Genomic DNA, 54,384 nt, shown 5'->3' with positions numbered 1-54,384 from the left:
AATAGTTTGTAGTTTTTAAAAGTTTATTATGATACAATTCCTTTTTTGAGATTCGACAAGTTTGCATATTTTAGTAGAATTAAAAATTGAAAAATATCGTATGGTGAATTATTTTGAATGCAGAATCAAATATTTTAGTTAAACTTTCAATATATATTTTTAATGGTTAGCGTCTGAACATAAAAAATATCACTTTCAACACAATAAATTTAACTTTGTGAAATTATTTAAAAAAATTGTGTTTATTTGGCGTCAAAAAGTTTAAATAACTTCAATTAGCAACATTAATTTGATCACTCAAACATTCGAATCAACTTTTTTAGAAAATTTTGCTTTCATAGTGAGTGAATTCGGTGGTTTGACAAGCTGGCTCTGCTTACATTTACCCTCTCAAAATAAACGAAAATTTTGAAAGAAAGCAGGCTTTCTATTATGAATAAAAAATTGTCATTCATAAACAATTGAGAAGCCTGAGTTGTTTGTTATAGCAAAGCTGTTATCGAATTAAAATAACATTATAAAGTTTGAATTTATTTTAACTGATGGAATGCACACGACGTTTTGTGTTTAAGGTTCATTTATTTAAGTATGTTAACATTTTGTAAGTAATTTTATATTTTAAATAATTTAGGTGTATTTTATATTACTGATAAATTTTAGTTTACTAGATAAATTTTAGTTTACTAGTTTACTAGTGTACTCTACTACAATTGGGGATTTATTGAAACAGTCATAAAAATGATGTTCTTTTTCTACATCATCTTGTTAATGCCTCCTATCGAGACGATTATATGCTATGACTGTGGTGAGAGAAGTTTGTTTGATGGTTGTTCACCGGAAGAGATAACTAACTGTACAGTTTCTTGCTCCATAACTCCTATTGGTTTAGGAAGTTGTTATTTGTTTATACATTTGACAAAAATTTTCATCTTAATAACACATGATTTCTTTTTTAGTGTATAACTTCGGGTGCGGTGATGATAAGAACTCCTCTGTTGATTGTGCTGATGTTGTTTCGTCACAATCTGAATGTTCATGTGGTTTTAGCCAGTGCAACGCTCAGACAGCTAGACCGCCTACCACAGAAGTATGACAAAAATTTTTATCTTACATTTAATCAATTTAAAATTTAAATTTGATTTTTAAACAATCAGTCCAGTTCAACAACAACGATGACCTTAACCAATCCATCGACAACAATTATTATATCAGCATTAACATTTTCATCTTTGAAACCAAATGAAACAGATTTCGTTTCAAAAACTTCCACAGCATCCACAATTTCCTCGAAACCGTCAAATAGTCTTCCTACAACAACCATCCCAACTGAATCATTGCCAACGCCAACCATCATTCTTATTGTAGTTGTTAACGTTGGCATCCTTTCTTGTGCCATTTTTAGTGTGGTTTGTGTTGACAGGAGGAGGAGAAAAACAGAGCATCGGCGTCGGTCGGAATCGGAGATTTATGCCAGAGTCGTAGTCGAAGTTGCAGTTGGAATTTTTTGAAGGGCCGGAGATCCAACTTCGGAAAATGTTAATTATTTTTGAAAATTTTTTATTTTCTTTTGATTATTTTTTTAAATTTCTGTTTTTAGAGGATAAGCAATTACCTTTAATTATGACAATAAATGCTAATTATGTGAATAAAGTCACATAATTTTTTCAATATGATGCAATAGTCTTCTGAATAACTACTTCATAACTAACATATGAGTATTTACTAATTAAAATGATCTGAAATATAAAATAATTGTTATGCTTTGAAGATGGGTTTTATCACAGACATTTTAAAACAAATTAATCATCATTGCCAATCAATAATTTGTTTGTTTAATAAATAATAATATTATTTGTAAAATTCTTGATTGTTTTTATAAAAAGCAAAAATCGAAATTCAGATGAGTTGTTAAATTACGAAATAAATTTATTCTTTTAGTTTCTTTTTTTTTAATTGTTCGAACTTTGTTTCAAAGATATATTCATATCCATATGTTTATATGCTCAATTATATTTTCGTTTAAGTCCTGTGACAGTTTGTCTTTGCCCATGTTTTTTTCATAACAACAACAACAACAACAACAACAACAACAATAATAATAATAATAATAATAATAATAATAATAATAATAATAATAATAATAATAATAATAATGATGATGATGATGATGACGATGATGATGACGATGATGATGATAATGATAAAGATAATAATAATAATAATAGTAATAATAATAATGATAATAATATTAATAATAATAATGATTGTAAGTCAATGGTTATATATGCCCTTTCAATATACAATTTTGAACAAAAACAAGCTTCCTAATACGAATAACAACTTTTGCACAAACTGCCAACTAGCCTGAGTGATTTGTAACGGCAAAGCTGCTATTGAATTAAAATGACAGTAATATAAAGTTTAACTCCATTTCAGCTGATTGAATGCATAGCATACGGCTTTTGTTGTTTAGGAGTTAGTTATTTGTTTGGGTTTGTTATTTGTTTGAGTATGTTATTTGTTTGGGTATGTATAACATACGACATTTTTTGTTCAGTTGTATTTTATTAATTTGAGTATATTTATATCTTTTTGTATGTAATTTTATATTTTAATTAAAATACCTTTAGCTTAGGTAGCTAATTATTTACATATATATTAGTTTACTAGAAGCTTTGAATAATCGGTAATATAACGAAACATTCATGAGTTTTTTCTTTTTCTTCATCATCTTCTTAATGCGAGGCGATGAAATGCTATGAAAGTAATGGGGCAGTGAGTTCGCTCGTGGGCTTGTCCATTGGTTGTGTGTAGACTGTTCGTTCAGTCTTCATATTATTACTCCATGGCTTACGGTAAATCTCGTAAGTTGTTATCAGTGTATACATTTGATGAAAATTTCTATTTTACTAATCTACGATTTGTTTTTTTATGGTATAATCACAGATAGAAACTTCTCTGATGGTTGCACTAATATAGTTTCGTTTGTTGATTGTTCATGTAACTCTGACCAGTGCAACACTTTGGCAAATAGACCGCCTACCATAGAAGTATGACAATATTTCTTATCTTACAGTTATTCAATTGATAATTGAAATTTGATTGATTTTAAACAATCAGTCGAGTTCCACAGCAACGATGACTTCAACCAATCCATCGACAACAATTATTACAGAACTTACATCATTTTCATTTTTTTATGATATTCAAGTCGAAAAATTTGTCTCACTAGTTTTAAAGTGCATGTGTTACTTCAAGGATTTGCGCTCTGTTAGATGAAATAAATGAAAATGATTAAAATAAGCATACTGAAAATAATTAATGGATCTAAATAATAACAATTAAATTTTAAATTACAAAGCCACAGTTTGAAAATTTTCGAGTCATTGGTACACTTGTCAAGTTATATGCTGGTCTGCCTACGATTTTATTTTGACTTTTTTGACCCAAAAAAATTTTAAAATTCAATTTTTATTTTATACAAATTGCATATGTAGCGAGAACATGTGAGAATAAAACGTTAAAAGAAAATGTATAATGTTTCGCTAAAAAAGTCGAAAGATTGTGAGAAAAAAGAAACCGTTAATATCTAAGATGACATGGACATCTTCCGTTATTCAGTGAACTCAAATCTGCCGAACTTCTTCGTTAATTCATTCATTTCGTCATCGTCGTCGTCAGCCTTTCGTTTCACGTTCATGGTCGCTTCAACGTTTTTGTTGCCTGAATCGTCGCTGTCATCACTTTCATCATCATTATCATCATCATCATCTTTTTCGTCATCTTCATCATCCTCACTATCATCTTTCTTATCTTCTTCGCTTCTCTTTCCATCACCATCACCAATACTATCCTTTTTTTTACAGTTTTGTTGATAACTCTTTCTGTCACTTTTCTTATTTTCTGAATCCGACAATGCGGAATTTTTGCTTAGGTCGCCAAAATTATCCCAAAATTCATCCAATTCTCTATCGCTGATGTTCCGACTACTTTCTTTTGATTCGTCGTCATCATCATCCGAAAGTGCTCTATCATCCTTTGAATGCACTGTTTCCTCATTGTCATTTGATTGTATTCTATTGTCATTTTCAGCTTCTTCATCGTCGTCGTTCAAAACATTAACATGCGCGTACTCCACCAAGTAGAAATCTCCAGGAAAATTATTTTCATCATTGTGGCCATCTTCACGTAGGTTGTGAAGCACGTAACTGAATTCCTGATCACAAATTGGGCAGTAGGAACGTATTTTCTTAGCCCACTCTTTGATGCATTCGAAGCAAAAAGCATGCAAACATCCATATATTTTGGCCTTTCTTGATGGTTGTATGACACGCAAGCATATGACACAATCGTCAGGTTTCAACTTGGAGTAAGATAATGTTGGTTCGAACGAGGCTTCCATCTTGCCACTTGGATGCTGTTTAAAATTTCAATGTGTACAACGTTGGCAAAGTTGTTCTTCGATGATCTTTGTATTTGATGGAGTTGTCAACAGTTCTGTTTGATTCGGTTTGGACCCAACGATAGTGTCCTTGGTCCTTTTAATACAAGAAACTAAAAACAAAAAAAAAGACTTCTATAAGAAATGAAAAAGTCTTATGCAGTTGTTAGTGTAAACAGTTTGTGTGATGGCATTTTTATATTTCATTGCAAAATTTGTTGATTTCAATTGAATCAAAACTGGTTATAACAAAGCACATGTGTTCAAAATTTTAAAAAGTTCCAGAATTACAGAATTGGATTGGAAATTTACTCATAGTAAACAACCTGCTGGACTGAAATTTAAAAAACGATTGTACGTACGTACACCGAAACCTTGCTGAAATTCAAAAGTACCATTAAAGAGTTATGCTGTTTGCAGCCGTGTTGTGCTTTATTCATAATTTGTTGTTTCATTATTTGCAGAGTAACTCCACTGAGTTAACTTATCCTCAACTTATAGTTCAACAAATTATTAACTATAACTAACAATGATATTTTTTAAAAATTAGTTAATAAAGTTAAAAGCAGGTCAAACATTCGCCAACCAACTCGCATACAAATAAAATAGCGGTTGGGCGAACAGAACAGATACAACATAGGTACGTAGATAGACACATATAAATAAAATAATAACAACATTAATTTAATAAAAATAACGTTATAAATCAATAAATGGCTTACTATAATATAAATCCTCTTTATTTTAGAACGTAAATTTAAATTATGTTAATTTAAAACGCAAGTACAGACTATTAAAATAAAACTTTTCTGCTTTTAAAAGCTTACCGACATTAATTTGGAAAATGAAGTCTGAGAAATGTTATACACGCTAAACTGTTGTTAACCAAATCATTCATTCATTCATTAAATAGAGATTTTGAAATTTACAAAGCGAAAAGAATTACAAATATTACATTTTTAGAATTTGTTTCTTTCAAAAAACTTATGAAACAGATAGTTATCTTCAAATTGCGATACGATAAGGATAGGACACCGTGCGATTTATTATCACGACATTATCAAGAGACCCCATGATGATGTCTACCATGCCCAGCCAGTGATTTTTAAATAAAAAATTAGATTCGCAATAAATAAGTTTCTACCGTGAAATGAAACGACACACAACATTTTTAACAGAGATTGAAATGAGTTGACTGAATGATTGAATTTTCACGTTGAAAAATAATTTTAGACTAAAGATTCTCATTTTGAAATATAAAAATGATATTTTAAGATGTTTAACATTTATGAGGAAATCATTTGGCAATGCATGAAAGACAAATTGTTATCTGGAGAGAAAAAAAAACATGCAAATTTTTTATTTGAATTTAAAATATGTTAAATGTCAGAAAATGCAAATTATCGAGTTGTTTAAAACATAACACGTCTGAACTATGTGACATACCTAAGTGGAAATATATGAAATATTAGCGCGGCGAATAGAAAGAAGGCAGCACAACAACGGTTAAAAATAATTACGACCATTACAAATAAGTGGATGAACGTTGTCGTTCCAGCCATCCATACACTTAACTCATGCATCAAAAACAAATTGTTCTTTATCTTCTCTATACTGCATTCAGTTTGTGTAACATCATCCTCCCGCATGGAGATTACGATTTGCTTATTATATCATCTGTTGACATGAGTGACATAAATGAATAACTTCAAGAATCTCACAAAATGTTCACTGGTCCTATTTAATAATTTAAAGTTGTGATATAACGGTTATAAAACACGCGCCGATGATAGAGACACAGATAAACTTTTCAGATACCTACCTGCATAAATATATGGCAACTTCATAAAATAGGTCGTAGTTATCTGCATACCGACGTTGTAAAAGCCATTATCTTAATCTGCAAATTGTAGCAGAAAATTTTTATTTTGACGAAAGCTGTTTAACCCTATGTAAATAATTGATACGCATTCTATATAATTTACTGTTTAGACCTACTTCTGTTATGAAAATTTCATAGAAAAATAGTTTAAAATATTGATTTTAAACTTAAAGTATGTGGACTTAAATAGTACGATAATATAATGACGATGAAATTGATTGAATTATTTTCTGTGTTGGTGTTGTTTGCTTTACGCTCCGACGCTCAGGAGTCTCAGCTTAACGTCAATGGATTCAAACTTGGTGTGTTACAATTTTTCGATTCGTTCAAATTTTAAAAGTAGTGTCCACAAATGCTGTTCATTTTACGTTTGAAAGTGCTGTCATATGTTGCTGTAATAAATTCGAGACTGTTAATCTGAATAGTTTAAATTAATGATTTTCATAAAAAAAAATAATTTTGAAATTATTCAGGCTTCTTGCTTGATCCTAAAATTTCGCGAGAGTTTGAAGTGCAGAAGATGTTTCGTTACGGTGTCTTGCAATTTTTAAAATCTTCCAAGTCTGTCGATATCAGAGAAGATGCAATTCACGTTGACATGGGCAACGGTTTTGACGCTGCCAACTCAAGTAAGATTATGTAATATAACGTCAAACACACTCAATTCATATAAAGAAATAATTAAAATTTAACTCTCAAACCTTTCAAAATGAACAGTGTGTACCCTAATATCTAGTGGCGTTGTTGGTGTGATTGGCATGCACACTAGCAATACGGTTGATGTTGTTTCATCCATAAGCAATACCTTTAACGTGCCTTACTTGACGACTTCCATGCCCACAAACACTTCCATAAAAAATGGTGGCTACCAAATATATTTCAAACCGCCCTACCTGGAGGCTGTCTTTGATTTGGTCAGGCACTACGGCTGGAAGAGGGCCACATATTTTTATTCGACTTACGAAGGTTATCAGTTTAAAGTTTATATATATTTAGAGTGATATTTTTAAATTGTGCTCTCGTGAAAAATGTTTTTGCGGTTGATCACTTTAACAGATATTTTGAAACAGCTGATTTTTTACCTACCAGGACAAGAAAGAATGCAGCAATTCATAGACATGCTGATGCAAAGTAATCCACGCTTCACACTGAACTCTAAAAGAGTGGAAAGTCCCGAAGATGCTGTAGATGTTATCAAAGGTAACATCCGTGCTCACGAAAACGTATTATTAGATTTGCCTGCAGCTCATTCTGAAACATTTTTGAATTCTTTACACCAGGTTAAAAATAATTGAGGTTTTTCTTCACAAGAAACGTCTTTTTAATAAAACTATTTAGAGTAGTTTATATATTATATCGAATAAATACCAAAGATATTAAATATAACTTAAGCGATGAATTATACACAGCGTGAAATTTAATATAACCATCACAAATATTCAGCTTGGGTATTCAACTGGTTGGAAACCGACCATTCTTCTGATTGGATTGGTTAGTGCACTTTTTCCACGTAATAAACCAATGTGGGGAATAACGTAAATTGTAACAATCAAACTCAAAAGAATATTTTAGAAATGAAAAGTGATGCATTCATACATGGAGGACTTAATGTTATCGGCCTGAGTTTGATCAATCAGCAATCAACCAAGTGGCTTACAAATAATTGGTTCTCCTACTATAACAACGAACGAAGCACTAACTCGAAGTTCTCGCCAACAATGCCGGTTCCCGCCTTATTTCATTCATTTTATTAAATTCAGTTTTTAAAACGAGATATTTTTTATCGATCGTTGAAATCATTTCTTTTTTTGGCGATTTTAACCATTGAAATTTGTGATACGTTCTTTTAAAATGTACTGTGCATAACTTTAAAAAAGATTTATATAAAAAAATAGAAACCATGTTTTAATTAATGTGAAAGGTGGAAGCAGCTTTACTGGCCGATGCAGCTTACGTCACATCCTTCGTACTGGAGGACATGTCAAACAAAATTCCCAACCTAGCAGCGGAGAGGCTGAGTTGTACGTCGGAGCCAACAGTGCCCTGGACGTTGGGATTTTACATTGTCGATGCGTTTAAAAAAGTTGCAATCAGTTTTTTTACTTCACTATCAGAGTTGTTTGGATAAATAGCATTTCAAAATATTTTAGTAATTTTAATTATATTTTTTTTATTTTAGTCTTTATTATTGCAGCTCTGACATTATTTGACATTAACATTGAGATTAATTCATCGTTAGGTTAACACACCTGGTTTATTCACTGGCAATATATCGTTTGATCAATTTGGCCGTAGAAAAAATTACGAACTGTATATAATTGAATCGCACAGAAGCAATGGCCAGAGAAAAGAGGTACACAAGTTTTTAGTTGATAGCTGTAATTTTTTATATTGAAAATGTTCAAATTATTTTAATTTTATCTCAGATAGGAACGTGGAGTCTCAAAGCGGGCGTAACAACATACCAGCAAAGAAAGAACGCGTTGATTGAAAAAGATCGCATTGAAATATCCAACAAAACGAGAATTGTTACTTCTATTTTGGTGAGGTTCATCATTTTCATAAAGTAAAAACATCAAATTTTATGAAAATTTTATCACCATTGCAGATTGAGCCATTTTTTATGCTAAAAAAAGGCGACAATCTGACCGGGAATGATCGTTACGAGGGGTACTGCGTTGATCTGACGAAACTCATCGCAGGATTAGTCGGATTTGATTTTGTATTCAAGCTCGTGGAAGATAGAAAGTTTGGAAGCAAAGACGAAAATGGACGCTGGGATGGAATGATTGGAGAACTTTTGAGGAGGGTTTGCGAATATTTTATTAATTCTTTGTTCAGTGATATACGAAAATTATATAACCAATTATATCAATATATTAACTTTTATAATAAAAAACAAATTATTGACTTTGATACATCACTCATTAAAATAATTATCAAGACATAAAATTTTGTTCATAATTTTAAAATTTAAATTTAAGGAAGCCGATTTGGCCGTAGCTCCAATCACAGTGACCTCTGAGCGAGAAAACGTGGTGCATTTTTCAAAACCATTCATGAGTGTAACCACCAGCGTTCTTGCCAAAAGATTTTACGTCGACTATCTCAACATTTTCCAATTCTATAAAGTTTTCAGTTACGAAGTTTGGGGTAGTATAGTATTAGCGTTACTGGGAGCCAGCGTTATGCTCTGGTTAGTTAGCAAAGTGGCATCTTATAAGAATTTTGACGATGGAAGAAAAACCGACGCGGAAAATTTTACTTTGTGTAACAGCATTTGGTATTTACTTGGTTGCTCGATGATGTGTTCCGTGAACCTCGTACCAAAGTTTGTCAAATCTTATTTCGTCTGCAGTTAAACTAAGCTAAACTCTGACTTTTGATTTTTAAATTATGATTTTCAAAAATATAATTTACACAAGACTGGTAATGATAGCAAATAAGTGATTGAAATTACAAATTTAGAACTCTTTCTGGTCGTATCGCGAGCGCTGTGTGGTGGTTGTTTGTCCTACTCATCCTGTCGTCATACATATCCGTTTTATTTTCATTTTTCAACGTCCAACGCGGTAGAAAGTTTCTAACCTCATCGGATCTTTCCAATCAGGTGGAAATTAAATATGGCGTTATCGAAGGCACTCACACACAGGAACTTTTCCGTGTAAATTTTCTCAATCTCTTGACTAATCTCATTTATCTTTATTATACTAGTTAACTAAGAACTTGAAAAATTCAACTTAACGTTTAATTTTTAGATGAATTTATATTTCTATATAACTGTATTACTTGCAGACTTCAACAGTCCCAGTCTATGAGAGAATGTGGTCATTCATGAAATCAACTGAACCATCAGTTTTTGTGAGGTCATCTCAGGAAGGAGTAGCCAGAGTAAGACGGGAGAATGGGAAATATGCCTTCATCACTGAATCAACGACTATCCAGTACGTGAATCAGCAGCCCCCGTGTGATACCATGCAGTTGGAAGGAAATTTCGGTAAAAAATCTTACGGGGTAGCCATGCCAGTTGGATCTGATCTTCGGTAAGCAGCAAGTTTTGTTCATTTTAGGACAAAATATTTTTGAATTTTGATTATATCACTAATATATTAATTAATTTTAATAACCGTTTATTAAGAGAACGCATAACTTTGGCTGTCTTGGAGTTAGCAGAAGCACAGAGTCTTGCAAAGCTGGAGAGACTTTGGTGGCATGATAAAGGAAAATGTTCATCTTCTCCTCCGCCAGGTCGTCGTGAAATATTTCCAAAAAAGATAAAGATGCAAAATATAAAGTTTGCGGTGGTCATTCTAATGGCTGGCATTGTTGTGGCTCTATTCATCACGTTCTTTCATCTTGTTTACAAGGCTTGTTTAAAGGCTAAACAAAATAAGGTTTCTAGTGTCCTGAAAATAAAATCATTTCCATATTATTAACGCATAAATAACAATTTAAAATTATTTGATAGATAAAAAAAAAGTTTTAATTTTCACTCATATACAAATTTTAAGACAAAATTCTCTGACGAAATTTGTGTCACCGTACGTTCATTCTACACCGGAAAGATGGATGCACAGTCAGCCAACTTACGTCCGCCATCCAATGCTCCGTTAGAGATGAAATAAAATTTAACGCCCAACGAGGTTTATCAAACTAATTAATGATTTGGTGAATAAAATAAATAAAAATTGCAAAAATAACTAAACGTTATATTTAATAATTCGCAAAGCCACCCCACATGACTGCTTTTGAATCATCTCATAATTTTCAGCTACGTCAGGATTCAATTGAAATGAAAGGATAAATTTCTGAACAACATTTTGATGGCTCATATGAAGATTTAGAAAGATTTTGTTGATGCTGCTTTCTATGTAGCTATGCTTTCGTTTATGTTTTTGTTCCTACAGACGCACTTTAAGGCAATTTTTAATCGTTTCAAGAAGTTACATCCATCGAACATTTCATGTCTGTTTAGCTACGAAGATTATTATAAATATAAATTTCGTGTGATTACTTTATGACGAATAGTTAAAAATATTATTTTCCTTTAAAAAATTAGCCAAGCATAATATTATCGTTGACCAGACGTTAAAAATTTTCCCTCAAAACGTACTCAAGTAAATTTAAAATTTTTTTATTGCTTTTAAAAACCATCTAAAAAAATTACCATTGATCCAAAAAATCGTTTAATTGGCAAGTGTGCGCTGAACGAACGTGCAGCAGGTGAGTTGTGTACGGTAGGATAACGACGAGATTGGGAACAGGCAGACAACACGCAGACAACACGCAGACTTAAGCATCTCACGTCTGCCTGCCTGCACCCTCGTTTTCATCAGCATTGGCTACGCACTTGCTTTCATGTTTCGACATTGAAGAAGCTGTATGTTGCGCTGATGCTTGCGTGTTTCTCGTCATTTCTAAATTGCCTGTGAAGTTATATGTTTGAATTATTAAACTAATTTATGATAATTTGATCATTTAATAGGATAACGTTTCAAAACACCAATCGCTCTTGGATACAAAATACCATTTTAATTCTTCCTAAAATAACTATTTAAAAATTTGCTTCTATAGTTATATTAACCATCAAATTATTTTAAACCACCTAATTATAGTACTATATTATATTTGTTCATATGATAATTTTGTCATAACCATAAGCTCTGTACGATGATAAACAAAATGAATATTCATACGCTGGACAATGATTAACATATTATAATGAGGCAGCATAGGATGTGCTGGTGACCATGCACAACACCGATTGATTTCAAAGCGACTAAAATTATGCAGTTCGTGGAGTGTTGTTAAACATTTGAAGAAGTCTGCTGCTACTGCTGAAAGGGTTAAGAATTTGAATGAAGAATTTAGTTTCAATCGTTTTTCAACAAGCTTAAAATTTGAAAAATAATTGAGATATCATACAATGCCATTTGGCAACGAGTAAACAAACAAATTATGATGATTGACAAAAATTACTGAAATCTCATGGATTGAAACCAACTTTTAATAAAAACAACAATGAATTTGAATAACGTTTTATTAACAACAATATGTTACGTTGTCCTGTTGCCGTTGGCATCTTGCAACACAGGCAGAAGAAATCATTCCTTTCCAATAGGTTAATACATTTCATTCTTTGTTTTAATATTTCGTTCTGACATGCGAATTGAATATAACACAAATAAAATGTGAATAATCAACAGTTCAATATCCTATCTTTGAAAATTGTATCTAATTCATTTTTTATGTTGCTAATAAAAATAAATTTCGGATATATATAGAATTTGATTAAATGAAAACTATTCAAATTTTTGAAAAATTGCTCCAAAATGTTGCAGGTGTGATGTTGGATAGTGAGAAATCGAAGCAGTACGATATAATGAAGATGATTCGATACGGAGTTGGGAAATACTACAAGAGTAAGTCGTCTGAAGATCGGATGCGCAATCATTTCGAAGAAGAAATCAACGAGGTCAACATGGACAACAGTTTCAGAGTTGGAACCTCTAGTTAGTTCACGTTTCGAAATTCAAATAAATTTGAAAAGCATAATTTAGTTTAATATTTTTTGTATGAGTAGAAATAGTTACTCTGGATCAAGACTGTATTTAGGTCTCAGAGTTTATGAATCTGTAATCTAAATTAAAAATAATTTGAAATTTTTTTATATGGTTTAATCTGTTTCCGAATTTGATAGTTTGCAACTTGGTAACAAAACGAATTGTTGCTCTACTGGGTATACACACAAGCAACACTCTCAACACCGTCAAATCGTACAGCAACACCTTCAACATTCCCTATATCACAACGGCAATGGCAGTCAACAGTTCGAAGCAGGAACATGGTTTTCAACTTTTTCTGCGCCCTATGTACATAAGAGCTGTCTTTGATCTCATAAAATATTATCAGTGGAAGGAAGCATTCTATCTCTACTCGACTAATGAAGGTGCTGCAACTTTGCTTTGCTTTTTGTTAATAAGACAAAAAATAGAATCGTTAATTAAATTATTTTTGAACGTAAATTAACCTTCTGTAATTTATTTTATTTCATCATTTTTTAATTACCTAATTTTTATATAATAAAAAGTTTTATAGAAAAATTATTGGAGTAAAGATTGATCTAAAATCTCTCTGTCGTCTGAACCTTATCATCACGACAACATAAACGTTTCTTCAGGATTGGAGCGCCTACAGCAGCTGTTCGACATCATCACGGAAGAAGGCTACCCGTTGAAAATTAAAGTCTACCGCGTAGAAAACGCTTCTGAAGTTTTGGAGGCTCTGTCGAAAATCACAAACCTGGATTACAAACGTCTTCTTCTGGATCTCCCTGCCCACGAAACAGAAAGTGTCATCAACAAAACGTTTGAGGTTAGGTTCAAATCTCATTTGATTTTTGATGCATTAGGCTTTTATCTAAACAAGTGGTTTGTAAAAATTAAAAGAAATTTTTTTTTCAAATAATCATTAGAAATATCAATAAATAAATTTTCAATTGACGGTAAATAATTTTTTAACAGTTGAACACGTCAAAAAACGTGAAGCATGTCATAATCCTGATGGGATTGGTCAGTTCAACATTTTTAAGCAGTTATATTTCTTTGAATTTTATTTAACCTGCTCTTCAGTGTTATCGTCAATAATTAATCTGTCAGTAATAATGAATTTCATACTTGATGGAACACCCATAAAACAACAGAAGCCAAAATTTGTAGATTTTAATTTTGTTTACTTTACAGAATTTGAACGAGATGATATCTCAAGCCTTCAAATTAGGAGGGCTGAATGTCACAGGGTTGTGCTTGGTGGACCATGCGAAGAAGAGAAGTCTCATAAGAGACTGGCACTCAGTCTACAAAGGCGTCGACATTACTTCAGATTTGCCGATGCCCGTAAAACTTTTAATGGATGATTTTGTTTTAGAGCGGTTTTTAATTATAATTATTACTCAAAATATTATATTTTTTATTGTATTATATGAATTCTAGTAAAATTTACAATTAATTTGGTAGGGAGAAGCAGCGTTGTTAGCCGATGCAGCGTTCCTCATGGCACATGCTCTTGCCAAAGTTTTCAAACACAAAACACCGTTGAACGATCATTCACCTTACAGTAATGGATTTTTTGGAGAAGCTTTAAGCTGCGAAACGGAACCAACAGTACCATGGAAATTTGGGAGTGAAGTTATAAAAGCTCTTAAGGAGGTCCGCGACAAATTTTATTTTTAAAGTTGTAGCACATTTAAGAATTTTTTCAACTGTAAAACTCAAGAATGCCGATTTTAATTTAAAATTTTGAGAAATATTGAAATAACAAAAATTGTTTCGCAGACAAACCTGACTGGTTTATTCACTGGGCCACTCGTGTTTGATGAATTTGGATTGAGGAAACACTACACGATGGATGTGCTTGAAAGTAGGCTGAACGGTCCTTTGATGAAGGTTAATTTTAAAATTAAATTAAAAGTTGATTTATCGTTTAATTATAAAAATTCCTCAATTTTTCCAATATGAACAGTTGGAAGATGTTGTAAACTGCTGGTAGCAGTAGTAGTATATTAGTTTCTATAAAGAACAATTATCGAAATTTATGAAAAAAATATAAAAATAGTAAATGTTTTTAAATTTTGTACAGTTTGGAACATGGGACACAACGCACGGACTGACCGTGATACAGAATGCCCATGTACGAACGAAAGGAAACAACACGATTGCCAACAAAACGAGAATCGTAACTTCCGTTTTTGTAAGTCAAAACATTTAAACGGTGGTTTAAAATTTATAAAAAAATAAAAAAATAAAAAAAAATAAAAAAATAAATTGATCTAACAGTTAAATTTTTTATGTTCTGGAATGTGAAACAATTTTTCAAATCATTTTTACAGTCTGCTCCCTTTCTTATGTTGAGGACAGAACCTGATTTGGTTGGCAACGATCGATTCGAAGGCTACTGCGCCAACTTAACGAAAAAAATTGCAGATTTAATAAAATTCGATTACCAACTGCAGCCGGTCAAGGACAATAAGTATGGAAGCAATGATACCGGAACGTGGGATGGAATGGTTGGAGAGCTGCTACGAGGGGTGAGAAATCTTTTTCACACTTACGTCTGTTAGTTTTCTGTCATAAAATTACCAAAATTTTACTTTTGAAAAAAAATGTTTCATACGATAATAAAGTTTAAAAAAAATTGTGTGTTTCGCTTGGAAAAATTGCTCATTAATAAATTATTGTTTATTGTGCTAACAATGGTTAGGAAGCTGATATGGCGATCGCTCCACTGACGATAACAGCAGATCGTGAGAGCGTCATCGACTTTTCTAAGCCATTCATGAGTCTGGGCATCAGCATCATGATCAAAAAAATGTCCAAGAAACCACCGAACGTCTTTTCTTTCATGGATCCTCTGTCTTACGAAGTCTGGATGTGCATCATATTTGCCTACATCGGAGTCAGTGTCGTCCTCTTCCTGGTTAGCAGGTTCAGTCCCTTTGAGTGGCACGTTGACGACAAGCAGGACTCTGTGGCCAACAACTTCACCATTTTCAACAGCTTGTGGTTCTCTCTGGGAGCCTTCATGCAGCAAGGGGTCGACATCGAGCCAAGGTTTTATTTTTTATAGTTTAAACAAAAATTCACACAATGAAACAATCAATTTGTTTAAAAATGATATTTCAACTTTTTCACAAAGATCGATGTCAGGTCGCATCGTAGGCAGTGTGTGGTGGTTCTTCACACTCATCCTCATCTCGTCATACACTGCCAACCTGGCAGCCTTCCTCACCTCGGAACGTATGCAGTCACCCATCGAGTCCGCTGAAGATCTCGCCAAACAAACTGAAATCAAGTATGGGACTATTAAAGGCGGGTCGACGCAAGGATTTTTCAAGGTTTGATTTTTTATAATAATAGGCAACGCTTTTAGAATGTTAGATCTAATCAAACTTTTTGAATTTTTGAATATTTTCAGCAAATTTTCATTATTCTTTTACAATATCTAAAAACTATTTGTGACTAATTTAAAATTTTAATATTCAAGAAATCCACGATTCCGACTTACGAGCGGATGTGGGCCTTCATGTCATCCTCCGAGCCATGGGTCTTCGTTGACACGACAGATGCAGGGGTGAACCTGGTGAGAGAGAAGAAAGGTAAGTATGCATTCCTCACCGAGTCCACTCAGAACGAGTACACCAACCAGCGCAAGCCCTGTGACACCATGAAGGTTGGGAGCAATCTCGATGCCAAGGGATATGGTATAGGCACGCCAATGGGATCGGATCTCAGGTAAAATTTATTCCTCAGTTGCAAGAAAATGTTTCTCTCGCTAAAAATTCTGAACTATTTCTATTAAATTCTTCACAGAGATCGCATTACACTTTCAGTCTTGGAGTTGCACGAGACAGGTGAACTGGCCACGCTGTTTACGGAGTGGTGGTTCAATAAAGGTCAATGTGGAAAAGAAGGACCGCCAAAAAAAGTTTCTTAAAAAATTGTTATTGTTTCTAATTTTTTTTTAAAAACAATTTTAATTTTAAAATTACCTTAACTAAAATTCTGCTATCTTTTATATATTAAAAAATAATTTTTAATACTGTAAATTAAAAAAACATTTAAAATTTTGAAATACTTTATTCAGCAAGAAGCTACAAGCTCGTTGAAATTACCGAACGTGACGGGCATTTTCTACATTCTCATGGGAGGCCTCATTCTCTCACTGTTCATCGCAGCCATCGAGTTTTTTCACAAAACAAGACATGAAGCAAAGAAACGAAAAGTTTGAGTAATTTTTGGTTAATTGAACTTTAGCAATTGTTTGGCATCCGTAATAAATATAAATTTGATGGAATTATTATTTTATTATTCTGTCTTTTGTGCAAGTTAAAAAAAATTTCGATTTTAAAAGTAAATCAAAATTTATCTGGCAAAATTGCCTCAGACACCAGTTAAACAACAACGTGCAATGGTTTTCTCAAGAATGTGTCCTTTGTCTATGTGGCTAAACTTATCGGCTGTGAACCGACGATACCTAATACACAATAATATTCTTACATTGAATAATAAAAAGCCCAACCATTCAACCACTCAGACGTCGTTTGCTCGCGCGGCTCGGTCAGGAGCGCGTCTGTCGCTGACGGGCCAGCCACACGAACCCTTTTCAGCCGATGAAACACCCGACAGCCAGCCCGGGGACATTCCTCCTAACATGAACATGTCTACTGTTAGTTGTGTGTGGATGCTTGAGTGTTGAAATATCTAAAAGTTTATGCAGATAAATATACACACACACACAAAAATTCGATATTTATGTCAATTCTCTTATAAATGTGCATAAACGTGCTTTGCATGAGCAATGTGTATATAAAACGTGCCTTTGCAGATAGATATGTGGTTGGGATGGAATTTTATTTTTGGCTTAGATCTAGTTTTTTTTATAAGAATACTTGTTTCATTTATTTAACCTTGGTTAACATTTTTTAAAAATCACTTGCATGACTAACCCAAGCAGTACTCGTATGGACCACCACCTGGTCAGCTCCTGAATATCGATGGTTATGGCGATTCGAACATGCAAACACAAGTCTAACATGCAGGCTCAGTGGTAACGAACAAATAGTACAAATCTTTCAAATACTTTTTTATAAATTCTTCGTCGGCCGTGTTTTTTTTCAATAAATAAATAATTTTACCAGTTTTGTTAAAAAACGATAAACTAAAATATAGATTCTAAGCAATAACACAGTCACATATACTTTGACATCTATTAAATGACGTATGCATATATATATATATATATATATATATATATATATATATATATATATATTTATAGTACCTATTCAATGTTGAATAATGTTGTGCAAGAGGCGAAGATATCCAAGTTGTTGTCAGTACAAAATCAATAGATTTTAGTATTAGTATTAGAATGATGCTTACCAAGGATTTTAAGGATTTACGATAAAACAGTTTTTTTTTCATTACGATTTTTAAAATCAATTGAAAATTTTATATTTTTGATACATTATCAAATTTTGTTATCATTTCGTTATTGAAATTATTTACTGTGATTGTTTCCGTTGTATCATGATTGAAGTTTAAAAATTTGAAACAACTTTACAGAAGTGTTCAAGAAGAAATTTAATTTTTCATTCTAGAACTTTGTGGTATCAAAAAAAAATTATTTTAATTTTGTTGCTTCTGGTGAACCATCAATTTTTCAGCAGTTAATCATTTGTCACTTTTTCATATCACGTTCTTGTATCCTTGTTATAGATGCCTAAATGGGATCAATTAATTTACAATGAGATTGCACACAAAATATAGCAACAAGAGAACATTATTTTATTTTTTTTTACTACATTAATGTAATCATTACATTTATGTAATTTCATTCTATTTCAGTCTTTTAATGTTTTTTATGATATTAAAACAATTAACAGTGGACCAAAAACGTTTTGGGTTGATGGAGTTGAAAATTACTTTTTAAACAATTTGTTATTACCATTGCCCTCTGATAGCATTTTGTGGTGTTAAGTGTTTCATATACGCTAGTTCATAATACTTTTTCAATTTCTAAGATATTTAAATAAACTAGGTAGTTGATATTTTTCTTTTGATTCAAAGAAATTTTTAACAATTTTAAATCGTTTGTCATTGTTAATAACGATAAAAATAATAACAACACTAATTTAATCATAAATTCGAAACAATTAGCATTCCAAAACCAAAATTGCTACCCTAGCCTCCCCTCCTCACCATTAAGTGCACGTTATTAAGATGTCATGATGAAAATGAACGTACGTTGTACCTGTGCCTAAGCTAACGGTTGAGATTGAATATTTTCAATTGACTGTTTGTTACAGGGTTGATAATATCAATGATATCAGATTTATTAAGTTTAATCCACTGAAGAAATGTATTTACGCATTTTTTTAAAGTTGAAAAGACATAATGACTATGTATGTGAAGAGAAGGGAGAGAATGTAAAAAACATTAGTTATTTAGTATTTGAATAATTAAAATTACTAAATTACGGATTCCTATTTAAGTAATTTGAATGTAACGATGTAACGGCAACAAAACTATGAAGAGGGCAAAACATTGTACAAACAAACCGTACGATAAGCTGGAAGACACGTGCTCGGCTTCAGTTTGTGTACATCGGCATACAATCAGACTAGTCATCAACAGCCAGATGCACACACGCACACACAAAATTAATCCTACACAGATGTGCGTTATTGTCAATAAATTATTATGAATTGAATTTAAGTAGATGAATGCATGTACAACATAAAATATTGAATGATGCTGTTTTCATAAACATTTCTATCTATTTTACGCACTCTTATTTGCCGGGCATTGTTATGTTTTGAACATGTAATTGTGGATTCAAAAACACGTTCTACTTATCTTATATATGTATATTTATATTAATAAGTAATTTTTTCAAATTTAAAGAATAATATTTACATCTTCATCTTTCTATTCATTCATAGATAACACAAACGACCGGATGCATAATCATATTGCGGCTGGACAATCATTACCATACTATAATGAGGATGCTATTAACATATTATAATGAAGATGCTGTTGCTCAAATCCTGAGAATATTTAGCCGATGACCATTCTCGTCCAATTGATTTGCGTGTCTTTTCTCTAACACAAAACATTTCAAGGCTATTTGACTGAATAAAGAGTTGATAATATTCAACGTGTTAGATGACCAAACCAGATAATGACTTTTGAAGATATGTGGGTACGAAATATTTAGCTATAAAAAAAACTTCTTAAAGAATTTTCTAATCAAAATCACAAGAACCATGAACGTAGAAAGCATTTTTTTGCTGATAACATGTCACATTCTGTTGCTCTTCATGTCAGTTTCTTGCAACTCGGACAAAAGAAACATCACATTTTCTATCGGTAATTTTTAAATTGTAAATTTTTTTTATTGTTAAAGTTTGGCCATTCAAATTCATTTTTAATTTCAATAAATGTTTATTTTTTATTTACAATATTTAATGTTAAATGTATAAATATGGAGGTGTCCTGTTGGACGGTGAGAAATCGAAGCAGTATGATATAATAAAAATGATTCGATATGGCGTCGGGAAGTACTACCAGACCAAGTTGGTTGAGGATAAGAAGCGCAATCACTTTGATGAGGAGATCAGCCAAGTCAATATGGACAACAGTTTCAGAGTTGGCACATCTAGTTAGTTTGTTTGTCTGATTTTTATAAGATGTTCATCAAGTTTTAAAAAAATTCTTTTGTAATATTTATACAATTAAACTTTATGTATATTTTAAATCAAAACATTTTTAAATTAAAAATCTATTGAAATGTGATTAATTTTAAAAATTTCAGAATCTTAAGATGACATTTTTTCAATTTAAAACAGTCTGCAATTTAGTAACGAGAAAAATCGTGGCTCTCTTCGGCATGCACACAAGCAACACTCTGAACACGATAAAATCTTACAGCAACACCTTCAACATGCCCTATATTACAACGGCCATGGCTGTGAACAACTCGAAGCAGGAGCACGGATTCCAGCTGTTTGTACGTCCATTGTACGTCAGAGCCTTACTCGATCTCATCAAGTATTACCAGTGGAGGGAAGCTTTCTACTTCTATTCAACGAACGAAGGTTTCTTTGAATTATTTATTCTAAATACAAAATTTCATTTTGGTTAGATGTATCAATATTTGAATAATTAAAATTCAATTTTTTAATTAGTTTAATTATTTATCAATCTTCCAAAACATTATATTTTTCATTAAAAAAACCGAACTAACTAAAATATTTGTAATTGTGAAAAAAAAGTTTCTCACTGTTTTTTTTCATGAACGAACTAAATTAATTTTCTCAATCAATTAAAATCAGGACTGGAACGTATCCAACAACTGTTTGACATCATCACAGAAAAAAATTACCCTCTCAAGATAAAAGTCTACCGAGTTGAGAATGCCTCAGGTGTTCTGGATGCCTTGGCGAAAATTAACAACCTGGATTACAAACGCATTCTCCTTGACCTACCAGCTCAGGAAACTGAAAGTGTTATCAACAAAACATTCGAAGTAAAACTAGTTTTATTAGTTTCGATGTTGGATTATTATTTTTCGATTAAGTAATTAATTCCAAGTGTTTTTCTAAACTGAATTTTACAGCTGAATACATCAAAGAACGTGAAACACGTTATCATACTTGTTGGATTGGTGAGATTTATTTCATTGAGCAAAAAAATATTTTAAAGTTTTGTTCCATTTTTTAGTTTCTAATAAAATTTATAAAATTTAATATTGAATGAAGATTTTAAATTTTCATATAAAAAATTTACCAAGTTAAAATATAGAAAGAATCTTGTTAATCAAAACTTAAAGTTCGTAAAAAAATTTTTTTAATTTCTTTAAATAAAACTCCGCCAGAACCTGAACGAGATGATTTCGAAGGCCTTCACACTGGGTGGTCTCAACGTAACAGGTCTTTGCTTGGTGGACAGTGGCAAGAAGAAAAGTCTCGTTAGGAACTGGTACTCGTTCTACTTTGACGAGGTCATCACCCAGGATCTGCCTATGCCTGTAAACTTTCACATTTACCACATCATTTTTGGATTGTTGACTATTAAATTGAAGTTTTTGTTGGACTCGATATTACGCTGTGAATTTAAATTCTTAGTTGATCTGTCATGAGTTATTTGTGATAGTATATGAATGTGTACATGTACATTGTCCATCCAACTTGCTCTCCTAAAGTACCTACCTAAATTTAATGCACATAACAACACGATACCTATAATATTTTAAGTTTTTCAAACTTTTTTAATCACAATGCTCGTATAAATTATTCATTAATAGCCATTTAAAAAGTCATCCCAGTGCAAAAATTTTATTGCTACATACAAAGAAGTTTTGCGGCAACTTCTTTGTATTCTGCTTCCAAAAAAAATAATTTCACAGGGTGAAGCTGCCCTGATTGCTGATGCAGCGTTCCTCATGGCCCACGCCTTGGCGAAAGTTTTCAAGCACAAAACACCCCTAAACGATCATTCACCTAACAGCAATGGAGTTTTTGGCGAGTCTCTGAGCTGCGAGACAGAGCCCACTACTGCCTGGAAGTATGGAGAAGAAGTCATGAAAGCTCTAAAGGAGGTTCAAATAAATTATAAATAATGTCATTTGTTGTGCGTGTATGATTTCTTTACGATGAATATGGAATTGCATCAATTTATTTTAAGCGGAATAATATTGAATTTTTTTCAATTAACAAAATTTGATTTAAATTATCCATACAAATTAAATTTTTAGCGATATTTTATGGAGTTTCTAATATTATAAAATGTAAAAAATTTATGAGCAGACAAACCTGACAGGCTTGTTCACGGGACCTCTCATTTTTGACAGATTTGGATTGCGGAAACATTTCACCTTAGAAGTCCTCGAGAGTAGGTTGAATGGCCCACTGATGAAGGTCAACTTTTAATACAATAGAATCATAATTCCCAGAACAATTTCAAAATAATATTTATCTATTTTAAATTAAAGTTTGGAACGTGGGATTCCAAACATGGGTTGACTGTGATACAAAATGCCCACGTGAGAACAAAAGGTAATAACACCATTGCTAACAAGACCAGGATTGTAACATCCGTTTTTGTAAGTTTTTTAATGTTATATTTTTCATATTTGTTTAAAAATATTTAATGAAATAATTTAATAAAAATATGCAAACCATTTTTTTAATCTATCAAGTCGGCTCCATTTTTAATGCTGAAGAACGAACCTGGCTTGGAAGGTAACAGCAAGTACGAAGGATACTGTGCCGATCTGACCAAAATGATTGCTGAAATGATTAAGTTTGACTACAAAATAATTCCCGTAAAGGATAAGAAATATGGAAGTAATGACACTGGAACGTGGGATGGAATGGTTGGAGAGTTACTGAGAGGGGTTGGATTTTGTTGACAAGTGTAAAACAATTTGGCTAGCTTAATTGATTTCCAAAAAAAGTTCTTTTACAAATGTTTTTAATCAAAATTAAAAGTTTTTAATTTTATTCTAATGAGTTTGTTCAATAACATCAACCTGTTTAATAGCATTATTTCAACAAATTACCAAGCGTTTGTTTAATTATTGACAAAACACCTTAATACTTTTCTATACCAATAATAAATGTTTTTGAAAAGTATTTAAACTTGACAATTCTGTCATAGAGTTTTTGTTGAAACAGTAATTTTTACGCTACGTTTAAAAACAATTAATGTTGAATTAACCTTAGGAAGCTGATATGGCGATCGCTCCACTGACTATAACAGCAGATCGTGAAAGCGTCATCGACTTTTCTAAGCCATTCATGAGTCTGGGCATCAGCATCATGATCAAAAAAATGTCCAAGAAACCACCGAGCTTTTTTTCTTTCATGAACCCTCTCTCCAACGAAGTCTGGATGTGCATCATATTTGCCTACATCGGAGTCAGTGTCGTCCTCTTCCTGGTTAGCAGGTTCAGTCCCTTTGAGTGGCACGTTGACGACAAGCAGGACTCTGTGGCCAACAACTTCACCATTTTCAACAGCTTGTGGTTCTCTCTGGGAGCCTTCATGCAGCAAGGGGTCGACATCGAGCCAAGGTTTTATTTTTTATAGTTTAAACAAAAATTCACACAATGAAACAATCAATTTGTTTAAAAATGATATTTCAACTTTTTCACAAAGGTCGATGTCAGGTCGCATCGTAGGCAGTGTGTGGTGGTTCTTCACACTCATTCTCATCTCGTCATACACTGCCAACCTGGCAGCCTTCCTCACCTCGGAACGTATGCAGTCACCCATCGAGTCCGCTGAAGATCTCGCCAAACAAACTGAAATCAAGTATGGGACTATTAAAGGCGGGTCGACGCAAGGATTTTTCAAGGTGTGATTTTTTTAAACAAAAGGCAACGCTTTTAGAATGTTAGATCTAAACAAACTTTTTGAATTCTTAAATATTTTCAGCAAATTTTTCATTAATTTTTTGCAATTTCTAAAAATTATTTGTGACTAATTTAAAATGTTATTATTTAAGAAATCCACGATTCCGACTTACGAGCGGATGTGGGCCTTCATGTCGTCCACTGAACCATGGGTCTTCGTTGACACGACAGATGCAGGGGTGAACCTGGTGAGAGAGAAGAAAGGAAAATATGCATTCCTCACCGAGTCCACTCAGAACGAGTACACCAACCAGCGCAAGCCCTGTGACACCATGAAGGTTGGGAGCAATCTCGATGCCAAGGGATATGGTATAGGCACCCCTATGGGATCGGATCTCAGGTGTTGTACATGTATGCTGAAATTATTCGTTTTTTGAAACTGAATAAAAGTTTTTGAAAACAATTTATCACAGAGATCGCATTACATTGTCTGTTTTAGAACTACACGAAAAAAGCGAGTTGGCTAATTTGCAAACAAAATGGTGGTACGATAAAGGCGAATGCGGCAAAGAAGGTCCACCCAAAAAGGTTTTTTCTAAAAAAAATTGTAACACGATGACATAGATACAAAATGAGCAATTACTCTGCTCTAAAATAACTTTCACAAATGTTATGTTTTATTTCAAATAAAATGATAGTCACTTTTGGAATAACTTTAACTAGGAAAATGAAATATTCATGATTGAGTACAGCAAGAAGCGACAAGTTCGTTGAAGCTTTCGAACGTAGCGGGCATCTTCTACATCCTCATGAGTGGGCTCATACTTTCTCTCTTCATTGCCGCCATTGAGTTCTTCCATAAAACTAGACTTGACGCAAAGAGGAAAAAGGTTTGTTATATCACGTGACATTGTTATTACATTATAGCCTTGCTTTGTATCGATATTTTTTGATCAACCATTGAATTTTTAAATCTTTTTATATTAAATAATTTCTAAATAACACAACATTTTTCTTAATTATTTTTTGAAACCGTAAAAAATTATCGTTCGTTAGATGTCATTTGCTCGAGCGGCTCGATCGGTGGCACGTCTGTCGTTAACGGGGCAGCCGCAAGAAACCTTCTCAGGCAATGAAACGCCGGACACCCAGCCCGGAGACCTGCCTCCCAACATGACCGTGTCCACTGTTAGTCTTTCAGCTTTTGTCCTTGTTGTGTTGTTTTCATCACTTTGGGGTTTAAAGTGGCCTTAATTTTTTTTAAATTCAAGGACGAGAATTTTTTTCAAATAATAATGTTTGTGAAAATTTATTAATATTTTACAAACTTCGTAGTTTTTTAACATGTTTTTGGGATTTGTATGTTTTTCACAGCCTATGATGCTCTTTCATAATGTACATTTGAGCCTGTTGAGATAACGATTCATTTTACAAATACTCAAATTACTTAAAAATGTTTAAAATAAAAATTTTAGTACTCCTACTGTCCGCCCGGTCAACTGCTAAACATTGATGGCTACGGAGATGCAAACATGCAAACACAGGTCTAACTAACATCCTTGCTGTTTTCTACCTACAACTCCATATACATCATCAACAACAACAACACAACAACAACAGTTTCTCAACAACGTCAACAGCAATAACATCAAAAACAGCAACAATAACATCAATCCAATAACATCAAAAACAACAACAATAAGAAACAATACAAGGCCAACAACACCATACAAATAAATGTCTATTGACATAGCCAAACTCTGTCGAGAGTTCCCTCGTTAAAGATATTGCATATTTCAAATTAAGCAAACCCAAACATAAAAAATGTAATTAAGTATTGTGGATTTGAATGTGTTAATTGTTTCAAAATATGAAACTACCAAAATGTTAACCTTCGAGAAATATCTAAGACAGAATAATAATAATAACAATAAACAAATATTTTGCGATGTAAGTCAGATTTTAGGAAAAAACTAGCCTACCGTATCAATCATAAAACATTAAAATAGCCATTTAGTAGTTCACAACGAAATGTTATTAAGACCTAAACTGCAAAGTTGGAAAATTTATGGAAAATTTTTGTTAATTATGTCGAAACAAATAAAAATAAAATTCGTTTGTAAGGTTAAATTTCATGTTCTGCAAACAATGATGAGTCGTTTAGCGGTCCTATATTGAATGTATGAACCTTTTAAAAATGTGTAGACTTTTATACCACAACGACGACATAGTACAGCCCTACATGCTACAAAACAGAATTTTCAAACCATCTTCTCAATTCTTCTCATCAATATATTTAATGGATTTATTAAAAACATTTTGTTTTAATTTCACGTAACATACTTCAACAGTGATTCAATCGTTCAACTTTTCAATCAAAAACCAACCAGCTAACTTTTCAATTCTCTAAAGTTGTACATTTAAAAACATAAATGTCATTCTCCGTGACTATTAATATTGAGATTATTATAGAGAAAGTGAAGGAGTTTTAATTTTTTTTACTGTATAGCTGAACTCTTTTGATACCACACTGTTAATGATATTTGCCAATTTTTGTGATTTTTACTACATTAGCCGTGAGCCAATAAAGGTTTTATTAAAAAGTTATTTTCAATTGAAGTGTTAATTATATTATTCAAGTATTTTTTTTTCAATTTGTAACACTATTCATATTGTCCATTGTGATTCAAAGAATACAAAGCCTGCAACCAATGAATCTTTCAAAATTTTTTATAATTTATTAATAATAAATTATTTATTTTTTCCATAATTAATTTTCAACAAAACTAAGTTTTGTCACTAAAAATAACAAAGACTCCAAAACAACTTTTACCATCTTATCATCATAGTAGGCCTACTATGTGCTATGGGTCACAAAATTTGACGTAAATTTCAATATAATCATTCATACAAGATACAATTTTTTAAAATATTATTTTCTCAATTAAACGAATGTTTTGTGATATATGTATGTTAGTCACATGTTTATCTAAAAAGTAACCAAAAAAAATTATGCGACAAATTTTTGTCCGCACATGAGTGTGGTTTGCACAATTAATTGATAGCTTATTATGCAAGGCTTGGAAAGGGAAAATGAATAGTTTTTGAGTTGGTTTTTCAACAAAAAATTTCAAAATTTTGACAAATACTATTTTAACTTAATTAAAATTTGATTAATATTTTTTATTTCAAAATTATTTTGTTCAAGGGTTCATGTTTTAAACTTCAGACGATCAAATCATCATTTTTTCATGAACAAGCAAAGTCTAATTAGTAAAATGACAAAAAAAAATTATCATAAGAAAGATTTAAGTAAATATCAATTAAAAATTCCATTTAATCAAACACCTGTTATTATTGAATACGATAATACCAGTACATAGTACCGAACAGATACCATTATACCGATACAAAAAATACCGATAAAACCAAATACCCACAAACACACACCGACTAAATGATCAAATGCAACCAAGAAAGTATGGGTGTATTATAATGGTGAGCAGATGGAAATTTAAAAATCCTACAATAACACTAGCTGTGTGCTTAAAAATCGATCGTCTGGTACTCATTTAAATGTTGAATTTCATTCCCACTGCACGATTTATGCACATTTATAAGGCCCGTCTTAAACCTCATTAAAACGTTCAATATGTCATAGAAAGTGTATGAAATACCATATCGATCGTTTAATGTGATTGATGTTATTGTTTAAATCGAACAATTTTCACATTTCAGCCTCTTTTTCATTGTCGGAATAAGATCAAAACATTTTAAATCAAGTTACATCCGTGAAATTTTGAGTTATAAACCAAAACAAAAGAAATAATAACACCTAGCGATGTATATATATATATATATATCAAAATTATATGTCACCGATTTCAGTAATATCACACAATTAAACCACGAAATCATTATATGATATTATGCCAACATGTGCCTTTGTTGGCGTGTGTCATATCGTATTGCCAACATTACCTTATGCTAAATAATAAACAACCGAGAACAAACACAGTATAGCATACAAGTGTAGTAACTATGTAAAATTATCTCTTTAAACTTTGATTTTTTTGAGATGCACTGCTTGCTAAGAACATCACCATAATATGTAAACACAATTTTTATATGAAACTTTCTACCACGCCATGTTATTAATTGAAAGCATGCATTTCATTCAGTTTTGTTTGTCTAGTGCTAGACCATCATCAGCTGATCAGCTGTTTATTATATATTGTTAATAATATGTAAGACTTAAGAACGCGAATGCTAGTAAGCAATCGTATAACCACATTTATTTATACATGTATAATGCATAAATACTTATTTGTAATTAGTATATAACATATATAAGTTTGTGTGTGCATTTGTGTGTATGTGAGTGTGCTTGTGTGTGTGTGTGTGCATTTGTGTGTATGTGTGTGTGCGTGTGTGTGCATGTTTGTATTTGTGTGTATGGATATATCATAGCATGCGAAGAATTACAAAAAATCGTACAACTTCTCGTGATGCATTTGTCAATAAACATGTGTAGATTTGTGCGTGTGTGTTCATTACATTAGTATATATCGCACATGTGTTATATATATATATATATACATATATTTATATAACATCTAAGTCATTAAATATATATATATATATATATATATATAATACATATATACCCAATAGTATTAATAGAACGAAGTAAAATGACTTATGAACGAGGTGTATTTAAAATGTAGAGAGGTTCAGTTGATATAATCAGATGTTGTCATTTTCTGTTTAATTTCGTTTAGGACGAAATAGAATTAATTTTTTAAATTGTTTTATTTTCATTTTTAATTTGATGATTTTAATTTCTTCTTATCATATTGGTAATATTTGTGGTGATTTTAATAATGGTGGTGGTTTTGTGAGGAGAGTTATGCTCGTCCTGAATTTTTTGATTAGCATTACGTTTGGACGTGATGCAGAAGATTTTCATATTTAGAATTGTCGTCAAAACTAGTTTTATTAGAAAAAATATACCATGCCAAATTCTGCCAAATATTGTTTCACGAAAACGGATTTAAAATTATTCGTATTAGCATAAAAAATCTTTGGTTTGTTCGTATAGACTGCTTATAACATCTAGGAAACAAACTCATAAGTTCATGTCAATATTGACTTATTATGTAGCAAACATAACGTATGTGTGAATATTTTTTGAAAAATCCATCACAAAAACTAAAATAAAAGATTATCATAAGAAGAATATGGCAAACAAGGGGGATATATTTCGAAGTCCATTCCCGTATAGAACCACATCCTCCCAAGGACAAATCCTGGCAATGCCCAACGCTCTACCGTCACAGAAAACATTAAAAGGAATTGTTGCTGGTTTGTTGGTTGATGTTCTTATTACGATTTCTAGGGTATTTAATTTTGTTAGAAAATTGTAGTTAAAATTTGTGTGTGTGTGTGTGTGTGTGTGTGTGTGTGTGTTTTGGGGGAGATACGTGTTTTTTCCATTCATGAATTTTAATATTAAAAATGGGTGAATTATTTATTTCTATTCGGATCTCATTCAATCTGGCATTCATCTTTTTTAAACAAATCTCAACAAATCAATTTAGACTTTAATATGTTAAAATAAAACACTTAAAAATTCATACATCCCCTTTAAATGTTTAGATTTTACTAAAATCATTGTGTTACATGTATGAATAGTCAAAATAGAAAATAATTAAAATTAAACAAATTATAAAAATATTAATATTTACGCCGTCAGCTGAAAAATATGAGAAATATAACATGCAAATAAGTTGATATTGATTAGAGCTCCCATGCCTCTAAAAACGCCACATTTATTCGCATTTTTACATATATTAAAAAGTTGTGTTTTAGTCCGTGTGGTGTGTGGTTTCGTGTTGTGTGGTGTGGTGTGGCGTGGCGTGTCTTGGTGTGTGTGTGTGGTTTCGTGTTGTGTGGTGTGGTGTGGTGTGGCGTGTCTTGGTGTGTGTGTGTGGATCTGGAAATGTTTTTTTATGTATAAATTTTCTTGAAATAATTTGCGAGTTATGCCGTTATCGTTGGTATTTTTTGTGTGATTTTATTTGATCAATCAACCAGCAGACATTTAAGCAAAAAAATTTATAATTTCAATATGTGCTAACGAGTTTTGTCAAACTAACAATTAAAGAAAATAATAGAAATTTTGTTTTTAATTTAAATACTTCGGTATCATTGGTTTGCCTGCAACATTTTGAGGAAGAGAGAGAGAAAGGGAGAGAGAGGGGGAGAGAGAGGGGGAGAGAGAGAGCTTTATGTTTATTCGTTTCATAATCAGATAGGGTATCAAATAAAACTTCACTGATAAAATAATGCAAGTTCTTTACCTCAGTCCAATCAGCACTAACAGATTTGCTTCTAAAACTCATCTCGTCTAATCAAATGTTTGATAGCATAACATTGAAGGGTACTCAACAAACTACTTAGTTGTTAGTTTAAGTTTGTGTCAATATGAATCTCGTTATGAATATTATACTGCTATCCAATATTGGTAAATTTGTTTCAACCATTCCTTATCTATTTTAGGGGATTTTTTTAATTACACAGCTTGATGAATTTCATAAACTTTTATTATTCATTTTTGAAACCTGGAATAAATATTTACGTTTTATGTAACGGATAAAACAACAATGCATGAAATATTATATTTACTACATTACATTGTAGTTAATTATACTTTATGCACGTGTAAGTGGGAGCGATGATTGTCATATCATTTTCTTTGAGGTTTCATTTATTATTTTCTAAAAAATATAGCATTTATTATAACTAAAAAAAAAATAATTTTCAACATATTATATTTTGAAGGAGTTTGCTAATTTGAGGATAGAATTTGAATAAATATTGAATTGTCTTAATGACAAATCATTCATTCGTCGTGATTATTGTTGAGGCGCGAATGACTTCCTGGTTGGATTGTTGATTGTTGTGTACTGTCTGACTGATTCGTAAATGTTTGACTGAACTTTAATTTTATTATTGCTAATAATATGAGAGAATATTTTTTTCAAACGTGTCGTTTTGATGTATAAGATTTTTTACTTGTCGTTAGCAAAAGAACGTTGAAATTTTTTTAGAAAGCAAGACTGGAAATGTATTCAGTTGTGATTTTGAGAGTGAAGAAGCTGCAGGTTTCAAATTTTCCCATAGAATCGTGAAGGCTGAAGAAATATGCAAGCCGGAGAATAATGTTATCGCTCTACCGGGAATCACAAAACTTCTTGCCTACTGAATACAATTTTTTAGAACATACATCCATCCTACTAATCAAATGCGTACAATTTTTTAGAACATACATCATCCATCCTACTAATCAAATGCGTACAATTTTTAAGTTGAAATAATTTAGTTGAAAATTCATTTATGAACTTTTCACAAAATAAATTCTAATAAATACACTACAAATACTCTTTATTCAATTTGATTGTCCCTTCGTTATCATTTGATGTATCTAGTTTTTTTAGTTAGTTCACATTTTTGTCTTGTTCACCCAAAGTGTTTGCTGGTTCAGCGACGTAAAGTTGTAAACAAATTTTTGTGTGAACCAACAGTCATGCAGTAGCAGCAGCATATGTTCCATTGTGGGCGGACAATGAGGGCTAATTTGTTTCGCTGTCTTCCGTGCGACCAATATTACTTCTTCAACGTTGAATGACAGCAAAATATTTTTCGGTGCATATTTAGTTTCTTTGTTTGAACTGATTTTTGTCAACAAAACTTACTTGAAAATATTTTATTTTAATTGTTTTGCTGAAATTTCAACATATTTATATAATAAAAAATTTCTTTTTCAATTATCTAAAAATCGAAAGCAAAATAAATGATCTGAACAATTTCTGCATGAAATATTGTTTTGATTTAGCCTTTATGTGTGATCTTGTAAATTGTCCTCCGTTTTTCCATATTATCGAGTGTCATAACAAGCAATATACACATGCGCACTGTACGCAATGAAATCTATGAAGAACATGCTTTCAAAATAATTTGTTTCGCACACGCAGGTACGAAGAGTTCTCACATACAAAACGTTTGCAAAGCATTTATTTTGATGTACTCCTCCGATAAAAGCTTGTTATTATCGGCACATCACAACTGAATGTGCTGTACACTGTGCGTGGAAGGGGCGTACCATGCAATTTGCTTTCTCGCAAGATGCAATTTTCTTGTGGAGAAACGTTTTCCTTCATCCAACTGCTGATTCAATGATAGGTTGGCAGCTTCTAGTTGCGTTGGTTTGGTGCGGTGAGGGTAAGTGCGTGGTTTTGACTTTCTGCTAGTAGCGAAAACTATAAATATAGATGGACCTGTAAAAAATATAGCTAAATTTCAATTCGGTAATGACAATTCTTGTGTTTGAAACATTTTTTATTTTATATAAAAGGTTTTAAAAATTTAATTTTCGTTGAAATTTTGCTTGCATGTCGGAAAAAATTTGAATACCATTTGGTGGTTTTAGAGAGCAAATAATTAAAAAAAAATGTTTAAGATCTTCAGAAAGATCATATAACACAAAAAATGTTAGTTGGACCAGTCACGTAGTCTAAATTGGTATTTCTGAGTTTTGTTAAATACATGCTTTAATCCATACTGTTATGCTTTCAAAACATCTTCTTTCCAGCAAGAGCAAATAATGTTCAGTGGAGTGTGCGAAACAGCAGCAGCAGCAGTAGTAGAAAGTACAATACATAAGTAGCAATCATCATCAGTCAGTCAAATCAATTTCATGACGCCCCGTCAAAATGATGAGATGATGATGCTTGCAAACTCCGGTGGAACATCATTTATGGATGTATTGAATGGTTTCAAATAATGTACATGTGATCATCTTTACATTATTCAAAATACATAAATAATCTCAATCAAACATTTATCCACAAACTTAAAGATATAAGATGATAATAAATTAGTCCAATCGCAGAAAGTTTATTGAGTTATATTTCGCGAATTTAAATGTATACAAACATGGCACACTTTGTTAATGAAATTGAGAGGCATAGTAAATTGAACGTTCGTTTCTTATTGTATCAAACGACGGCGTTTGAGAGTGCTTGAGAAAAAATTTAATTGTATCAATTATTTTATATGAATGAGTGGACCTAGAGAAGAAACAAACAACACATTAATGCTGCTACAAATATGTTTTTCCTACCAGTAATTTCATAAATTTTTCATTTTATATAAACATTTCAATTGTGTTTAAGTTATATTTTGAAAATATTTTAAAATAATTGAAAATTTGACTAGAATTAAAAAATTGATTTGACAACAAAAAATATAAACATTATTAGATGATGAAATGATGAAAAAAACATACGAATATATATTTTAAACGTTGCTAAATGACATATCTTAGGTAGAAGAAAACTCAATATCCCAACATACTCCCAACATCAAACGTAGCAAAGACATACACATTCAGTCAAATGCTGTTCTCTTCATTGAGCTGATAAGCAAACAACACTATCGTCTTCTTCCTCACCATCATCTCCTAATTGTCATCAGCAAATTTGTTATCATTTTAATCTTCATCATCATTCCACATTCATCATGTTAATCTTTTCCATCATATTACAATCATCTTAATCATCGTTGTTGAAGTTGTCATAATGTTTCTCTACTATCATTAATTAATCATCCAATCTTTACTATCTTAATTGTCATCATCATATTTCATGTTTCTATATTTTTTGTGGGCTCAACAAACCGTTGCTATGATAAAAGTTTGTTATTTCAATTCCAGATATTTTTTTGTTGGCTTTAATTTGACGGGGCGCGTTGATTTTTAAAGGTAGGTTTGACAGATTTTATATTTCTTCTAATTCTGGTTATTAAATAAAATTGCGTTTCATCATCATCTTTATCACCTCATGACTAACATCACGACAACAAAGTCACTACACCATATCGCAATCGTAAACATCGGCGTTAACATGTGTTGGTGAGATGTTCTGTCTTTTTGCTGTCTTGCGCTGTTAAGGCGTCGTTTGCTTTTGTTTATTTTATTGTTGTTTTTGTTGGCTGTCGTTGATGTTGTCAAGTATTGATGTCATTGATGTTGTTTTTATTGAAAACCTGTTTATCCTTTGATGGTTGTTGTCTTTATTGTTTTTTTTATTTATTTATTGATGGTTGTTTGTATTGTAGTTTGTCTTGATATTTTCGGTGTGTTCTTTCTTACTTTATTGCTTACAACTTCATCCAATCTGTCAAACAGTCCACAAGGGAAATGTGATGTTTGTAATCATACCACGTCCATGTGCACAAACGGGCATACAAACAGACATACATACAGGCATATGAAGGCATAAAAAGGCATACAAACAGACATACAAACACTGATATAAAAACTGATATGACAGATTGATAGAAACAAAGATACAAACATTGGTACAGACACAGGTACAAATAAAGATACAAACATTGACACAACCTTCAGTGCAAACACAAACACAAAACACACATAAATGAAAACTTTTAACAGCACAAACGTGATCATTCGCAATCGCACTTTCGTATAGAAATATTCATAATTTGCACTTTTCTTACAAAATAATTTTAATCATTTAGTATGATTTACTGCAAAAATCATACGCACAAGAAAAATGTAATCGTAAAACAGCGCAATAAAATAAAAAATATTTTTGTTTTGTGTTTTGTTGTTGTATGTAAGCATCTTCATATCATATCTATCATGTGTTTATTTTTCTGATTTAGTCTGTGTGTGTGTGTGTGTTTGAGTGTGTGTGTATGAGTGTGTGTGTGTGTGTGTGTGACAGAAGAGATATTGAGAGATGCAATCTAACTGCATGAGCAATGTGGAATGAATGAAATGTTGGAAGAAAATCAATAAATCGATCTTACTTCGGACGCTGATTATAGTGGCGTGATGACGACGATGAAGTTGGTGGTAATGAATATGACGACATCAATGATAACAAAATTATTATTATAATCAAAATTTATTAAAAATAACACTTGCCATTAATCCAATATTGTATCAACAGCAATGGACGTAAGAATGTGATGAAACAAAATTTACACTTCGAACATTTTAAAAACTATTCGTTACAAACACAATGAGATGAAAAAAAATTTACTACCCAAACCTTTTAAATATTATCTTTTCCAAAAATAATCTTCACCTACATCTTCATCCTACCCAGGCGGCATAACAGGCGGGATCGAGATCTGCATCACATTCCCCACGGAGTACGTCAAGACGCAACTGCAACTGGACGAGAAGAAGGGGGTAACGAGGAGGTACAAAGGAATTGTTGACTGTGTGAGAGTGACCGTCAGGGAACATGGAGTCAAGGGTTTGTATCGAGGACTAAGTGTCCTTCTCTATGGCTCCATCCCTAAATCCGCCGTCAGGTTTGTCTGGATGAATTTATTATTAAACTATTTTTTGTAGTGAAGTTTGTGGAAGAAATATATGATCGAGGTTTTCTTTTTTTCATTCTATATCGGGAAGTAATTATATTTCACTTGTCAAATAAGATATTTGTTGCTGGTTTCATTATGAAGATCACCGATACGCTGATGTTTAATCCAAAAAATGTTTGCTCTGCCTAGTGTCTCACTATCGATTGGACAAATATGAAACTAGAACTTCTCTTCGCTGCTAAATATTTCAAATTTCACGTTTCTGCGATGGATACAGATACAAAACTTGATTTTTATTTAATTTTTTAGCATTTTGATTAAAATATTTGACACGGAATTTTTTGTAACAGATAACTATAAAAAATATACAGAACTATAAAAGAAGAGAGAACAATAAATACATTAGTGTATCAGCATAGTATAGAACTGAGCAGCGAAAACATATAAGACCAGGCAATCAATGCCCATTTACACACATTCATAATGTTCAGACAAAAACATTTCTTCCCTCGCTTAACTATCAATAAATTGGATTGAAATTTTTATGTTTTTTGTTTTTTTGTAATCAATTTTGTTTTCAATTTAATTTTGCATGTAGATTAGATTTTAAAATACTTTAATTCATAATCAAATTAATTATTTATTAATTCATTAATTAATTCAGATTAATTGAACAATGCCGTTGTATGTTGCGATGGGACAAAACCGCAATCGTGTTCTAAAATCTTTTAAAACTGCGTGAGCAGATGCGTGCGTGAATGGGACAGAATCAGTACGTGCGTGTGTGTGGTGTGTGTGTGCATGTGTGTGCGTGCGTGTGTGTGTGTGGTGTGGGTGATGTGTGTGTTAGCGTGTGTGTTTAGTTGTCACACCGACCAACAAGAAAATTAGATTAAAAATTTCACGGGTCTGATCTCAAATGATAAACATTTCAAACATGTCTTGCGTTCCGACAAGAAAGAGTTCAACATTTAGTGTAAAATGTTTGTTTGTAGTGCTAAAATTGTTTGCTGCATCTGATTACAAATCGATATAGGATAAAATTTGAGGTTGTTCATTTTGTTCTCATCATCGTATAGGGCTACGCACAGAAATTAGAAAATAATAATTTATTATAATTAATTATAATTAACTATAATTAATTATAATTATTTATTATAAACCTATTACAGGTTTGGCTCGTTTGAAGAGTTCAAAAAAAGAAACGTCGGACCCGATGGGAACCTGACAGCTCAGAGAAAATTTCTATGTGGACTAGGTTGGTCGCTAAGTATTCCGTATTTATATTTAAAATTATTTTTTTTACGTTTTAATAAATAAAACATAAACGTTTAGATAAAAAAGCAACTCATTAGAAGAACAAGTTTTAAATTTTTTCTATGAAAGAATTCGAATAATTTTAAGTTAGATAAAACCATAACGTGCTGTGATTGAGATAAAATTTAACGCGAGCAGGAGCCGGCATAAGCGAGGCCATTCTGGTGGTTACCCCGATGGAGACCGTCAAAGTGAAGTTCATCCACGATCAAACCCTAGACAGGCCTCAGTACAGAGGGTTCTTCCACGGCGTCAGGGAGATTATCAAGCAGAACGGTAGATGGTGTTATTTTTAATTTAACTTTATGCTATTTAAGACAGGTATTTGTCAAACAAACCTTATCAAGAATGATTATTATTATTGTTTTTTATTTATTTCTTTTATTATTGTTTTTTATTTATTTCTTTTATTATTGTTTTTTATTTAATTCTTTTATTATTGTTTTCGTTTTATTATTTGAGGCTAACTTAGAATAACACAAAATGGTGACGAAAGAATGAATGAATAAATGCATGAAATGAATTGAACGAATGAACGAACGAACGAACGAACGAACGAAAAAACAAAAAAATGAATGAATAAATGAATGAATGAATAAATGAAATTGAATAAAAATTAGAAACTTGGTTAAAAGTAATCTAAATTCTTAAGGCTTAAGAGGATGTTATCAAGGTCTGACGGCTACTATGATGAAACAAGGGACCAATCAAGCAATAAGGTTCTGAGATTTGTTCACTTGTGTGCTTCTGTGAGCGGACTGCTTTCTTCAGCTGTGCATCTTTTAGTTTGAAAATCGTTTTTCTAAAATTTAAATGATCTTTTTAAAATGAAAATGTTTGAATGGTTTTAATAAATTTTAACCTAGATTTTTTGTCGTGGAGTCGTTGAAAGAGTTGTACAGAGGCGATGCTCACTCGAGCACTCCAGTGTCCAAACTTTGGACAGGTCTGTTCGGAGCAATCGCTGGAGCCTGTTCAGTTTTTGGCAACACCCCTCTCGATGTCGTCAAGACAAGAATGCAGGTACCTTAATGGCATTCTGTTATTATGTCGATATATGTGCTTCATGGTACAACAAAGTCATCTTGTTGCGGTAAATCGAACAATTTTACGTTAATTTTTTTTTAATTTTACTACTTTTATAGTTTTTATAATTCATTTATGTAAATTTTTGTACAAAACAACAAAATGCAGGGATTAGAAGCTCACAAATACAAACACACCTTTGACTGTGCAGTTCAAATTATGAAACACGAAGGACCTAGGGCGTTAGTTGTTTTCATGGACCTTCAATTTGATAGACGCTTGTAAAAGTCAAATTATTCAACATATCAGTTCGCGTTATGTGTTTTTAAAATGACATGCATGATAATGTGTATGTATGCGTGCATAGATAAAACCAAAACCTGATGAATGATACTAAACTGTCCATTCAAACAGAATGGACTGTTTACGTGCGTACGTACGTATGAACTATAAGGAAGTAATAATAATATCCGGGTTCAGCTTTAATCTATGTTAAACGCTTCGCACAGACAGATATTTTAACGCTCCATCCAAAATACAGAAAGAATCATATTTTTGAAGTAAAATAGAGAAAGATTGCTCTACATAACTCTTATCTAATGGGTCACCCGATACTTCCACAATCCTGCTACAGAATTCATTCAGAAAACTCTGAGTCTGAAAATCGGTTGGACCAAAGGTCTCAATACAGACTGACTGAAAAATTTTGCTATCTGCAAGAGCCGCATATTTTGAATTTTTAAAGTCTGCGGCTCTTAAGGCAGCGGCACCAGCTATTATCCTGGCTTTATCAAAGTTTGATTGGTTCAAATCCAGCAGCTTAGCAACTGAGCGGCTGATAAATGGAGCGTTCCACTCCTTTTGAGAACGGGTTTCGATGCCAATCCCCGCTCTGTGGACGGTCCGGAACCCATCAAAATCTTAGGTTCTGAAATTGTCGGAATATATTTTATCCCTGGGAAACAACAAATTTTGAAGAGGAACCGTGGCAGCAGCAGAAGCCAAGAAAGCAGAAGGTGCTAAATCCACCACGGTACCTAAACCTTAGCCACTAACAGAAATGGGCAGGGTTGCCTGTAACCAACCTTTCGGGTCAAGGGAAACGTTGAAAATTGATTGGAAGCCGTCACGGAGAGTTTTATCAAAACATTGAAGCATCATACTATCAAGGCTGTGCAACGTTTTTAAAAAAAAGTCAAACCAGGCAAGTACGCCGCGTGCAGCAGCAGGGTCAAGCCATCATGCTTCGAAACTGCCTTCAGTCTAGACATAATAAATTTAAATTTTTCCAATTTTTCACCCCAGAAAATATTACGTTTATTGCAAAAAAATAGGAAAGAGCCTAGAAAGTCGATGTCATTTTTAGAAAACTGTTTAATTTTGAAAAAATTTTCTATTAAGTTTGGATAATTTGTGAAGAATTTGCATTTTTTAAAGTTAAATTTCAAACCCAAATCACTCTCACGACCCACAATTGAATTCAAATCCCTCAGCACATTTTCAATCCTTCCACCAAGTGAAATGTCATCGAAGTAGGCGACAATTAATTTGGATTCCAAAGACTTCTACGGAGGGTTGATTGAAAAAGAGAAAATCAATGGACCCAGTGAGTCACCTTGCTGAACTCCTTCCTCTGGCAAAATCTTTGTGCCACTAAAAAACAGAATGGATGGCTTATCATAAGCCGACAAAGAGAAGTTGTACAACTCTGGCACAACCGACTTCACAGTGAGCAGCAAGCGATCTCGCCTTAGAGAGTTAAACGCATTGGAAAAATCAAGTTTAAAAAAACATTCATCATCATCCATGTTATCAACAAAACGTCTAGCGGCGTGAATCGCTCTCTCTGCGCCACATCTAACACCAACGCCCACCTGCTGAGGTTGAAGCAGGGGGACGACTCTGTCTTTAATGATGTGCATGGCACATTTCGCAGCCAAACGCCTCCAAACACGACCAACTACAATTGGCCTGATACCCCCATATTTTTTTAACAGAGCAACCATTCTTCCACCAAACAAATAAGGAGCCACCTCCTTTTGTATGTATGTTAAAACCAAAACATGATGAGTGACACTGAACCGTCAAACTTTTGTATGTATGTATGTATGTATGTATGTATGCATGCATTCATGTATGTATGTATGTATGTATTTTTTTAATATAATCACGTTGACATACGTATTTGTTCTTTGACAATGCAACAAGCGAGATGTTTTTAATCGTTTTCGTGAAAAAACATTTAAATACGTTCAAAATGTAATATAGAAGTTACGTCAGACACTCACAATATTTATTAATATAAATAATCATTTTTACTTTTTATAAACATTTAAAATCATTTAATTACTTGAAATTATTCAATAATGTTTGTTATTCAACATTTCTCGGCCCTTCAATCGCCAGGGAGACGATATTAATCTGCACTATATCCTTACCAAATTCTTCTCCGTCCACTATAAAGTGGTTAAATTTAATCTTTATCGCTGCCGGAATGTTTACCCTGCACATAGGGCATGAACAATTTACTTTAAACCATTCTTTGATACATGAAATATGATAAGCATGCCGACATTTCAGTTCTCTCACGAACGATCCGTCGCAGAATTCTTCCATACATATTGGGCATAACTTGTCGATAAACTTTTCTTCATAAAATGGCAGCGTCAGTTTGTCATTATCCTGTAGAGCTGATTGGAAGAAGTCCGTGTGAGTGATGCTTGCTATGAAATGTTCTTTCTCAATCACGTCATTAACAGTCGTAGGTTCTTGTTCAATGGAATAAAATCTCCTCTGTGCATCTCGCATCACGTTGTATTGTTGGTCGGGGCTCAGCTCTTTGAATTTTGTAAGCCATTTATCAACATTCGAAATCTGTGATACCATGTCAATCATAAATTTTGCAAAGTATTCGAACTCATCTACAGTAAAATTTTTCAAAACGTGGCTTTCTTTTAAATTATCTAACAATATTAACTTTTTCCGCTGTGCTTGCACTATATTAAACCCGCGAATATACTCTTTGACAACCGTTTTAACGTCATCCCTACTAATAATAAAATCAGCCATATCAGAGGTGATCTCATATAATTGGATTCAGTGAATTTAATTCAGCTATTTATACCTAGCACATCACAAAGATCATTTAGTTGTTACATTCGTTGTTTACAAGTAACCATAAAATTAAAAGTTTACGACCTAACTCTGTAGCGACATCTCTCTGTTGGCACACGTGAAGTCGTTCTAAAAATTTTACTGCTAGACAGTTTCTGCTTTATAGTTTTAATATTATTATTATTAATTTATTGTTATTTTTAATTTATTGATATTATCATTTTTTTATTGTTATTCTTATCTTTTCGGAAAAAAGATAACAAAGACAACAAAGAAGATAACAAAGATATTATGTAAACCAATCCAATACGTTGTTTAAAATATCTAAACATTAAATTTTCCAAAAATAAAAAATCGAAACCAAAATATTATAGTTAAAATAATTCAATTTAATTTGGAAACTCAAAAGGTTTTATAAAGGTACCATCCCTCGATTGAGTAGGGTCTGCTTGGATGTGGGCATCACGTTCATGATTTACGATTCTTTCATGGAGTTCTTCAACAAACTTTGGACAACAACGTGAAGAACCATCAAATTACCAATTTTTATCGGAAATCAGATTATATGTTGGAAAAGTTTCATTTGAATTTGTATATGTAAAATTTTAAATTTGTTAACAAACTGTTAACTTGTTCGTATTTTGGCAAGTTGGGTTTTTAAATCCTTTATCTGTTTTTACGTCGTAGCTTGTCTGTGATCAATTAAGTGTGGTTGTTACGGTAAGAGTTAATTTTATTCAAAGTTTTAAGGTAATACATTACCCACCCATCATGGTGAAACCTTAGGGAAGAAAGTACATTTAAACTGTATTTGAACTTTTTCTTCGTCACCGATGAGTTTGTCAAGCTTTCATTATTAAACGCATGACTTATTATTTTACTATATACAAATATTACACTCTCTGTTAAAAGTTTTAATGATTTTTTAAAAACTTAAAATATTTGCAGCATAATATTTTTATACTTATCATTATTATACATCATATCATCGTAATTCCATTTCATATGAAGCTCTCACATGTTCGTAAATTTACTTGTTGGCTACGTGCATATGATATTTAGAACTTAATGGTTAGATAAAATAATCTCTCAGTCGGGTTTTTCTTTATTGATTCTGTTACTTGCTATGATTGTAATGTAATTTGTATTCTGTTCACTACTGTTTACTGATTAACCGTCATATAATTCTTGGACACAACCAAGATTTTTCATTCATCAAATGTGTGACCAAATGTTCACGCTTACTAGACAATTGTTAATCTGTTATGTGTTTAATAGGGTTTTAATTAGAAGACATAACAGTCTTTATAGGGAAATATTTTCTTTAACAAAATGTTACCACTTGGTCAATGGTATTCAGTTTAAAAAGTTTTTAAAACCCTCTGAAGCGTTTAGTTTGATGGATTTTAAGGTTTACATATTTGTTCGATTGCATTTTTATTTTATTTATATTATCTCATATTGTTTTTATTGTTATTTTATTTATAGTTGTCGGGGTTGATGTATGTATGTGTTATCATTCTTGAAAGATAGTACCATACTTGAGTTATTTTTAAAGTGAAATTTCAATTGTGTTTAATAGGGTTTTAATTAGAAAACTGCTTTATTTTATTTAATTAGTTTTTTTTAATGTTGTTGAACTATACACGCACACATACTCATTCGTTTATTTATTATTAAAAGATGTATAGAACATATGTTATTATGTAGAAAGCGATTATTTATTCATTTTACAATCTTGAAATGGTAGCTTTTACAGATTTGGTAACTTTCACAAAAATGTTTGTATTGAAAAATTTGTTGTATTTACTCAGTGGCGTATCGAGTAAAGGGAGTGGCTGAAACCGGGCCCTAGAGCCTGGATGGGTATAAAATATGAAAAAACTTGTAACTTTAAAAAATTCATCATAACCTCATGTCAAAAATTTTTTGCAACAATGTTTCTATGGGTTTTTTTGTAAGAGGACCATCCAATCTTGTAATTATTTTACTAAAACAAACGAAACGGGGTTTTTTGCCAACCCAGTTCAAACGTGAACTGATTAGATGATAGGGTCAAGTGTTTTTATACAGTCACATAAATATGGAAACCAACACTATTAAAAACCAACCTCGACTAAAATTTCAATTTTACGCTAAGTTCTACTATTGTTTTTGAGAGTGCAGACACATCTTGAGCTTGTGATGCGATGTCTGCTCGGACACACGAAGATTGTGATTGTGCATCTTGTGGTTTTGAAGGTACAGACTTTGAAATGCAAACTAAAATATGTAATCGAATAAGCAAAGAACGATGTAAAAGATGCTCACTGGTCAGCATTTTTAAAACTTAATTTATGTATTTGAAAACAAATCAAACGAATAGATATAAATAAATGCAAATATAATATAATAAAATCACATGCTTATTTTTTTAACAGGTTTATTCATGAATTAAAAAACATGAATAGGATACCCGAAAAAGCTTCTGTTCAAATGAGTACCCCAAAACGAAAAAACAAAACATCGTAACAGAAAACAGAGAAAATATAGAAAATTTCTCATAGGTTCAACATTGACAAAAAATGTATAAAATTCATCAATACATGCATGTAAACTCCTCAATTTTTTCAACTTTTCTAAATGAAATATGTTTGATTCACTCTCTTTCTCTCATCTGTTTTTCATATTTTTACCTTTGCGTTTGTATTTGTATCAATCAATCAATCAATCAATCAATTTGCTAATAAAGCGCTATTTCCGCGATGTTCAACAGCGCTCCTCAATGAATTTTGAAAACAGATGGGTCTTGAGATCCGCTCTGAACTTCGCAAGTAATGGAGAAGTAGTCAGAGAAGTAGGTAGAGAGTTCCAGAAAAAAGGACCAGAAAAATAAAAAGCAGATTTGGCAAAAGAGTGTTTAACACGAGTTAAGAAAAAGCGAGAAGAAGACGATATATTGAATTAAAAGAAAGAAAGAGCTATTTAAGATAGCCTTCGCAAATATATTCAAATACGTTTCAAATATGAAATGTATATAGAATGTATCATTGGCTGGCACAAAGTCTTCTTCAACCATTGTTGATTACTTTAAATAATTTATAAACATTTTTTTAAAAATTTAAAATTATTCAATTACGTAAAATTATTCAACAATAATATTTCTTATCTAATATTTCTCTGCCTTCCATCCAGCCGCCTTGGTGGTGATATGAGCTCGTACGATTTCCTTACTACCTTCTTCTCCCCTCTCTACGTTGAACTTATAGATGGCGTTCATCTCAGCAGGCACATTCACCCTGCACACTGGACATGAGCAATTCATTTCAAACCATTCTCTGATACATGAATGATGAAAAGCATGCCGACATTTCAGTTCTCTCACGAACGATCCGTCGCAGAATTCTTCCATACATATTGGGCATAACTTGTCGATAAATTTTTCTTCATAAAATGGCAGCGTCAGTTTGTCATTATCCTGTAGAGCTGATTGGAAGAAGTCCGTGTGAGTGATGCTTGCTATGAAATGTTCTTTCTCAATCACGTCATTAACAGTCGTAGGTTCTTGTTCAATGGAATAAAATCTCCTCTGTGCATCTCGCATCACGTTGTATTGTTGGTCGGGGCTCAGCTCTTTGAATTTTGTAAGCCATTTGTCTGCACGCGAAAGTTGTCCGGTGACATCTGTCATATACTTTGCAAAGTTTTCAATTTCTTCTGAAGTAAAATTGCTCAAAACATGACTATTTTTTAAATTATCTAACAATATTAATTTTTGCTGCTCCACTCGTTTCTTTAAAAATTCACTAATATACTCATCAAGAAGCATACTAACATCAGCTTGGTTTATAATGGAATCAGACATCTCAGAGGTATTCTCAAATAAATAGGTACAATGAGGTCTTTCCAAATAAATGGATACGATTGGTCGTAAAATTTCAGTACATTGAATAGTTTCATTCAGCTATTTATACATAGCTCATTACAGTTGTTATATTCGTTGTTTACAAGTGACCATAAAACTAAAAGTCGTTGTAAACATTGTTTCAAATATTGTCGCAACCTTTTGAACGCTCGTAACTACTAACACCAATGATTTTCAAAGAGCTCCATAGTTCCAACACCAGTGTTGTAGCTTCCAGCAATCGTCAAGTGTCCGTTATTCCGTAGGTTCAAGATTTCCGATAGATGAACACAACCGCTTCAAACGCAAACTATGTTGAACGTTTATTTGAATGGCAACGGTAATAGAAACACTAAATTAATCCAAGTAACTACATAAATCACATTTACAACTTCGCTACAAACTACGCTCCAACATCGCTTGAACCTGACTGCCAACCTGTGTCTCCGCAGGCTCCAAGATGGATTTTTATGATCAAAATATTACAAATATCTTTTTACGATCCTCTATCCAAAGATTACAAATATAACACAGACAACAATAAATAAAATAATAATATAGCGCAACTTGATCATTCCGGCTGTTATAACAATATAATGCAGCAAATAGCGTCTGTACCCTCTGTAGACCGTTCTCTATTTAATGCTAATTTTCGTCCATTTACGTTTCAAATATTTGAAAATAATAACCAAACAACTTGTTATGCTTAAGTTACTATGAAAAACTAAACTAAACTTATGTTAAAGTACAATGTAAAATTGTGGAGAAATGTAGTGTAAATGTGAATAAAAAAAATTATTATGAATCGAAATTAAATCACAATGTTAATCAAAATCTGAAATTTAATTTTAATTTAAGTGTCAGATTATTTCATAAGCCTAAACAACTGCATGTTAGTTAGATCAAATAGTTAAAATTCTTCAGATAACATTGGCGTACGTTAAGTTCAACGAATAAAATCCAAATTAAAAATCAACCTCAACTAAAATTTTAAGTTTGCGCTAAGTCCTAACATTGTTGTTTATAAAAATTGGTTAAATAAGAATTATAAAACTTGAGTAAGAGCAGAGAGCACTCAATGAAGTTGATGAGAGAGAACACCAAGGAAGATGAGAAGGGGGAGGAGGAACGTGGGAGGTTGTACGGTAGCACATCCGTTCAAATTCTGAAAATTTTCATTAATTACTGTAATTCACGAAATCTCTGAACTAAACGAAAATTGTAGGATGGCCATGCACGAGTCGTTTTGTGGCGCACCCATTTATAAATTTTTCCGAAAACCCAAAATTTCCACACATCTTGAGCCTGTGATGCGATGTTTGCTCGTATACACAAAGATTGTGATTGTACATCTTGTGGTTTTGAGGGTGAAGTCTTTGAAGCACACAAACTAAAATATGTAACCAAAATAAGCAAGGGCAAGGAACAATATTTTAGACGCTCAGCATTTTTAAAACTTGTTTTATATGTCTGGAAAAAAATTTTAGGCGAATATATAAAAATAATTGAAAATGTAATAAATATAATATAAAATGATTGTTCATAAAAAATGTACAAAATTCATTGAAAAAATTTAAAGTGTTCAATGAAGACAACCAACATTGTCCGGGGTTGTATTTGGATTTGCTGCAGTGCCCTCTTTATTGTCAGTCGCAGCTGATTTGGATTTTAAGACTCATACGAGTGTGTCTATAAAATGTCTATTATTTGTTTTTGGTTATATGAGCTTATCTTAAGTTATATTCACCACAACTAATACAACAATCGCATTCTTCTACTACCTCACCTCAACAGTAGACGCTTCACGCTTCAGTGGCGTCTGCCGTTGATGATTTTCTTAGAGTTACGACAAATGATGGCACCATTTTATGAAATTTTAACAAAATATTTTTTCAAAAATTATTTTGAAAGATTAATTACCTTACAATTATTGAAATATGTTAAATTTTGAAAAAAAATTAATAAGATTTTATTTGAATCATCAGAAAACGCTAAGCAAACTGAAGAAATAACGCAAAACAGCAGGCATAATACTATGCAAACATACCAGAACAACCAGCACGAAGCCGTCTTGAAGACGCACGAATCGTTGAAAGCCGAACTGTCTTCTATTGGAAAAATACAAATTAAACGTTCCTATAATAAATCTAAATATATTATTTATTTGTATTTTTAATTTTGAAATTTATGTTACAGCAAATGGTAAAAACTCTACTAAGCTACCGATTTTGATATTAACAAACTATTAATTGTTTGTTGTAATTTAAAAAATGCTAATGACAGATCAATTATTGCTTTTATTTCCAATTCAAACCCGCGCAGTTAGTTTTCGGCAGAGTTAACTTAACATGAATTAGTTTTTGAATTCATAAAGTAGCCAACACTTATATTTTCAAAACTAACAGGTCCAAACAAAATAAAACTTTAGTGTTACCTCGAAAAATAAGTTTGGTTTGGTAGAAATGATGGAATAAATGTAAATATGTAAACATAAAACTGCTGTTACAGACGGGACAAAATATTATTTATGAATATTCCAAAGGTGGATTGTAATGGCGAATAAACCTTAAAAAATATGAGCATATGAACGCAGAGATAATAATTTTTAAAGATAACATTGACTTACCGTCATAAAACGCATTTGTTTTTAAAATAATTGTTTCTAATGTTTTTATTAAATTAATCAAAAAAAGATTTTATTTATAATTATAAATGAACAATAGTTTTGCCAAAAAAGACACAATGAAGTCTTATATCAAATTTGTTTGCAGTGAAAATTATATAAAGTTTAAAAAACTTTTGATTTGGATCATCCATAGTATGCTAAACTGGTGTTGCCCTTTCGTATTTTAATCTCTATAAGATGTATTAAAAGCGTAGAAACATTGGCGTCAGGTATGTAAGATATCACCAAGAGTCAAATGAATGATAATTGTGGGTGGCTGTATTGTATATATAATGAATGAGGCAAATGCTTCCAGGTGAACGTTAGGTTCAGATGCTAAAGTTCAATTCCGAAGCTGAAATTCCGTTGAACCATCAAATGGGAAAATGTAATGATGGTTGGATAAATAAGTGTTCATCAGATATTATGACGGAGAAAGAAAATAGAAAATAGTAAAACATAATTTTTAAACATTTGATATGCAGTGTTATTCAGTTATTAAATGAACATTGACAAACTAAAACCGGATCAGTGGTTTCATGGCATAAAAATATCGCAATTGATGGCGAATTTGAAATAGGTGGTGTTGCAAATAATCAATTTTATTCTGCCTAATTCATTCATTTTAGAAATCTTATCAGAATTATTAGAACAAGTTAACAAAGTTTTCCATATAACTATTCAGATTAATAATTCGAAGATAAAAGTGCATTTGTAGTTTGCATGCTTGAATGCACTGATGAATTACGTGACGGTTAGACCTCTTCAGACAAGCTCACAATACCATCGACATATTTGTGCTCTCTCAGGCAGATGTACCAATAATTTCTTCTGCTTGTTAACCAGATATGCATATGTACATGGAGTGAATGCATGTGTCAATAATAATATTTGAGTTTGTGCGTGTGTGTGTCTGTGTGTGTGGGTCTGTGTGTGTGTGTGTGTGTGTGTGTTTTGTGGCAAACAATTGTTTTCTAATTGCTAAACCTGTTAACAGCTTTTTAACATCTCTATGTGCGAACTAATTTTTTTAAACATGCATGCGAATATACATAATACACACACATGAACGATGTTGGCATACATATCTGCTAACATGCACCTCCGAATGTGTGTGTATCTTGGTATATAAGTCTCTGTGTGTGTGGTGTGTGTGTTTGTTGTGTGTTGAGTGTGTGTGTGTATCCTCCCATTGTTTCTTCCTTCTTCCTCAAGCACACTTAATCTCATAATTGGCTGTTTAGAATTTGCATTTTTATGGTGCACATTTTTTGTGTAAACATGTGTTGTTTGTGATGTTAATGTTTGTCGTGTAAGTATGTGTGTGTGTGTGTGTGTGTGCTGTTTAGTGTATGTATGTGTGTGTGTGTGTGTGTGTGTGTGTGTGTGTGTGTGTGTGTGTGTGTGTGTGTGTGTGTGTGTGTGGTGTGTGTGTTTTCATTTAAGATAACACATGTAGAAACTCATTGTTTGTAGTAGCGTCACCAGTTTTAGAGAATTCAAGAGTCGACCTTAACTATGTAAACCGTGGTTTATTTTTTGAACAATTTTCGTTAGTTTTTTATTTGACAGGACATATCCGAAGTTGTGAAATTGCGTTTACACTTACATACATACACACTTGCATACTTATACACACATTCATATTTGCACTCTCATACACACACTTAAACACACACATATATATATACACACTCACGTTCACACAAACACACAAATAGCTCCTAACACAATGAAAACAATTGAAATGCTGGTTTGTGTGGGTGAACGTAATTTGAAGAGAAAGGAAAATGTGTCTTACGTAACGTGTATTCTGAGCGTCTGTTCTTCCTAGTTATTTAACAACTGGTTGTGCTGTTTAGGATGTGTTAACTAAATTGTATATTCAAGTTATGTTTGTGTGTATTATACGTTTGTATGAATAATATTCGTTTGTATGTATAGTTTATTGTATGTATATAATGAGAGAGAAAGAGAAAGAGAGAGAGAGAGAGAAAGAGAGAGAGAGAGAGAACGGAGATATATTGCAAGGCATTTGTTGAAAATTTAGTAAAATCAAACAATATTGTATTTATGCGTTATAAGTTAATATATCACAAAAAAATTTTAAAGACTGATTTGTTTCCAATCAATTTGATCCTAAATGGAGCACCAAACGCCTGTTACACTGTTTTCATTGACACATACATGGTTGCGCAATGAAAGAATTTGCTGGCATGGAAAAACTGTTGAAAGTTTTATTGTTTGGTTGGTTGGCTGATATGTTAGGTGCTTGATTGATTTTCTGGATTGATAAATTGAATGATGGGTTGTATGTTTGGTTGATATATTATATGGTTTATAACTCTTTGTATTAGATTTTAGTCTGTCAAATTTGTTGACATAACCTCCTAGATGCCTGCTTGTGATTATGTTGCACGCTGTGTTGTGTTATGGTTCTGAATGGTTGTTAATGCCGGGGGTGGTGATGGGAATAAGCTCCCATCATCTATAAAATGCTCCCATATGGCAAGCGTCTCAAAGAGCCTCTGACAACCAAGCCCAACTCCTGGCCTTCACGCGCAGAACTGTTTAAACTAACAGGAGAAGGGGCGAAGGCGAATAACTGGCGCCATAACCAGTTGCTTCGGGCAGGTGAAGCTCGTTAGTCTTGGTCGGCTATTTACCTAGGAGAAGGAAAACTCTGACTTCAAACCTCCGCTGCCTTGCGGCATACCTGTTCATGGGAAAGGCTATGGGAGCAAATCCAGACAGAAAACCACACTCCACCACCTGAGTTGCAGTCCAGTAATATCAGGTGCTGGTCCAAAGTCCGGATAGAAAGGAATGGTTGACAGGAGCTTGCTACACTGTCGTAAAAACGCTAATAACACGATGGTAGTCCAAAAAAAGTATGCACATACCGGCTCGGACGTCGCCCGGGTGAACAAGGTCCGCGCTGCATCTTTGGGGACTAGAGGCTGCAGTGTAAAGTATGCTACTGAGTCCCAAAAAGATAGACTGAAGATGGGGTTGACAGTTGGAGTTTGGAATGTCAGGTCATTGTGGCAGACAGGGGCTTACGCGTTGATGAAGAAAGAACTTGAACGATTCAGATATGATGTGGTTGGTCTCTGCGAGGTCCGATGGACAGGAAGTGGAGAAATGGAAGGTGGAAAGATATTATGGTCTGGAACAGAGAGGGAGCACGTCTATGGAGTTGGAATGGTTATTGGCGAAAAAGCAAAAAAAGCACTGTTGGAGTACAATCCAGTGAATGAAAGAATGATGTATGCGAGGTTTAAGGGGTACCCGAGAGACATTGATGTGGTAGTGGCCTATGCTCCAACAATGGATCACTCGGATGCAGAAATCGAGGCATTCTACGATCAACTGGAGCAAACATTGAATGTACTGCCAAAAAAAGATGTTAAGATAATCACCGGAGATTGGAACGCAAAAATCGGAAGAGACAATATTGGTTTTGAAGAAGTCATGGGGAAATACGGTATAGGAAACAGAAATAATAGAGGAGAAAGACTGCTGGAATTTGCAAAGGACCAAAAAATGTATATAACAAATACAAAAACACAAAATACAAAAAAATGGACATGGGAATCACCAGATGGAAAAACAACAAACATGATAGATTTGATTTTGATAGAACAGAAATGGATGAAATTTGTTACTCAGTGCCGTGCTTTTCTAAGTGCAGAGATTGGATCAGATCATCGTCTAGTGTTATGCAACGTCAAGATGAAAATAACAGAGAGACTAAAGCCAGGCGAAAATATCAAAAGAGTGAAATATAGCACAGAATTGATAAAAGAGAAGTTGAAAGACATCAGAAATGTAATAGAAAACAAATTGGATACAAAAACAAAGTACGATATGAAAACAAGAGTCAGTATCTTGGAGAAAGTGCTTAAGACTGCAGCCGAAAAATGCGAAGTAGGGAAAAACATAATAAAACCCTGGATAAGTGATGAAACTTGGAAACTCGTAGAGGAAAGAAGACAGTTGAAAGCAACAAAAAGACAAAACAACGAAAATGAGATGAAATATAAACAACTGTGTTGCAAAATAAAGAAAAGTGCCAGAGCAGATAAAAGAAGATGGATAAACGATAGATGCGAAAGAGTAGAAGCACTAGTTGGACAAAATAAAACAAGAGAGGCGTATCAGCTAGTCAGACAGTTAAAAGGAAAACTGAAGAATACGTCAAGGATTATTAAAAACAAGGATGGAAATGTTCTAACTGAAGGCCAACAAATCAAAGATCAAAGGAGGTGTTACAGGCTTTAAAAGAAAAAAAAGTAGTCAATGAGGAAGAAACGAAAATAAGCATTGGAGATGCATTGTTATAGAAAGTTGCTGGGAATCAGTTGGAGACAAAAGATAAGAAACGATGCCATAAGAAAACAACTTGGAAGACAAAAAACTGTGTATGAAAGTGTCAAGGAAAGAAAGCTGGGTATCTTTGGGCACATCTGCAGAATGACAGACGACAGACTGATCAAAAAAGTACTGATGAGAAAAAGGGACTGGAAGAAAAAAGTTGGAAGACCTGTGAGGAAGTGGATGGATGATATCACGGAATGGACGGGGGTTGGAACATTGGGTTCAATGAAGATGGCGAGGGAAAGAAAAGGATTTTGGAGAGATAGAAGAATACCATCGGCCTCAACGGTCCCTTAAGGGATTACAGAGGATCATTGAATGAATGAATGAATGTGTTGTGTTATGTGTTGATTTTGTTGCTAATTAAGAAGTTGCGTGCTGAGATGTATGTCATACCGTGTGTGTGTCTCCTGTTGCATAAACATTTATTGAAAGTTGCCCATGGTGTTTAACTTGCTTTAATTCGCTTAATTATTTTAAATAGAATTTGATTAGAGCAATTTTAACAAATGTCATGCTGAATACTACATAGCAAGCTGACATTTGATATTTTTTTTAATCATCATACAATATAATACACATACATCACACACACACACACACACACACACATACATACAAACGCACACGCACACATACATCCACCCACATACACACACACATATATATATATACATATATATTCATGTATATTTGATTATATATTATATGTGTATATTTACACATACATATATGGTCGAAATATATATAAGCAGCCAGCCTCGTTCATTTAATTCATTTGGTTGTGTGTCGTCTTCTCAACAGTACTGTTGGTCTAGCGTATGTTTGCTACGTGTGTGCGTGTGTGTGCGTGTTGATTCACATAGCATCTTGTTGTTATTGTAATAGTTTGTTCCATTTATAAAATGATTTTAAGGTAATAGAAAATTATTATCTTTTTTAAGAGTAGTAACGTTTAACGTTTCGTTTTTATTTTCAACTTAAACGATTTTAGAGTTAATAATCTGTTTGATAAATCTAAACAAATGTAACTTTGTTATTGATGACTAAGTGAATTTACTTGTAAGTGAGAAGCATGAAGTATATTTTATATTCAATAAAAAGACACGTAAGATGAAACATACATCTATTTATACTATCTATAAAAAAACCATAATTTTAAAGCCAAAATTAAATATAGAAATAATTGCAATACTATGGAAAAATAATTCAAATTGTTAAAATTGTTTACAAAATAATAATACAAGCATCAGTCGTGCGTGCATCGCGTGTGTCATTCTTTTCGTTTGATGTTCAAACAAGAAAAAAAAAATCAGCCAAAAGTCTCTACACTACATCAAAGATTATAAGAAGTCTTCAATTTATCAGCAGAGGAGCCACAAAATGTTAGTTTATTATTATTATTATATATTTGTAATTTTTGTTTTTTTTATACGATTTAATGTTTTCTTCAAAGTAATCTGTTGACAGTTTTTGCATGTTTTTATTATGAAAGATGGTCGTTCATTCAACCAAACATTTACATTTAAACATATATTCCAAAAATCATTTTTCACGCAAAAATATGTACGCTACAAACAAACACAAAAACGTACAACATGTACACATGCATACATACATGCACGCATACACACACTTAAACATACATATATGTATACAAATAAACGTTCAAGCACATACATGCATGCTTAAACACACACATGCATACATACATGGATGTTTGAAAAATCATAAATTTTGTTGAGATACAGTATCACTACAATTAAGTGAAATTTTAATAGAATGAAAATTAAACATGTGTGCTTTAGGTTGGCTGGTTGGGGCTTATTTTATCAGGTTATCTGATTATTATTATTTTTAATAATTTTAAATAATAATTGCATTATTATTATTATTTTAATACCATGCTACAATTACTGCTGCTACTGCTGCTACTACTACACACACGCACACATACATCTACACATACAAACAAACACACACACACAACGTGCTTGGAAAAAATACAAATTCATCAATATGTAACTTAACAAGTGCAAACATATCGACGATTTTGAAACGTTTGTTATCCTTTGTTTGTCAGGTGTGTCTATCGCGTATGTCCGTGTGATGTGCATTGCGAGTTTGTTAAATATCCTGTACGCACAATACACACACACTTGTATGTGGATATACACACATACACATTATGCTAAAATACAACTGTTAATCTGTGTCGTCGTGTAGAACAAAACAATGGCATGGTATTTGTTTTTTCAAATGAATGCATGCCACATGTTGAAATAATAATTCATTGTTTATGCGTGCAGATGTGTGTGCGGGTGTGCCTGTGGTGA

The 54,384-nt window shown here is 32.5% G+C and overlaps 7 protein-coding genes across 7 annotated transcripts; 5 read left to right on the top strand and 2 right to left on the bottom strand.

Moving 5' to 3' along the window:
* Positions 1–3,613: 3,613 nt before the first annotated feature.
* HELRODRAFT_163538 (hypothetical protein) lies at positions 3,614–4,402 on the bottom strand (the record flags this gene model as incomplete). The annotated part of the gene is made up of 1 exon (XM_009027379.1): positions 3,614–4,402. The coding sequence occupies one exon, from the start codon at positions 4,400–4,402 to the stop codon at positions 3,614–3,616; it is 789 nt and encodes a 262-aa protein (XP_009025627.1).
* Positions 4,403–6,226: 1,824 nt separating this feature from the next.
* HELRODRAFT_189261 (hypothetical protein) lies at positions 6,227–10,948 on the top strand (the record flags this gene model as incomplete). Its single annotated transcript, XM_009027378.1, has 13 exons — positions 6,227–6,625; positions 6,797–6,952; positions 7,041–7,289; positions 7,413–7,603; positions 8,245–8,406; positions 8,563–8,676; positions 8,750–8,866; positions 8,932–9,132; positions 9,308–9,654; positions 9,792–9,933; positions 10,119–10,366; positions 10,462–10,717; positions 10,835–10,948. Exons 1-13 carry the CDS (start codon positions 6,526–6,528, stop codon positions 10,946–10,948), a joined length of 2,397 nt encoding a protein of 798 aa, XP_009025626.1. The 5' UTR covers positions 6,227–6,525.
* Positions 10,949–12,669: 1,721 nt separating this feature from the next.
* Positions 12,670–18,964, top strand: HELRODRAFT_189260 (hypothetical protein; the record flags this gene model as incomplete). The annotated part of the gene is made up of 17 exons (XM_009027377.1): positions 12,670–12,835; positions 13,024–13,272; positions 13,504–13,697; positions 13,847–13,894; positions 14,066–14,218; positions 14,339–14,530; positions 14,657–14,767; positions 14,961–15,071; positions 15,211–15,408; positions 15,582–15,931; positions 16,017–16,215; positions 16,365–16,612; positions 16,691–16,805; positions 16,965–17,102; positions 17,415–17,546; positions 17,835–18,112; positions 18,159–18,964. The coding sequence occupies 16 exons, from the start codon at positions 12,670–12,672 to the stop codon at positions 17,910–17,912; spliced, it is 2,682 nt and encodes an 893-aa protein (XP_009025625.1). The 3' UTR covers positions 17,913–18,112; positions 18,159–18,964.
* Positions 18,965–20,732: 1,768 nt separating this feature from the next.
* Positions 20,733–26,954, top strand: HELRODRAFT_95450 (hypothetical protein). The gene is made up of 14 exons (XM_009027017.1): positions 20,733–20,982; positions 21,220–21,431; positions 21,762–21,914; positions 22,293–22,484; positions 22,690–22,803; positions 22,878–22,988; positions 23,085–23,282; positions 23,611–23,960; positions 24,046–24,244; positions 24,395–24,644; positions 24,718–24,849; positions 24,990–25,132; positions 25,299–25,430; positions 25,718–26,954. Exons 1-14 carry the CDS (start codon positions 20,775–20,777, stop codon positions 25,790–25,792), a joined length of 2,469 nt encoding a protein of 822 aa, XP_009025265.1. The 5' UTR covers positions 20,733–20,774; the 3' UTR covers positions 25,793–26,954.
* An 8,485-nt stretch (positions 26,955–35,439) lies between these two features.
* Positions 35,440–41,644, top strand: HELRODRAFT_67929 (hypothetical protein; the record flags this gene model as incomplete). The annotated part of the gene is made up of 7 exons (XM_009026914.1): positions 35,440–35,651; positions 36,836–36,921; positions 37,116–37,256; positions 37,633–37,699; positions 37,847–38,003; positions 38,175–38,248; positions 41,530–41,644. Coding segments are annotated over 7 exons (852 nt in total), but the record flags the coding sequence as incomplete, so codon positions are not given.
* A 2,624-nt stretch (positions 41,645–44,268) lies between these two features.
* HELRODRAFT_67684 (hypothetical protein) lies at positions 44,269–44,703 on the bottom strand (the record flags this gene model as incomplete). Its single annotated transcript, XM_009026874.1, has 1 exon — positions 44,269–44,703. The coding sequence occupies one exon, from the start codon at positions 44,701–44,703 to the stop codon at positions 44,269–44,271; it is 435 nt and encodes a 144-aa protein (XP_009025122.1).
* Positions 44,704–50,674: 5,971 nt separating this feature from the next.
* Positions 50,675–51,412, top strand: HELRODRAFT_68065 (hypothetical protein; the record flags this gene model as incomplete). Its single annotated transcript, XM_009026933.1, has 1 exon — positions 50,675–51,412. A coding segment is annotated over one exon (738 nt), but the record flags the coding sequence as incomplete, so codon positions are not given.
* Between the last annotated feature and the right edge of the window lie 2,972 nt (positions 51,413–54,384).

This window comes from Helobdella robusta, assembly GCF_000326865.2.
Source record: "Helobdella robusta unplaced genomic scaffold HELROscaffold_5, whole genome shotgun sequence".
Lineage (NCBI taxonomy): Eukaryota > Metazoa > Annelida > Clitellata > Rhynchobdellida > Glossiphoniidae > Helobdella > Helobdella robusta.
The sequence above is the reverse complement of the archived record's forward strand: the minus strand, read 5'-3'. Positions and strand labels throughout refer to the sequence as shown.

Coding starts and splice junctions, on each gene's coding strand:
- HELRODRAFT_95450 (XM_009027017.1), top strand. CDS start 20,775: ATGCACACAAGCAACACTCTGAACACGATAAAATCTTACAGCAACACC. Junction 20,983..21,219: donor CTTCTATTCAACGAACGAAG/GTTTCTTTGAAT, acceptor AATTAAAATCAG/GACTGGAACGTATCCAACAA. Junction 24,850..24,989: donor GGTTTTTTCTAAAAAAAATT/GTAACACGATGA, acceptor TTCATGATTGAG/TACAGCAAGAAGCGACAAGT.